This window comes from Benincasa hispida, chromosome 12 (assembly GCF_027475165.1).
Source record: "Benincasa hispida cultivar pf3 chromosome 12, pf3_genome.v1.1, whole genome shotgun sequence".
NCBI classification, from domain to species: Eukaryota; Viridiplantae; Streptophyta; class Magnoliopsida; order Cucurbitales; family Cucurbitaceae; genus Benincasa; species Benincasa hispida.
The window spans coordinates 21,288,272-21,360,360 of NC_143489.1; the positions used below are offsets into that span (position 1 = coordinate 21,288,272).

Below are 72,089 nucleotides of genomic sequence, written 5' to 3' on the forward strand. Positions count from 1 at the left end.
TCTATAAAAATGGCTGAAATTTTTTTCCACATTTAATAAAATTTTATTTGATCTTTATGTGGCTTTCCATAACCAAATAAAACAACAATTTCTCTTTGAGTAAAACAAAACCACAATTTATACAATAATTAAATGCGATCATATATAAAGAAAAATCTTGATCACGGTAAGGTAATTATGAATTTCCAGACTTATTTTTTAAAATTTAATGTCCAGATTCTTTAATTTAAGGGGAAAAAAAAAACGGTTTGTGACTGGAACTTTTTCCTAATCAAACAATATTCACAATCACACCCATATTCCTTTTTTTTCTTCTTCTTTTTGAGCCAACATATTCCTTCTTTTGAAACCATTGAAATTTAATTGTTTTTAATCAGTATCCAGAAAAAGAAAAAATAAATCCTACCCTTTTCACTAGACTCATGACATAAACATATATCTAAACACACAATAATGATATAGATAATTCATGTGACGTAATCTGTGAACTTTAATGATTTGTGAAATTAATAGATCTTTAAGATAAAGTATGAAATATTATCAATTTTGAACATAATTCAATTAATTTAAGATGTAGGCTCTCTAGTTCAAGAGATTAGAGATTTAAACTTCTTGCTCTACGCGGTTTTCTTAGAGTTTAACAAGTGGAGATGATATGATGGAGTCAAATATTTGACTCCGTTTGTTAACCGTTTTGTTTTTTATCTTTGGATTTTGAAAATAAAGCATATAGATACTATTTTCATCTTTTAGTTTTTATGTTTTGTTATCAACATTATAGAAGTGTTTGCCACATTTGAAAACTAAATAAAAAATAGTTTTCAAAAACATGTGTTTTTGTTTTTGGAAACTAATTAAGAATTCAACTGTTTACTTAGGCAAAAATAGTATTCAAATAGTTTAAACTATGTGCATTCTACGTAAGTCATCTAACTTTTTTAATTATTTCATATATTTTTTAAGTATAATAATTAAAATTAAAATATTTTTGTTATGATATATTTTTTTAGGATTATTTTCAAATATAAGAAAATAAACTAACTTATTTATAAATATAGTAAAATATTACTATTTATCGGTGATTGACAGTGACATTTTACTATATTTAAAAATATTTTATATAGTTTTGTCATTTAAAATAATTACTCTTTGTCATTTAAAATAATTACTCTTACTTTTAGTATTTATTTTAATATTTAAAAAAAATTAATTAAAATAATAGAGTTTAATTGAGATACTTATGTATTGTTGACTCTGAGAACTTCTTCGTGGTATAAAAAAAATTTCATCCCAGAGCATTCAATATTTCACTTTAAAAAAATGAACATTTTTAATTATTATAAATATTTAAAATAAGTACTCGTACAGTCGTACTTTAAAATTATAATTATATAACTGTATTTTCTCGTTTATTTTTGTTAATTAATTACTTTAACTAATTAAATCGTTACAATCACTTTTTGAAAATCTATAGAACTTTTACACTTTTTAAGATGGTTTGAAAAATTGCAATTCATTTTTTATTTTAATTGAATTAATTTAATTTTTTTACCTTAAAAAAAAATCTACTTGACCTTTACGGTCTTCAAGATGATTAAGAAAAATGTTATTCAGTGATTTTTACTCTTAACTATAATCCATTAAAAAATGAAGGTTAAAAGAATCGGGGATAAAATAAGTATAAATTAAAAAGTAAAGGGTAAAATAGACGTATAAAAATCCTCTTCTAACAATTATTTTTTTTTTAGTTGAATGTAAAATAAGAAATTTGAACCTCTAACAATATAGGATTTACTTAGTTTTTATAATGATTCATATGTTTTTTTTTTAATTATAAGGAGTAGATTGATGTAGCGTAGGTTAACAAGAAAAATGGAATTAAAAATCTCTATTTATATATACATATAAAGGTGATCTAACTTGATTTTTTAAAAGTTCCATCATATAAGAATAGAGATCATAAATTTTGAGATTTTGATCAAAAATATTTATATCAATGAGTTGAGATATGTAACTTTCTAAAAAAGTTCGAGTTATATATAAATTAGTATCATTAAGATTAATGACTTACTTTGCATTTTGAATACCAATAATTTTTATTCAAAATTTGTCCTCAACTACGAGGAATATTTATTCTAAGAAAGTAACATGACTACCTCAAATAATTGTAGGATGTAAGTTAAAAAAATGGGAGGATTTAATCAATTATTCACTACAAATTTGAGATATTATCTTTTATTCTTAACAGGATTTTAATATTTTGGTCCTTATACTTTAGATTTTGTTTCATTTTAATTATCGTACTTTCAAATATTTTATTTTGTTCCCAACACATAGTCTCATTCCTTATTTACAAATTGTTATTATTATTATTTAACTAATTTTAATAATTTAAAGTTTATCTGAAAGTATGCCAATTAAAATAAAACAAAATCTTTTTATATAAAAAAATAATCCAAAGTAAAGGATGATATTTTAATTTTACGATAATTACAAGAGTAACACTTTTAGGGTAGATAATTAAGTGTGTAACAAAATCTATTATTGATATACTCCACAATCTAATCTATTTAGTCTATCATGGTTAGACATTAAGAGCTATATTTAATTTTTTACTATATTTACAATTTTATTTATATTGTGTGATATTTGCTGATACTCTTACCACTGTTTTAGTCGAGTTATTTTTAGTACAAATTGGGGGTTGAGGGATTTAAACCACAGATTTATGGATCCTCAACACATATAGGTGTGAGTCGAGCTAAACTCTCGTTGGCATTTTAGCTAAGTTATTTATATATAGGAAAAAAAATAATTTTTTGATCCCTAGGTTTTGGATCTAATTTTTATTTGGTCTTTAGGTTTCAAAATATTACACATTTAGTTATTAAATTTTGAGGTTTCAATTTAGTCTTTAAGTTTCAAAATATTACAGTTTTACCCATAAAGTCTCGTTTCAATTTGATCCATAGATTTCAAGATTTATATTTTGAACAATGATTTTGTTTTTTACTAAACACTCACTTTCCATCTTTATTGTTAATGTATCTTAAGAAATTTAATTACTTAAGTTTCATTATTTTTCATCAATTTTAAAATTAAATTTAAATTTTCATCTTATAATTATTTTAAATTAATTAATAAACTTGAAATTAAGTATTTAATAAAAAATTAAATCGATGTTAAAAATATAAATATTGAAATATAGGAATGAAATGAAGACAAAATTTAAATTTTAAAGATAAAATTGTAATATTTTAAAGTTTGAAGGAGTAAATTGAAATAAGTTAAGGAAGGGTATATTTGGTTAAATGGTGCAAAAGAGTAGAAAGTTTCAGCCGGCAACAGTATCGGTAAGCGTATCCAAAAAGAGAAAGTGCATGTGTGGCAGAACACGGATCTGTTCAAGTCCCAACTCCTCCAAGGCCCCACTTATTTCCCTTTCCATTTCTCGGATTCACCATTTCTCTTCTCTCAACGGTTCTTCTTCTTCTTCTTCTTCTTCTTCTTCCAAATCTCTCTCTCATTCTCAGCCATTATCCTCTTCAATGGCTTCTCCCTCTCTTCGTCTCCACAATCTCCTCCTCTCTTCCCCGCTCAGACCGCGATCATCGTTCCCACTTTCTTCCGGTGGAGCTTCGTTTCCACCAATTCCTTCTTCTACGCCTTTCATTTCCCCTCCGCTTCTCCTCTCCTCCCCTACAATTCCCTCTCACTCTCTCGCCGTCAAGGCCGCTTCGTCTTCTTCCTCCTCTTCCTCTCCTTCACTTGTTGCAGAGTCTCAAGGTCTCAAGGTAACTATGCCGCTGCCCTCTTATTCCTTCTCTTTCTGATTCTGCGCTTATTCTTTGTTTTTGTTTTCATTACCGAATTCTGTGATTTGGATTGTTATCATTCTCATTTTTAGGTTGCTGGATGAGCAGAATTTCTTTTTTTTCATCGATTGTGTACTGTGTTTGTGTTTCGCATTGTTGTTTATGTTGATTACATTATGTGTATATTGGATTTTCAGATTGATTTGATACATTATGTGTATATTGGATTTTTAGATTGATTTGATACATTATGTGTATATTGGAATTTCAGATTGATTTGATTCCGACCAAGCTGATTGAAGGCCAGAAAACTGGAACCAGTGGTCTCCGGAAGAAGGTGCTTTTCATTTTATATTGTTCTGATATTTTTTGGGATATTCATATTTGAATTTCGAGTAATTAGTGATTAGGGGATAATGGCATTCTATATAATGTATTTATGTATGAGCATAGGAAGTTTCTAATATGAAGCTAGTTCGCTAATGGATTGATAATGTGGATGAACTTCTGGCATCTGGTGTGGTTGTTCAACATTGGGAAAACTGCTTTAAACGAGCCATTGCTGTTCTTGTTTTAAAATTAAGTCTTGAAGTGCTTATTAAATTTATCCCCGTTCTTTATCATTTTTCTTGGGATTTTGGTGGCACCGATGCCTTTGCAACTCACTTTTTGTTAATCGACATGGCTTTCTAGGTGAAAGTATTTCAGCAGGAGAATTACCTTGCCAATTGGATCCAGGTTTGGTTGTTTGCATTCTATGGGCAATGTTAATAATCTATGTGATCTCAGCATGAGTTTGAAGCTTGTGTTACATGAGCATTTTGTATCTGCAGGCATTGTTCAATTCCTTGCCACCAGAGGATTACAAAAATGGGCTGTTGGTTTTAGGAGGCGATGGTCGCTATTTTAATAAAGAAGCCGCACAGGTCTCTTCTAGAGCTTTTATTTTTGCTTAATTCAGTAGTCTAGTTTCCTTAGAACTCTTCAACGAATTTTTGCAGATGTTTTGCAGATTATCATCAAAATTGCTGCTGGAAATGGTGTTGGGAAAATATTGGTCGGACAGTAAGTTGGTTTACCCTGGACTAATTTTCAAATACTCTGGCCTTTCCCTCATACTTTAAAGTTATTTATTGAAAAGTTAATCTACGTCTTCTCTTTTGGTCATGCATGTATGATGTACCAACTACCGAGTATCATTTGATGATATAGTTCACAGTTAACTTGAATGTGTATGCTTTTTGATTCTTGAATCTTGGCTAGAATCATGGATGCTTATTTCGTATTTTACTTTTTAAATAAGAAAAGATTTCATTAATCATGAAAAGATAATCAAGAACTAAAGGAAGATATCCTCCTTAACCAAACCCCACGGAGCTATCTAGTAATTTATTTCGTAATGTATATTTGCAGAAATGTTTTAAAAGACTGTGAGTGAATAGCTTGTGAAGGTTATGGATTACAAAAATTCCTCCAATCAGTAGTAAGCAAAGTCATCACCTTGAATCCATACCAAAATGCTTATCTAGGTTAGGACTAAATACCACAATGTCGCCGAAGAAAACTAAGATAAATTGTCTGAGAAAATATTTGAAGATCTAGTTCATCAATGACTGGAAGGTGGTGGGGGTGTGGTTAAACCAAATGGCATCACCTTGAATTTGTAGTGAACCTAGTGTGTCTTGAACATCGAATATATAATATATCTTTTTCATTCATTCGTATCTGATGGTAATTAGACCTCAAGTTGAGCTTTGTTGACAATATTGACCATGTAACTCATCAACGTAGTTTATTCTTTACTCCGTTCACAGCTTTGGTTTGGTGATGATGTCTCCCAATTGTTCTCCAGGCTTCACATATCCTATGGACACAAACCCCCCTTATTTTCTCACAAATAAAATGACAATCCACTTCAATATATTTAGTCTGATCATGAAACACTGGGTTGGATGCAATGTGAAGTACAACTTGATTATCACACTATAATTTAGCTGATACGGTAAAACTGAAGGCTAACTTAGATAAAAGTTGATGTTTCCACACTGTTTCACATGGATTTTTCCCTAACTCTATATTTTGATTCAACAGTCACATGTACGAGTGTTGAGTTATGGCTCTATATTCCAACACAACTAAGGTCGTTGTTCATTTTTTGTACTCAGTTTTGGGAAAATACTCTACATTATTTAGATTAGAATTACACATATCTATAGGTGTACAAGGTAACTCTAGCTTGGAATGTCCAATTACAAAAAAGGACAAATGTACATAATAACATATGTATAGATATTTACTATAACAGTACTGAATGGAATAAACTGCCAAGTGTTTGGCCCCTACAACTTCATTTGCCTCAGAAGCCTCCACCACCTCTTCTCGAATCGTCTCTCTGGAAGACTTCTCAACTCCTACTCACTGGTGTCTCTCTCTCAATAAGTTTTTCTATTTTTAGGAAATACTAAAAAGGAAGCTCTATTTTTTTTTTTTTTTAATTTTTTTAATGGAAAACTAACAGTTAATTGGAAAAAAGAAAAGTGAAAGAATACACAAGCATTTAAAAAGAACAACCCATAAAAGGGAACACCACTAAAGGAAAGGGCTTCAGTCAAGCAAAACAATACCTAACGAATAATTGCTATAAGACTTAATGATCGAAGCCTTGAGAGAATTGTGGTATCTAGGGAGGGACCAAACTTTGCTCGGATCCCTCTCCACACCTATAAGAACTCTATTATTTTTCTCACCCCAAAAACCCTTTAATAAAGTAGACACCCTAGTTTGACACAAAACTCCCCATTCTCTCTAAATGGAAAATGGAGAAGGAACTCCTTAAACATCTCACTTAGGTCTTTGCAATGGGCTAAATGAAAGCCAAACATTTCAAATAAGTAGCCTCAAATAGACCGTCAACTCTAGAGAATATGATCTAGGTCTTTCTCTACTATCTGACAAAGAAAGGAACAAAACAAAACAACCCAATCTCAGAGGGTAACCTTCTTGAAAGTTGATCAAGAGTATTCACTCTTCCATGTATAACCGACAAGACAAAATACTTCACCTTCTTTGTAATTTTGACCTTCCGTATAGTAGAAGAAACAAATTCTCTAAAACGAGAAAGATTTAACAAAAATGAAAACATAACTTCCAAAAAACTCTCCAAAGGGTGAGGGCTCCAATGATGCATCCTTTTCCCAAGGATCGAACCCAAACTCCCCAATCAAGGAAAGGAGAACCATGACATCCGTCATTTTCCTATTGGACAAAAGATGACAAAGACCAAAAAAAAAAAAAGGAGAGCTCTCGAAAGAAACTAAAACATCAGACACATCAATTTTTCATAGAGGAGAAATGGAATAAACAAGGAGAATAATGCAAAGAAAAACTCCCTAAGTTGGCAATGGCTCTAATGACGAACATCCTTTTGCAAGGATTAATCTCAAACTCCCCAATAAAGGAAAGGAGAGCAATGACATCCGTCGTTTCCCTATTGGACAAAGGATGATAAAAACCAAAAAAAAAAAAAAGAAAAAAGGAGAGCTCTTGAAAGGAACCAAAACATCAGACACACAACGATTTCATAGAGGAAAAGTAGAATACACAATTAAAATAATGTGAAGGGGTCTATCCCCACCCACATATCTTCCCAAAAATACGTTTTGGAAGCTCTATGTAAGTGGTCCTATCAAAGAAGAGTCACAAGAATGCTTCTCCAATTTGTTTTGAAATCATTGAGACTATAATTTGTTCAGGGAAATAAAATATATGGCAAGAAATAGCCAATGTAAGAATAAGAGCCAGTGTTTGATTTCTTTTATAGCCTGTGATTCTCTAGGATTATTATTGATAAATCTGAAATTCAGAAAACTATTATTTTTGACTAATAGTGGTAGCCTGATGGATGCATTGTGATGGTAATGAGTAATGTCAATCTTATTTGGGGATTACAAATGTTAATCTTTGCTGAAAAACAATTTTAAGGAGAATTGTGTAAAATATAACAAAATTTATATGATACAGGGAAGGTATTTTGTCCACACCAGCTGTCTCTGCTGTTATACGAAAGAGGAAGGCAAGTTTGCTCTATGGGTTTATTATATGATCAAACATTTTGGAGTGACATTTGATTACTTCCTTTGCTGTCTGCATAATTTTTCTTGTTCTACGCAGGCCAATGGAGGATTTATAATGAGTGCAAGTCACAATCCAGGTGGGCCTGAATATGACTGGGGTATTAAGGTGATTTTTTTTTTTTTTAAATTTATTTTGCACTTTCCTTTATATTCAATTAAATAAAATTGTTGGTAAAAATGCAACCTTTCGATGAAGCAAAATTTGTTGCAAAATGTAAGTTGAAAATTATGACCTTACCTTATTATCCATGACAACTACAACAATAATATCTATGTTTATCTGACTTGAATGCATTGACTTTTCAGTTTAATTATAGCAGTGGGCAGCCTGCACCTGAATCAATTACAGACAAAATATATGGAAACACTCTTTCCGTAAGTATCTTTGTGATTGGTTCATTTAATTATTTTTTCGTTCAGTTTCTTGTTTACTTTCTAATTGGTCACTTTTCCTGTTATATTGCATTCAATGTTTTATACATTTTAGATTCTTTTCTTGTTTATATTAAAGTTCCCCTTGAGCCATCTGGGTCCTCTTGTAAGTCCCTACTTATTTGTTTTGCTACTCTTTGGCCTTCTGCCCATCTCGTACATTCTTCACTTCCTGGTGGAAACTAAAATTTCCATAGAAAATTTACTTATTTTCTCGGTTGTTTCTTTGGGAAAGAGTAATGCCTTCCACATCTTGCAAAAAGCCTTCTATGATGACTTAGGACCAAAGTGGTGTGTTTTGTGGAGCATAGCCGAGGTCATGGTTGTCCTTTTCCGCTAGAGTCTGGAGGTGTTGTGGTTGGGATTTGTAAGCCTTTTCTTATTACTAAGGTTGGGTTTTTGTCAGATGTTGGTGGAGGCATTTCTGTATGCAAACTGATTAATTGCTTGAAGACCAAATGTGGCTTTAAAGTAGACAAAATTTTACATTTGCTTGGAGACCTAATATCTCTTTTCATTTAAAAAATACATATTAAAAATTATTACTCTACCTTGACAAGAATTTTCACAGTAGTGATTGTATCAATACAAATTTTAAACTCCAAGGGACTAAGGCCTCATTTAGGATTGCAGTGAGAGTAGGAAAAAGTAAATTTGAAAAAAATCTCAAAGGTGTTTGGTAATGTAATTTTTTTTTAAAATTTATACTAGATCAATTTCTTTGATTTTCAAATCTCCTGAACTGTAGCTTTTGATTTTAGCTTCCCGAATAATAAAAAACAACTTCTTTCCGTTATTTTCCTTTTTCATGCAAACCCTCCTGCAGTCAGGTATCTTCTGTACAATTATGGAATTGCTAAACTACATGTTCAAGCACAAACATCAAGCTTCCTCCTGTGATTTTATTTTATTTTTCTGTTGTTTAATTTTATTTTTTTAAAATTTTTTCCTGTGTTGGACCTCATAATCCTCAATTTATCTATTTTTTCTTTGTTTAGACCTCGTTATCTTCTTTACCACTGTTCTTTACCATAGAAATTCAAAGTAAATCTATGAAATAAAGAAAACATCACTTTTGAGGAGTTAATAGAGAGAAAAATAAGGATACAAGTTTTCAAATAGTATATGAATCGAAAATAAAATTGAAAAGAAATCTTCATTAAGAAAGATCTTAATGTGAAAATGGGGTTAAACTCTTTTATTTTTTTTCTACTTCGATTATTTCACTCTCTGAGCCTTTTCTCCCATATAAATTAAAGTAATTAGAAAACATTATATGTAGTTCAAACTAGAAAAATTCTAAACGATTAAGTAATGAAAATTTATGTACTAAATATGAATGTATAAATTTTAATAATATGTCTATTTTGGTCATTATAGCTAAACCACAACAATTACGTAACAACTTACACAACACTATGACCTGCTTTTTTTTAGGTTTAGAATTGGAATTTACCAAACACTACTCTACTTCATATGACAACTGATTTTTCTGAAAGCATTGTCAACAACAATTATTTTAAAAGCTACCACAATTCTAAACTTAGCCTAGCTTATACATGAAAGTTAAGTGTTTGAATCGTTACTTCAACATGAAAGTTAAGGGATTGCCCCCTTGGTGTTCTCTCTTTCTTTGCTTCCTTTTTTCCTAATTTCCTCCTATATTTTGAGCATCAGTCTCTTTTCATTCAAGTTTCATACCCTTTCCCCAAAAAAGAAAGAAAAGATCATTGCATGCTAGCCTATGGCCCTCTTTGATTTCATGTATCTCTGCTTTAGCATCAGTAATGTCTTCAATTCATGACCCCCTTCGCTATGTTACAAGACTAATTGTGCAAGTATTTTGCAGATCTCTGAAATAAAATCTGCCGATATTCCTGATGTTGACCTCTCTCGCATTGGAGAAATCAAGTATGGGAACTTCAGTGTTGAAGTTGTAGATCCTGTTTCTGACTATTTGGAGCTGATGGAGGTGATAAAAACTGCGCACACATCACAAAAATGAAAAGGAAGAAGAAAATATAAAAATTTTGAAAACTGAATATGATTATTCTCGAGGACTGACAGAACATTTACGGATCTGCTGCAGAATGTATTTGATTTTCCACTCATAAGAAGTCTGCTTTCACGTTCAGATTTCAGGTAAGAGGTTTTTTTTCATGCCTTATGTGTTTTGGGTGCTTTGGTTATCTTTTTGAAATCAAACCATTCTCCATCTCCCTTGGTTTCTTCCTATTTGCTTCATTGGGTGTAATAAGATAGAAAATGATGGATTTTTTGATGTAATAGGACAGGGATATTTTGGTAAAATCTAGTTAATCTTGGTTAATCCTTGATTAATTACATTTTAATTACCAATTTAGTTTTAATCTCTTTAAGTTATCCTTTTGTGACTCTTGTATTTTCTATAAATAGAGAGAGCCTCCTTGTATTAGGTCATATTCTCATTAATAAAAAGATTCTTGATTTGATTCTTGGGAGATTTCTCTCCTTTTAACATTTAGGCTACATCAAATTGGTATGAGAGTGTTCGATCTGGGCCAAGCTGACTGCCGTTGGTGGAATTCTGGGAAACTCTTGGTGATGTCAATCGCAAGAGGGAGCTTCGTGAGTTGTGCTCATTGCCAAACAACACACACCTAACTAGGGGGAACCCTTTAAATTCAAGAAAATTAAGAAGAAGCTTGAAGAATCATCCAAGAATGGAATTTTATAGAAGGTTTAATGCATTTTGGGGTAGAAATTACTATTCGTGCTGTGAAGAATGACCAAGAAGGTTCAAAACATGTTTGAGAAAATTCAAGAATCGGTCCTACAACAATTTTGATGAAGGAACTTATTCAAGAACACCTAATTTATACATCAGTCCCGAAGTATGGGAGGAAATGAAGAAGGGAGCCAAGATAATCCAACGTTTGTTGGGAGTGATGACTCAAAATGTGGAGCAACTTTCTGAATCTTTGCAAGAACTTAAAAAATGATCAATGCAAGAAAATCAAGTATCCATCCAATGGGACTGTGAAACCGAGTAAGAAAAAAATGGAAAAGAAATCTATTGCAAAGATGAAGACCAACTGCAGAAAAAGAAAATTGAAGAAATTGTTGACAACAAGGTTAAAAAAATCAATGAGATTAACTCTGAGATTGCACAACATGAACCGGACGAGGAGGAACAATCGATTAATGAGAATGATGGGGATATTGAAAACAAAGACACGACAGAAGCAGAAGAAAACAATACCCATGGGCGTCCTACTTTGAAAAGGTTTGAGACCCCTAAGTGCAGTCGACCACGAAACAACGTGGAAGATGATATGTTTGAAATTGAAAAAAATTGGGTTTTCGAGTGGAATAGACGACAACATACAAGAGGTCGAATTGAAAGTTGACGAAGGTGACTCATGTGAGGAAGAAGATGAGAGTGACCTATCCGTTGCACGACAAAATTAAAAAAATTTGACCCATTATCTAGTTGACCTGACCCGCATGTGTCGCCAAAGCATACCAAAAGAATTACATAAAAAATTTGCATCTTCCATTTTCCGCCCACGCCTAAAGATAAACAATTTTCAAATTTTTGATAAGGGTTTCACATTGTCAGAGGATTTATTTTCACCAATTGATGATCATATCATCGAAAGATTATTGTTGGAGATCTTACAAAGGATTTACAGGGAAAATATAAATATTAATTGGATTTGCAGGGAAAACATAAATATATCATCTATTAATTGGATTTGCAGGGAAAATATAAATATTAATATTCCACCTATTAATTGAGCTCAAGAAATTTGGATGTTATTGATATTGGTTATTCTCTTTTTTTTTTTTTGAAAAGGAAACAACCTTTATTAATCATTAAGGTATAGTACAAGAGATGTGTACTTGAAAATAAAGGTGTATACAAATAACCAAGATTGAAACCAAAGGATCAGCAGGCGCATCCGGGCATCTCTAGGTTGACACCCCCATAGTGCCCTCATCATATCCAACAAAACTGATGAAACCTTATAAACTAGCGATAAGGTTAACAACAATGAAAAGAATATTGATATCGGTTATTCAAAGGTGCTTCCTTTTGAGTGGCTTACTTTTTTATTTTTTATCTTCATGTCCGTTTTGAAACTCGAGGATGAGTTTCTTTTGGGAGGGATAGAATATGATGTAATAGGATAAAGATATTTTGGTAAAATCAAGTTAATCTTGGTTAATCCTTGATTACTTACATTTTAATTACCAATTTAGTTTTTAATCTCTTTTAGTTATCCTTTTGGGACTCTTGTAATTTTCTATAAATAGAGAGAGCCTCCTTGTATGGTCACATTCTCATTAATAAAAAGACTCTTGATTTGATTCTTGGAGATTTCTCTCCTTTTAGCATTTAGGTTTCATCATTTTCTCTCTTTCTCTAGTAAATATTAGTTTTCTTTTTGAAAATTAGGGAATTGCATATTGGTTCGGAAGTTTAAAAGCAAGTCATCGAGAATCCAACCACATGCTTAGAAAATCAATCCCCTTGTCACCTTCTGAATTCGATCGGGAAATGAGAAATAACTAATTGTATAATCTTGGAGATATTCCACCAAGGATTGCATGCATGTTCTCCTTTTTCTTTTTCCTCACAATTTTACCACTCCTTTAGCCCATATGTATCGGTTATCAATTTATGATCAGATTCTTTCAACTTTCAAGTACCACTAAACCCACTTTGCGATAAGAGATTCATTTTGTTTTTTCAAATTACCAATTTCCAAGCTGCCACCTTCACGGTCAATGAAAATCTATCCACCAATTTAGAAGGGGAAGGAGATTTCCATTCGAGGAGCCACCCCACTGATCCAGGATATTCAAAATTGGGATAGGAAACATAAAACTGTAAACTCTTATAAAGGTCTGTAGCTCTCCTAAAAGGCAATACATATTTTTCCCAAACTCTCTAGGAAACAGACACACTACCCCTCCATAGAAGATATTACCTTTGGTGCCAAACAAATAACTAATTCTCAGAATGTGCACTCCTGCCTTTGTGCTTCCCCCTTTCTAGTGCATATTTACTTATCAGGGCCTATCAATTCTATCACTTCTATCGATACCCCTGCCACGAACATTCACTTGGTCCACAAGGTGAAGAAAGGAATCCCATGGTTGATGATATCTAAAGGTTCTTTTGTAGCTTCTTCTATTGTTTGTCTTTCCCATTGGCTGAATGCATCTAAATCCTCATATAATGTATCTCTCACACCCAAAATGGCTAAGGGATCAATTTTTACCGTCAAAGTTTCCCAATGCTTTGGTAATAGAGGACATGGTATGTTATTTGATTCCTTGTCAACTTCCATTGAGGAAAATGAAAACAAGATGGATTGTGCTGGACGGGGGGAGGTCAAGTTGATATGCAACCTTACCAATCTTCATCGTTACTAGACAAGGATCACTGTAAAAGTGAGCTTATTTTCCATTCTTCTTATCACGATGATGTGAGTCAGCTTGGCTCGTCATTCATAGCTTGGTATACCCAAAAAAATGGAACTTCAAATCATCCAAAGCCTTCTTATGTTCTTGCAATGGTGTCCATGATTGCAATGGTAGAAGGTGTTGGGCTTTACCTTATTAAGGGGGGTAGAGGCCAGCCATAAAATGACTGAAAAGGAGTTTTCTTACTCTGATGTCATGTTTATTTGATAAGAGTTTTAATGTCATTTGAAAAATCAATGAACTCAAGTATAAACTCATAAGTTGCATATAGTTAGTAGCACCAAAGTTTATGACTCATTTGGTAGAGGGAAAAAGAAGTCAATGAGACATATTATATGACACCTCACTCAACCAAGTGTGTAATAGGGGTAGAAGATGATGATGATGCTTGCAATGAATTCTAGAACCGTTGAAACTTAGCAAAATCTTTGGCAGAAATGGTATCAACTTCTCAGATGTGCCATGTTTGAAGCAATTTGTGCATATAGAGGTCTTTGGCCCTTATTCAAGAGTTTCTTGCAATTACATTTCATATGGCTTTGCTTATGACAGTAGTAATAGACAATCTCTTGTGAATCTTGTCTTCGTTTGTTAGAACAAATTTTCGAAGCATCGGTGTGCGCATCCCTCTATTACATGTGATCATTATTCTTATTGATAAGAGCATTGTTGGTTAGAGAGAGTGAAGAACCTGATCGAGAATTTTCTGTATGAAGAACCAGACTAAAAGCTTCTTGTTCTTGTAAAAGGATCTATGAGCTCAAAAGAATTTGTGCTTTAGCCATCTCAAATTCTTATAGAAGTCCAGTAAAAAAACTCATGCCTTTCATCTATACTTGCTCCGCTTACTGAACCATCATGTCTATACTAAATGACAATAACATATGAAGTTCTGCATGTCGCTTGAGATGTGGATTTGTGGAGGGGGACTTGGGGGGGGGGGGGGGGGGAAGAGATGAAAACCGAAGTAGAAATAGTTTAGAATTGTGTGCTGTGTGTCACAATCGCTCTTTCGGAAGCTTCTCTTAGCGATTGTGCGGCACTTGTTCCCGCTCACGAACAAGCCAGCCAACTCGAATACGGACTGCCGATGGCACACCGAGTGCCTCTTGCAACCTCCAATCCCGTTTTAGGGAAAATGGTTTTAGAAAACGGGTTTAGAGAAAAGGTTTTCGTAAGAAGATTTGAGAGTGTGTATAAAGAAAGAAAGATTGTAGTAGACTAGAAAGCAATAAGCAACAACAACGGCTTTATAGAGTACTACTTCGGGTATGAGGAAATGATGGTTAGTCTTATCCCCATATAGTGCATTCTGAACAAAAAAGCCAACTGGCACCCTTGCATATGCAAAAGGGCAAGTGGTCACTTACAATGAAAATGTACAGAAAGCAAGCTAACTAAACTAATACAATACAAGATATGAAAGTAAGCTAGAAGGGGGTTGGATTGGGCATGCGGCCATGGGCAACAGGCCCTGGACAAGCATGACCGGCCCTGGACAAGCATGACCGTTACATTCTCCCCCACTTAATTGGTTGACGTCCCCGTCAACCGACCTTGTTCAAAATCTGCGATGGCTGGAGCTGCACTCTTCAAGTCTTCGGCCCGCTCCCAACTGATCTCTTCGTCGGGGAGATCCTTCCATTTCACTAAGAACTCTGTCAGTTCTCGTCTGGGTCTTCCAATACGGCGCGTACGTTTATCCAGGATTTGTGCAACTTCTTTCTCAGCAGAACTCTTCATCGTGACCGGTGGGCGCCTTAGCACGTTTCGCTGTTCATCCTCGGGATCGGGATGATAGGGCTTCAGGATACTCACATGGATGACAGGATGAATCTTCATCCATGAGGGTAACTGAACCCTATATGAGGTTCTCCCGACCTTCTCAATTACCTCCACTGGACCTTCATATTTCCTTACTAACCGTTGGTCTCTCTGGCCTCGGAAACGAAACTGTTCCGGTCGTAGCTTGATCAGGACCTTGTCCCCAGCTTGAAACTCAAGGACCCTCCGCTTCTTATCAGCCCACTTCTTCATCCTCTTCGATGCTCTTTCTAGGTAGGCGCGAGCAATCTCAGAGGTTTTGCTCCACTCTTTAGTGAAGTTATGTGTTTGAGGACTTTTGCCTGCATAAGGGTGGTCCACCAAGTGTGGCATGAGTGGCTGTCTGCCGCACACCACTTCGAAGGGCGTTTTTCCGGTTGCAGAACTCTGTTGGCTATTGAAGCTGAACTGAGCCACATCTAACAACTGGACCCAGTTCTTCTGTCTAGCGTCGATAAAGTGACGCAGATATTCCTCGAGCATACTGTTGAAGCGTTCCGTCTGACCATCAGTTTGGGGATGATAGCTAGAAGAGATATTCAGTGATGATCCCAATATTCTGAACAATTCTGTCCAGAATGTCCCAGTGAATCTTCCGTCCCGGTCGCTAACAATGCTCATGGGGACACCCCATAATTTCACAATGTGTTTGAAGAACAGCTGAGCAGTCATCACGGCTGTGCACATTTTCGGCGTTGGAACGAACGTGGCATATTTCGAGAACCGGTTGATGATAACAAGGATCGATTCAAACTCTCCCACCTTGGGCAAATGGGTGATGAAGTCAAGAGACACACTCTCCCACGGTCTAGAGGGCACAGGTAGGGGTTCCAGCAGACCCGCTAATTTCGCCCTTTCAACCTTATCTTGTTGGCAGACAAGGCAAGTCTTGGTAAATTGCATGACACCGTCTCGAAGACTTGGCCAATAGTAGCCTTGCTTCAGAAGGGCATAAGTCCTCTGCCAACCATTATGTCCTGCCCACGATGTGTCGTGACACTCCTTCATCAGCGACCTTCGTAACTCCCCGGATCTGGGGATGTAGAGGCGATTGCCTTTGGTGTATAGTAGATCATCTTCCACCCAGAACTGGCGTGTCTTCCCTTCTCTGGCCAACTGTAAGATGGCCTATGCTGCTGTGTCACTTGTCAAGTGAGTTTTGACAGTTTCTCGTACTGTTGCACTCAACGTACTTGCTTGTAGGCGGGCGAACATGCACAGGGCCGCATGTTCGCTCTTTCGGCTAAGAGCATCAGCCGCTTGGTTGCTTTTCCTGCCACCGTGCCTGTTTCGACGACAACTTCGGTTGGTTGAAGAAGTGACAAATGGAGTTGTTGTCGGTCTTGACCACGAACTTGGCCCCCAAGAGATACTGTCTCCAGGCCCTCAAGCAGTGAACTACTGCTAACATCTCTTTCTCGGAGGCGGCATACCTCCGTTCGGCATCATTTAATTTTCTACTCTCATACGCGATGGGGTGTCCGTCTTGGAGGAGAACACCGCCCAACGCGAAGTCAGAAGCATCAGTCTCTACTTCAAATGGCTTGGTCACGTCGGCAATTCCGAGGACCGGCCCCTCAATCATCACTTTCTTCAAGCCCTCAAAGGCGGCCTGACATTCGGGAGTCCAGCTCCATTGGCTATCCTTCTTCAACAGTTCGGTTAATGGCCCTGTTCTTCTCGAGAATCCTTCTACGAACCGCCTATAGTAGTTGGCTAGTCCGAGGAAGGATCGTAATTCGGTCACGGATGATGGTACCCTCTAGTCTCTAATTGCAGCCACCTTGCCCTCTTCCATACCAATCCGACCACACTCAATCACGTGGCCGAGGAAATTTATGCGCTCTTGGGCAAAGGAGCACTTCTCTCTCTTTACATACAACTGATTTCTCCTCAACTTTTCAAAGACTAGTTGGAGGTGATGTCGATTGTTCTCCAGCGAGGCACTATAGACCACAATGTCATCAAGATACACTACGACGAATTTGTCGAGGTATTTGTGAAACACTTGGTTCATTAGGGTACAGAACGTTGCTGGAGCATTAGTGAGGCCAAAGGGCATCACGAGGAATTCGAAGGCTCCGTATCTCGTGACACAGGTCGTCTTAGGTTCGTCTCCTTCAGCAATTCGAACCTGATAATATCTAGACCGTAGGTCCAGCTTCGAGAAATACTTAGCACCGTGAAGCTGATCAAATAAGTCAGTGATGATAGGAAGGGGATATTTGTTGCGGACTGTGAGCTTATTCAAGGCCCGATAGTCGATGCACAACCGTAGGCTACCATCCTTCTTCTTCTGGAACAGTACTGGGGCTCCATAAGGAGCCTTCGCCGGTCTAATAAATCCTGCCTCTAACAACTCGTCTAACTGTTTCCGAAGCTCAGCCAATTCTGGCGGGGCCATCCGATATGCATTCTTGGCAGGCGGCTTTGCCCTTGGCAACAACTCAATCTCATGGTCAATCCCCCTTCGTGGGGGTAAGGACTTGGGCAAGCTTCTCGGCATGACGTCCCGATACTTTTCCAAGACAAATAGAACGTCTTGGGGGATCTCCTCTTCAGTGGACTCAACTGACTCTATCGGGATGGCCATGAACGTGGGTTCGTCGTGGGCCAGGCCCCTCTTCAATTGGAGGGCTGAGATCATTCTCACCCCATTTGGCTGCTTGATACTGGCTTGGACTACGGTTGGTGAAGATCCGGTAATGACCAAGCATTTGGCGAGGGGCATTGGTATGACTTTATGTTCAAGCAGAAATTCCATCCCCAGTACCACGTCGAAATCATCCATCTTGACAATTATGAAGTCAACGAAGCCCTTCCAGTCTCCTAACTTCACCGGAGTTCTCTTCGCTATCCCCGTAATTGGTAGGGCTACGGAATTCACAGCTTTCATCTTCCCTGCATCTCTTTCCCAATTCAAGTTCAGGCGGCGAGCTTCCGTTTCAGCCATGAAGTTATGGGTAGCTCCAGAGTCAACCATAGTGGTTTTGGCCGATCTTTGGTTGACCCAAGCGTCTACATACATGAGACCTTTCTCTAGTGGCTCCGTCGCCTTTCCCATATTCTTCTGGAGTGCAGATAGGAATTTCAATGCCCCTATCCTGGGATTCTCAATTTCAGCCGCTGGCTCGGTTACCGTCTCCTCCAGTTCAGCCTGGTCTTCGGAGGTAGAGGCTAATGTGGCTTGAAAAGCATTGAACGCAGTTCGATTTGGACATTCGCCCGCCCTGTGTGGCCCTCTACATATGAAACAAGACAGGGGCCGATTGTAATTGTTATGCTGTTGTGGCGGCCCTCGCCAGTTGTTTCCTGATCTCGATTGGGATGATTTACGGTCCCCCCCTATGTTCTTGTCTCCTCCCCCAGGTCTGGGAGGACTGGAACGGCTATTTCTGTTTCCCCCATTGGAGGAAGTTGATTGTTTCCTCACATCTTGTGAGTCAGTGCTAAGGTCGTATAGCCGTTCAGCTGCCGCGTAGGCAGAGGGGAGATCCTGTACTCTCTGTTCGTATAGTTTTGATTTCGCCCACGGTTTCAGCCCTTCCACAAAGCAAAAGACCTTGTCCTTTTCAGACATATCTCGTATGTCCAACAGGAGTCTTGCAAACTGTTTTACATAGTCCCTGATGTTACCTGTTTGCTTTAGCTCTCGGAGTTTTCGTCGAGCCAAGATTTCGACGTTTTCAGGGAAGAACTGCGAACGAAGTTCTTGTTTCAATCTATCCCAAGTATCAATAGTGCAACGTCCTTCCTGTATGTCTGTAAACCGTGATCTCCACCACAGTTTCGCATCTTCAACTAGATGCATCGTTGCTATTGTGACTTTCGACTCTTCAGTCACTGTGTTCGTCGCCTTGAAGTATTGCTCAAGGTCGAAGATAAAATTTTCCAGGGCTTTCGCTTCTCGCACCCCACAGAAGGGTTTCGGTTCTGGGATTTTTATTCGGCTCACTGCCATTGCTCCCCCAGGTGGGGCTTGGTTCCCTACCGCTCGGATGGTGAGATTCACCCTAGCACTCACATCCGCTATCTCGGCTCTGACGACATCCAGGGCCGATCGAAAGTCTTCAGATAAATCGGTTACCATCTGAAGTATTGCTTTTTGGGAGCTGTCCAGCTCTTCGACACGCTCCTCTATGTGGGCAACAGAGCCCGAGGAGCTATCGCCTCGTTCAAAGCTGCCGGACCGTACTGTTTTGGCCTCGAGGGTCTCTACCCTCATCATCAATTCTCTGACGGGTAATCCGTCTAGGCGGCCTACCACCGCATCAATTCCATCGGCTTTCTCGGCAACTTCTTGTAGCCGAGTCTCAAGGAAACGAACATTATCTGGGACCTCTCTCAGGTAGAGCATTTGTTCTTCCATCTCTACCAATCTGTCTACATGGGACTTGTTCAGGTTCTTCGTCACCGACATGATCACTGATCTTCCCTCTATAGGCCAATTTGGCTCTGATACCAACTATCACAATCGCTCTTTCGGAAGCTTCTCTTAGCGATTGTGCGGCACTTGTTCCCGCTCACGAACAAGCCAGCCAACTCGAATACGGACTGCCGATGGCACACCGAGTGCCTCTTGCAACCTCCAATCCCGTTTTAGGGAAAATGGTTTTAGAAAACGGGTTTAGAGAAAAGGTTTTCGTAAGAAGATTTGAGAGTGTGTATAAAGAAAGAAAGATTGTAGTAGACTAGAAAGCAATAAGCAACAACAACGGCTTTATAGAGTACTACTCCGGGTATGAGGAAATGATGGTTAGTCTTATCCCCATATAGTGCATTCTGAACAAAAAGCCAACTGGCACCCTTGCATATGCAAAAGGGCGAGTGGTCACTTACAATGAAAATGTACAGAAAGCAAGCTAACTAAACTAATACAATACAGGATATGAAAGTAAGCTAGAAGGGGGTTGGATTGGGCATGCGGCCATGGGCAACAGGTCCTGGACAAGCATGATCGGCCCTGGACAAGCATGACCGTTACACTGTGCAGCAACAAATGAGGTGACGATGAGAGTGTGGTCAGAGACAGCAGGAATGATAGGACACAGTAGTGGTGAGAAAGGATGACAAAAGAGTGTTTAAGAATCTAGCGAAAGGGGATGGGCTTGGAAAACAATGAGAGAGGGATGGAGAGAAGTTAAAAAACTTGAGGTTGGAGCCGGCGGGGAGCCAATGGACGGATGAATACGAAGAATGACTCTCGAAGACGGTGGTTAGCATTAGGTCTAAAAGCTAGGGTTAGGGAAGGGCATGGATTGGGGTGAGGGAGACCATCTGAACATCGGCAATTCATTCTAATATGAATATTGGACGACTATGCAGTTGCTTGTTCTATTTGAAGAAATGAAGATGAAAAGAGCCATACGCCTGCCATTTACCTGACCTAAATTGCCTTTATCAAGTTTAGTCAACACTTTATAATCAAAAAGAGGAAACCTGTCCAATTTGTCACGGAAACACCACCATGAACGGGGATAACACTCTGTTCTGCTTTCAGAACATCCCACATAACTCTTGGACATTCCACTTAATAACGAAGAAATAAACGGGGAAGACAGTTTCTTAAGAGATACAGACTCATAATTCTTGTAAAAATTACCAATCATGCCCAAAAAAGGAGACCTCTCTTCATTTCTCCCATGGGCACATGAAAAAAATGTTATCCAACCGAAGAAGGCCAAACTATACATCTCATTATCCAACCAGAAAAGACCAAAATTTCGACAAACAACTTGAATCTGAACCATCACGATCTTGTTTTCTGAGAAACTTGACAGACTGGACAATCCCAAGAGTTCAACAATGGATTTTTCAAACCAGAGTAATTTTTTTTTTCAAAACAAGTTTGCATGGCAGGTCTTTTATAAAGAAAAGTCCATGTTCAAACCAAATACAAAAGAAAGAGCTGTTGACTAGCTTCCACCCTCCGTAAGTAAAATGAAAAGCTTGGGGACTATATAATAACCAGAATTAATGGAGGTGGCTGGAAAGATGATCAAAATTAATGGAGGTCCGGAGTAAGTAAAATGAAAAGCTCGAAGACTATAAAATGACTGGAATTAATGGAGGAAGCTGAAAGATGATCAAGATCAATTGTTTTAAAATGTTAAAGGCGGCCTTGAGGCTTTTCCTCCTGAAAAGGCGAGGCTAAGGCTCGAGGTAGTATGAGGTGTAAGCCTCAAATAGTGAATAAAAAAACATTTTAAAAATCCTAAATTAGTATGACCAAGTATTGCTAAACATGATTGTCATATAAAAGTGTGAAAAGAAAATTCACCCCCACAGTTTTCACTTAATAAAAGATTCTAAAATGATATATGTATCATCACTAATGCTACTATTATCATTAATATGATTGATTTATACTATAAATTTTTGCCTTCAATGTTTTTAAAGTCACAACAGTAAAAGTAGTCCTAATTTAAATAGTCACAACTCAAACCTTAATATTTTTGAAGAAGCTAGGCAATTTACTATTATTTTTCTAATCAGTAGGCGAGGCGCATGGATTTTAAGCCTTGGTGCCCCTTCACAAAGGCGTAAGCTTCTTCTATGAGAGGCGTAAGCCTCTTATGGTTCAACGAAGGGGTAAGTCTCGAGGCTAAAACTTAGAGTCTTACCTCAAGGCTTGAAACATTGATCGGAATTAATGGAGGTTGGGAGTTAATGAGGAAACGAGAGTGAGAAGGATAAAGGAGAGAGAAGAGAGCAACTTAACTTTTATTTCTCCAGGAAAGGGCATCCTCTTTTCCATTTCCTTTTCCTTTTAGTAAGTCCTATAGTTGTTGATAGATAGCCATAACCTTGCATTTGCTACGGATGCCAATTTTAGATGCTTATTTTTTATTTGATTGTCAAGGAGCAACTTATTTTCTATTTTCTATGTGTATGCTACGATTTCCCATTTCTATGCATTATTTTTCTCTATGAATGTCTTGTTGACATATTTTTGGTATTTTAACTTCGTTAGGTTTGTATTTGATGCCATGCATGCAGTAACTGGTGCGTATGCAAAACCAATTTTTGTGGACAAGTTAGGAGCGAGTCTGGTATGATGTGCTATATACAAGCATCTTTATTTTAGACAGATGGAAATTCAAATATATTTTATTCTAGTAATAAGTTACCGTTGATAGCAATTCCAATTTCACTCTATCTTTTTGGTTCCTAAAATGTTTGATAATCCAATTAACTTTTATGTATTGAAAATGGTTTAGAGTTATACGCGCCAAAAAGTTAGTTCTTGAAATCAAGTTTCTGTTTTGTACACCGTCACTAATTTGATACTTCAAGTATTCCTCACAGATAGGCACATCGCTCTTGACAGATTTTTCTAGCTTGTTCTCTCTCTGACATACCTTTTTAACTTATTTTTCTCTTTCAAATTTGGACACAATTATGAAAAATACTACTTCACCATAATGTTTGTAATTGAAAGCTATTATTCATCATATTCAACACATTCTTCAAGTTTTTGTTTTGAGAAAAATCCACAATAAACTGATTGCAGGACTATATTTAGATTTATGGAAAGTACATGGACTAAAATTGAACATTTAAAAGTATAGTGCAATAAACTGATTGTAGAACTAGATTTAGATTTATGGAAAGTACATGGACTAAAATTGAACATTTAAAAGTATAGTGATCAAAATGGAATAAACCCAAATTAGAACCTACTTTAACCATAAAAATAGTATATTATGTTTATTATTTGACAATTATTGTTAAATCATAAAATTATAATTTGATAAATATTGTATAGTTGATTATAGAATTAATTAATAAATGAATTAGGGTTTTCTTATTTTAGAAACAGAAAACATATAACGTTGTTCAACATGTTTTGTTTTTTGTAGTTTTTTTTTTCTAAAATTTTTTTTGAAACAAAAATTAACGTTGTTATTGAAAACAGAAACATTCTTAACCTTTTGGCTAAGATCATGTGTAGTATCTGTTATTATCAGTTTAATGTATATACATATTCACATGCATACATGACCAAGCTTTCATGGAAAAAGAACTAGATAATGCTAAAGGGCATTAAAAAATACAATACAACTCAACGATAGGAGACAAACAGAAGACAATTAATCAATAAGCACACAAACAAGAGCTCCAAACAAGGACTAAAATTTTGCAATCCTTACATAGGACTCAATTTCTAATGGAGTGCCTCTAGAAGATTTTGGGCATGGACATCCTGATCCTAATCTTACGTAAGTTGTTTAAGATTTCATAAGCAGGTACAGCTGCGTGATTTGCCATTATCTTGGAGTAATTACCAATTATTTGTACTATTCAACAGGTATGCCAAGGATTTGGTCAACATTTTGTTCAGTGAAGATGGACCAGATTTTGGTGCTGCTAGTGATGGTATTTCATCTAATACACGATCCATATTTTGAGTTCAAGTTTGTTTGTTTTTTTTGTTTTTTTTAATAAATGTTTTCCCCCCTTGCCTTTTCTTCTTCTTTACTTATATAATGGCATCTGTAATGATAAAAGAAGTAAATTTGAAACTTGAAAAAGGATAAATCGTGGTAAAAAAATAAAAAAGTAGAAAAGAGAAAATAAATGCTAGTCGGATCTGTTAGACATACTATTGACAAAAATAATGTGCACATAGGCATAGCCACTCACATGCATAAGGTGTATATAATATATATGCTTTCACTTTTACAAATGATAGTAACGCTATATTAGGTGTGAGTTTGATGATTTTTAGGAGGTGAGAAGTTAATTTAATATGTGAAATTATTTTGAAAAGCTTCATCTTGTTTAGTCAGGTAATGAAATAATTTAGAAAAATCTGAAAAACAGTAAGGTGGTTTTCTAAGTAGTACTGAATCAATGATTCCTTTAAAGACCTGTTTTTTTCCTAGGTTTTCCTATGAGATTTTAGAGAGACATTTAATATCCTTGTTTGCTTTATAGAAATTCAATTTTTAAAACCTAGGATATTATTATCCAGGGAATTTCAAAACCCATCCGACATGGGGTTTTTTTTAATACTCTTTAAAAGTGTGGGATTTTTTATGCCTGTGAGATGACTAGTAAAAATATAGCTTAATTAATTAATAAACTAATATCTATTATTTGTTATTATTAATTTTAATTAACTATCAATTATAAATATATTAATTAGACTTGATAAATTTCAACTAGTATCTCTATAATTAATATTTTATACTATCTTAACTATTTAGTATATATTATTATTACGATGATGATTAATATCCATATTCTAATTAATTTATAAAATTTAATTATTTTTAATATTAATTTAAATTAATTAATTATGTTTAATATGAAAGTATTCATTTATTTTTATTTTTATTTTTGTTGCTTAAATAATGTTAAATTTATTTGATGACTACAATAATTGGTCTCTTGTATTTATTTAAGTATTTATTTAATTTTGGTTTCTATATACAAAATTGGTAAACTGAACACATATATTTAACTTCCAGACATCACACTAATTAATTATCCCAGCCATTTAAAGCCCAGACATTGAAATCCCAGATATATAATATCTATGTCTATGAAACAATGTCTGCGATCCAAACGGGCCCAAAGAGATATGAACAATGGAGGAAAAAAGTATTAATAGTTTTCCCCCCTCTTTTAATAGTTTAATTTTCCTCTTTCCCCACGAAATTGTCAACTGCATAATCTCTCAATGGTTCCAAATCTTGAATCACGTATTCAGGTATTTACAATTTACAATTCAAGTGGTCTTCAATAGATTGATTGGTAAAGGAATTAGAAGTGGCTTCCTAAAGAGGCTTTCTGTCAGAGGTGATTTGGCTCGTATTTCCCATTTATGGTTTGCCGACGACACGATGCTTTTCTCTAACTACTATGTGCTTAACAACTTGAAAAATGTGGTTGTGTTTGAGATGATGTAGGGTTTGAAGATTAATTTTTCAAAATCTTTTTTGGTTGGTATTAATATTAATGAGAATGAGGTTCCAATAGTGGCGCTAGAGTGGGGTTGCACTACTGGAGTCAGATCTCTTGAGTATCTGGAGACGACCCTCGGTGGTAATTCAAGAAAATCTTCTTTTTGGCAGCTGGTTGGATAAATTGATAGAAAATTTGTTTGGAGAAAATGTCTTACTCTTTTGGGAGGGGACAAAGTTAAATTGGCAAAATTGGTTTTGTTGAGTATACCTTTATACTACTTCTCTTTCGACAACATTCACTTCTAAAAATCTTAATAGGAACACTAAATTGAGTTTGAATTTTAGCATGAAAATTACAGAGATGAGAAAGGAACTTGGAACGAGTTTTCGTAAAATATAACCAAGCCATGCTGGAGTGATCATCAACATAGGTAACAAAATATCAAAATCCAGATTTGGACACAATAGGACAAGGACCCCAAATTTAAGAATGAACTAACTTGAATGGAGAATTTGTTTGTTTTATCAACTCTAGGATTGGAGCTAAGACGATAAAATTTGGCAAATTGACATGAGTCACAATTCAATGTGGACACATTATGAAACTGGGGATAGAGCTTTCTTAATGTTGAGAGAGATGGATGACAGAGACGACAATGTACATCAAAAGGAGAAACAACTGCAGAACAAACAACACCTATCACTATTAGCTCTTGATGATCTTGTATAAAGCCCTTTGGATTCACATCCTCTCCCAATAATCTTCTTCATCATGAGATCGTGAAACGAGCAATAGGATAGGATGGGACATAACAATTAAGGTCATGATTGAGTTTACTAACTGAGATCAAGTTAGAAGAGAATTGAGGTAAATGAAGAACACATGGCAAAGAAATAGATGGAGTGAGGTTAATGGTGATAGCTGCAAGAATGGAAGATTTGGATCCATCTGCGTAAGTAACATTTGGGAGGGATGATGACAAAATGGTTGAAAACAAATTGTGATTATTACCTATCATATGATCAATAGCATCGGAGTCTACGACCCATTTGGTAGATGAGGACAAAAGACAACATGTTACTTGAATCAACAATGGTTGTAATAGGAGTGAGTGTGGATGATGAAAAGAATTCTTTAGATGATTTCTGGTCTGGTTGAAGTTATGACCTCAATTGCAAGAGTTAACAAATAGCTTCTTTTTGATAAAATCAACTTCTTTCATTGAGAAAAAAATTGAAAGAATACAAGGACATACAAAAAAAACCAAGCCCACAAAAATGCCCCAACTAAAGGAAGAGGTTCTAGCTAAGTTAAATGTTGCCAAGAGAATAATTACAAAAAAGCTTAGAAACCGAAGCCCAATGGGACACATGAAACCTCACTAAAAACCAAACCTCAGAAGGGTCCTTATCCTATAACACCGCTCACACCCCAGGAAACCACAAAAAATGGTCTTTCTCTCTGAAAGGCAGACGGAGGAGGAACTCCCTATTTCGTCGCATGAACATCCCTATGGCTAGCAATCCGAACATCAAACTCTTGCAGAAAGCAACTCCACACAGCTTGTGCATACTGACAGTCCTAAAGGAGACGATCAAGGTCTTCCTCCATCTTCCAGCAAAGAATACAACAGAAAGGTCCCATTAATGAGGTCATCTTCCTAGCATGCCTACCTAAAGTGTTCACTTGGCCAAACAAAACTTGCTAAATAAGGAACCTGATTTTCTTAAGTATCTTAATCCTCCGAATCACATAAAAAACTGACTCCCTAATGGGAGAGAGATCCATCAACAATATGAAATAGGTTTTACAGGAGAATCCTTCACTAGGAATTGGACTCCAAACACGAATGTCCCTCCTCCCAAATCTAAAGTTACACTCTAATAACGAAAGAAGAGAGGCAACCTCCATCGTCTCTCTATTGGTCAAATGACGACAAAACCCAAAAGAAAGACACAGAGATCCTAGACCAAACCAAGAAGTCCGAGACCGGACGATTTTTGAAGGAAGACAAGTAATAGAAATGTGTTAAAATAGAGGAGAAAGGGCTATCCCCCACCCACTGATCTTCCCAGAAATAAGTATCCTTACCATCCCCCACAATGCATCGAGCTAGATGAGAAAAAGTAGGAAGCTCAATCGAAATGTCTTACCGTCCCTTACAATACATCGAACCAAATGTCTTTCCATGGAAAAATAAAATTAACAAATAGCTTCTTAGATGAACTATGGATGAATGGAGTCCTCGTTTGAACCATGTTAGACATCATAGCATCCTCTTTTACAAATTTTTTTTTTGAATCGAGCGGATTATGACCGCGATACCCACACAAATAGTTGAAAGAAGCAAGAACCAAGAAATTACACAAATAGCATCTTAGATGAACCATGGATGAATGGAACCCTCGTTTGAACCATGTTAGACATCATTGCGTCATCTTTTACAAACGAATTTTCGAACCCGAGTGGATTATGACTGTAATACCCACACAAATAGTTGAAAGAAGCAAGAACCAAAAAATTACTAAAGGGAAAAGGCTTCAAAACAAAAACTGAATCGCAAAAAATAGATCTTAACCGAGGAAGAAAAATCAATTACTTATCTAAATATCCTTACATCCGAGTGTGCTTTTTCGAATCTAAACACACAGACATGTTGAAAAACAAAAACCAAGACACCAAAGCAATGGGTCAAATATTTGACGATCCATGCACCGACGTGGGAGATGGAGAGGTGACAGTTTCCGACGGCACATGTGGCTCACTTGCTGAATATTTTCCAGCCAAAATTTGGGTTCCTGCAAATCGGCAAGTGGGCTTTCTCTTGAGTTAGGTGGTGACAAAAAAACACGCAAGTAACAGACCTTGACGGTGATGTCGATGGCGATAGATCCTGACAATAAATGTGATACACCAAACCCAAAGTGTAAGACCAAACCCCCCAACAAGGTGTTCCAAACCTCAAACCCTAAAGGGTTCACAAATCCGGAATCACTCATAAAACCCTAATTTCTCTAGGAAATACCTAAAGCTCTGATACCACGATAATGTGAGACCAAAATATGAGAGAACTCATTCATCATTATATACATTAGAGTTCAATATATATAGACATACATGGAAGCCCTAAACTAAGAAGTAAACTACAATAAAGGACAAAAGACTAATAAGCTCCATATATTTACTTATATACTATAACAGACTACTCTCTTAATCAAACTTCAAAATGTTAGACCTTATATGAGGAAGACTTGGAAGTATGGTTGCTGGAAAATGATGACTCTTTTTGAATCAAATCTTTCTCTCCTATACTTATTATGAAGCAGAAGACTTTGGTTAACGGGAGATCGAATATTATTTGGCAAGATGTGTGGCCCAAAAAGGTCAAGTTTTTCTTTTGGATTTTCTCTGTGGAGAGGCTGTATACATATTTTTTATTATTATTTTATTTATTTATTTTTTTGATATCCGTGAGTGCCCGGACCAGCTTACGCGCACGAGACAACCCGCCTAGCCCTACAACATTTGGGTGTCAAGAAAACTCGTAAGAAATTAATTCCTAGGTAGGTGGCCATCATGGATTGAACCCTTGACCTCTTAGCCATTTATTGAGACTGTCTCTTTTTTACCACTAGGCCAACCCATGATGGTTGAGGCTGTATACATGTTGCCGAGTCCAAAGAATCCTTTGAAACTCTAAACTGTCAGATAGCAAAAACTTGAATTGAACCAAATCTGAAGTTATAAGCTGCGAGTTTAGAAGAAGTAAAAGTCAAGACATAACCAAAGACTCGTAGTTAGATCGATCTATTTATCTCACAAGTGTCCAGATATAGCATTTGTATTGAGTATGATCAGTCAGTTTATACACTCACTTGGGCCCATCCAATTCGAAACTGCATACAAAATCATATCTCAGGGAACTCTAAGTAAAGGTATATTATTTTAGAAACATGATCATTTTCAAGTTGAAGTATAAACTAATTCAGATTGGGTTGAAGTACTATTGATAGAAGATCTACTTTTGGCTATTGTTTTTTTGTTGGAGGAAATTTAGTTACATAGTGTAGTAAAAACAGAATGTAGTTGTGAAGGTATATGGATCAAAATGATACTTGAAGTACTAAAATTGTCTCAAAAGGCATTTATACGGGTATAATGTGGATAACAAAGCTGCCATTGCTAAACTCGTAATTCATACATGATAGGACAAAGCATATTGAAGTCAACAAGTATTTCATAAAGGTGAAAATTGATGCATGTGTGGTGTGTATATCTTATCTCTCAACCATAGAACAAACAACTAATATGCTAACTAAAGGCCTTTCGAAAAAACAATTTGGTAACCTTCTCAATAAGCTGGCTATGGAAGACATTTACAAATCAGCTTGAGGGAGAGTGTTGGAATTCTGGATATCCTTTAGGGTGCATTTGGCTCTCTAAGTGAAGTTAATAAGTCTTGGAGTTAATATGTTGGAGTTGGGAAGTTTATGTTTGGACTGTAGAGTTGTAAGATGGAGTTCATCGATAAATGTGCAAAATAGAGAAAGAGGGGAATATGGAGTTCCTCGATAGGTGTGCAAACCTTAATAGTGTTTATTATTGAAGTTGAGTTGTTTAACGCCAACTAAAGAAGTTGGTGGGCTAAACGGTCCCTTATGTTTTTGTGATATTAGATGTGTATAATGTGTATCTTTATAACTTATTTCTGTTAGACTCTTTCTGTATTGGTAGATGACCTTGTGTTTGCTCACAGATATAGAGAAGGAATATAATAATATTTCCATCCCAAATTAAGTGCTTTCCATTCAGTAAGAAATATTTTCCCTGGGGATAGGATACAGGGGATAGAATGGTTTCTCATACCGTTTTATGTTGGACTAGTTTTTCCCCCCCTTTATGTGCTGTACTAGTTTTAAGCCACTTGTTTAATTCTCCATCAAGTGAAATTAGCCAAAGGTGTACATTTTATGGTCCCATGCTGATACTTCAATCAATTCTTTGTCAATATTCTCGCGCTTGAAAATCAAGAACATAAATCCAGCTGCCTAAACAAAACATCTGTGTGTGAAAATGTTTTCTAAAACTATATCTTGTGTGTCCATTTATTGTGTACCCCCCATTCGTAATACTCGAATAATATGTTATAATGGCCTTGCAGATTCTTTCTGTTAGCACTTGCTAGTTAATGCTATGGTGGATGCTTGGCTTGCAAATGCAAGAAGAGATGATCGTAACATTTTTTTGATCCTTTTGCAGGAGATGGTGATAGAAACATGATATTGGGTAAGGGTTTCTTTGTTACTCCTTCAGATTCTGTTGCAGTTATTGCAGCTAATGCGCAGGAAGCGATTCCATATTTCAAGAATGGTCCTAAGGTATGGAATTCTCGTTCTTCATTTTTCAAGAACTTCAGCTGTGTACAACTTTTTAAAAGGTTTTTGCAATATGAATGGTATTCTCGGACGATTTTTGAGTTTATTTAAGAAAAAGGTGAAATAACCTTCCTCATTTATAGGGGCTAGCTCGTTCGATGCCAACAAGTGGAGCGCTTGATCGTGTAGCTGACAAGCTCAATCTGCCATTTTTCGAGGTTCCTACTGGCTGGAAATTCTTTGGTAACCTTATGGATGCTGGGAAATTGTCAATATGCGGGGAGGAGAGTTTTGGAACAGGTTCCGATCATATCCGTGAGAAGGATGGCATATGGTAACAGTCTATATTCACTTTTAGGCACAGTTAAGTGTGTGCCAGATGCTCCTTTTGGTGGAGGGGTTAAAAGAATTGAAATAAGGAGGAAAGATACATTGATATACCAAGAATGTATATCAATAATATCGGACAGCAGAACCAATTAATTCTATGTTTTTCTGGACAGGATATATTATTTACTAAATGAAATTATCACTTGCTTTAGTAGTAGATTTGTTCAATTACTAATATTACATCCTCGACTAGTGTATTTTTGGGTGGGTTTGGTTTAACTTTTCAAGTGTATCATTTTGAAAATAAGTCATTTTGGAAAAAATTGAAGTGTTTGACAATCATTCAAAATAGCTTTGAAACACTTCCAAAGTAAACCCCCTAATTATCAAAATTGTTTAAATAAAAATGACTTTTTTGTAAAACATTTTTTTCTCTAGTAAATCCAAATAGACCCTTAGTAAATTGGAAAAAACCACCATTTAGTTATTTTTCTTTTTGTGCTGTTGTTTTGCTTGTGTTCATACCATTTGTTGGTGGGATTTCAAAATGGTAAATTTTCTAGCAAGATGTTTCATTTTATACCCATGCTAATTACAATATGAAATGATTCGATCCTTCTCATGATAGGGCTGTGCTGGCTTGGCTTTCTATTATTGCATTCCGAAACAAAGACAAGAAAGTTGGGGAGAAGTTGATCTCAGTTTCAGATGTTGTGAGGGAACATTGGGCTATTTATGGAAGGAACTTCTTTTCAAGATATGACTATGAAGTAAGATTGACATGAGTTGGCGTCGTGATTGTGTTACTTTAATAAGCCAGTTTTTCACTGTTTCATTTCATGTCTTTAAATATGTTTGCTCAGGAATGTGAGTCTGAAGGTGCTAATAAGATGATAAATCACCTTAGAGATCTCAGCAGTAAGAGCAAGCCTGGTGACAAGTTCGGTAAGTTTATTGGTAAAATTATAAGTTAGGTCCTGAACTTTTAGGGTAAATTAATTTGTTGTTTTGCGAGAAAAATTCAAATGGTATTCCCTCAACACCTAATTGCTATAGAATCTAAAATTACTTCACAAAAAAAGTATAGATTTATTCTCTCCCTCAAGCTAGATTATACATAAAATACAAGTCAAGCTTATTCTTAAAAAATTATCCTTGGCAATGCTTTGGTGAGATTGCCAGTAAATTATTGTTGAGATGGAAGTTGGAATAGAAGTTGGAATAGAGGGTAGTTCTACTATGCTATTGATATAATGAAAAGAGTCTAATGTTATTGTTGACCTTCTCAAATATGAAATGTCAATAAATTTTTGTGTTTTTTTTGCGAAGATAACAACTGAGTGACTGTCACAAAACATTTTTATTGCATTCAGAATATCAATTTTCAGTTTTGTCAAAAGTTTATGAATCCACATTCCTTCACCGATTAGAGGAAGAGCTCTGTATTTAGCTTCTGCACTACTTTCTACAAGGACTTGTTTTTTTTTCTTCTCTTAGTGACCAAGTTAACCAAACATAGGAGCAATAGCTAGTGGTTGAAAGATCAAGATCCAAGTCATCCTGGTATGATCATCTATATATTATTTTACTTCTGAAGGCCCCCAAATATCATTGTGAATGAGAGAAAGGGTTTTGAGGATTTATAAGGCACAGTAGGATAAATACTTGTGTGTTAAGAGAATTGGCAATTTTCACATGGAAAGAAGCACAGTTTTTTGTTTATAAATAAATTGGAAAACAACTTTTCAAGGTACAAGAAATCGTGATTACCAAAGTGAAAATGCTATAACATAACATGACTTTCAATTAACAGACTCTGGCTTGGAAGTAAAATGATGGATTTAGAACATGATTCAGGACTAGAATGAAGACTGCATTTGAACAATATCTTTCTTGAAGAAGATAGAGGCCACTATGCTGCTTAGCACTGCAACTCACCTTTCTTGAATTTACCTCCTGGAATTCACAAGTTTGATTAAAAATTAGAGATGCAGTTTAAGGCACCAGTAAGTTTGTGGTGTAGCCTAAGAATGAGTAAGGAGAAATCTCAATGAATCAAGAAAGTTGTGTCAAATACATGAAGAGAGCCCTCTATTTAGGAAATTAGTGAGAAAAATAAAATCTAAAATTACAAAGGATATTATAGGAAGGTTAGCCAACTCTAAAATCTGCTGGTTTGCTACAAGTACCTCGAAGTTGTCTCACCTTCTTATAGTTGGCCACACCTAGGACGATTTCTTTTCTTGAATTTTGTTATTTTGAGATGAATTGTGTTACCATGGCTGAAAGGTTTGGTCAGTGAATGACCTAGTCGCCAGCATCATTTGGCATTTTCTACTACTCTTAACCCACAAAAACAGAGCAATCCGAATTGTTGAAAAAATACAGAAACCAATGAAGAAACCCAGAGACAGAGACATGAGCAAAATCACAGACCTAAGAACCAAATGGAAAAGGCTTGGGACTAGGGCAACGACGGGCAAACGAGTGGTGGAGGGCGAGCAAACGACATAGACAAGTGGCAGACAAGTGGTGGCAATTGGCTGCTACAAACAAACTCACAAATCGGAATGACGTGAATGGAAGGAATGAGTGACAGGCGAGTGAACAACATGGACAAATGTTGTCGGAATTGTCACTGGAGGAAGAAAGCATTGTCAAAAATGAAGGTTTAGGGTTTTGTGTGGGGGTTAGGTTTCTGATTGTTAGGTTTTTCAAGTTTTAGGATTGCGTTTTGACAATAGGTTGGTTTGTGGGAAAAGCTAAAATGTTATTCCCTCGACACCAAATTACAAGAACATATACTACAAAAAAAGATGCAGAAAGGAAAGCTAAATAAAGATGAGATAAAATAGTTAATAAATTCTAAACTAAATAAAAATAAAATTATGACAAAGAATGGAATAAATCGACACTATTTAGTCTGTATACTTGAAGTTCTTACTAAATCCCTAGTTTTTATTTAGTCACAATACTTTAAAATGTTTTGAACAGGTTTTTGAACTTCAATTTTATGTCTAATGGGGTCTTGCAATTAACTTCATCAGTTTAACAATTATGTGGCACATTAACTATATTATTTAAAGATTGACGTGGTGGGTTGATTTTGGACAAGTTTAGGCATTTGACGATAAGTATTCAAGTAATGGAGTTAACGACAGGAACCCATTCGACATGATTGAAAGTTCAGGAATCCTGAATTTTGTGGTTAACTGACGGAATTGATGACATAGATCTGTTAGACAGAAAAGTTTAAGTTCAAGTGTTTATTAGAATATTCAGAAAGTATACGAACTAAACAGAAACAACTCTAAAAGGAACTTTTTAAAGTATTGGACCTAAGATTTATGAAAATGATTTGTATTAAATTCAAGTGAAAAAAGGCTAAAAATTCAAACGAATCTAAACAAGTTCTCCACTTTAGGAATCAAAGATTATTAGTGTAAATAAATCTTCAAATTTTCTGTTACAAGAATGTCCTAATTTGACACTCATTTTCTCCCAGGATAAAATAGACAATCATTTGTCATGTTCTCATTGCACTGATTGGTGTTGCTAACCCTTGCAGGAAGTTATGTCCTCCAATTTGCAGATGATTTTTCATATACCGACCCTGTAAGTCTCTGTAATATGAACATTTACCGTATTTTCCAGTCTCCCCTCTTGTTTCTACAGCTTCAAATTTATCCTTTGCTGAATTTATTCAATTCAATGTCGAGTATGTTCAGGTTGATGGAAGTGTGGCGTCAAAACAAGGTGTTCGTTTTGTTTTTTCAGATGGATCAAGAATAATATACCGTTTATCTGTATGTTCTTGTTTTCCTCTTTTCCTCTCTTTCTTATCATAGGACGTTGTGATCCATTGTTAAGAATTCTTAAATATTTTTTTTAATCTTAAGCGTAACCTTTTTAAGCTTCGTGTTTTACAGGGAACTGGTTCAGCAGGAGCTACCGTAAGAATATACATTGAGCAGTTTGAACCGGACATTTCTAAACATGATGTGGATGCCCAAACATCTCTAAAACCATTGATAGGTTTGTTTATTGCCCCGTCAACAATAACCTTATTCAATTATTTATTTATTTTCTTACTTTTCATCATGTTGTAGATTTGGCATTATCTCTGTCCAAGCTGGAGGAGTTCACTGGGAGGGAGAAACCTACAGTCATCACCTAAGGGGGACAAGCTCATAGTCTATAGACTGGTCTAGATCCACTAGACGGAGGTCGGCTCTTCCATCTCTTGCCCTGCCTATGGCCATGCTTGCTTATATTTAAATTTTGGTTGATTTTAATTAATTCATTATGCAGAATAATTAGCTTACTTTTGTAAAATTTGATAGATAATATCAACATTAGAAATAAATAATATTTTCCATTTTCATTATTTCAATTCCAATTTTCACGATCTCTTTGATTGAGTTATAGATGTCTTGTATGGACTTTTTCCACATTTCCTATGAGAACAAAAGAACTGTTTTTGACATGGTAGTTTCTTTAGTGAACTGTCACCTACCGAACCTTATAACTGAACCACATGATGTGCTTGTAGTCTTCACATGGACTGCCTTCATTATTACGGACAATTTAGAGGGATTAGAATAGGCCTGTGGTTGGTTGGCCTAAACCAACAAATAACAAGGTTATTAACACGTAGATCAATTTGCATCACTTCCATGTCATACAAGTAGGTGAAATAATCTAAGGCGTCTCCTGATACATTCACTTTTAACGTTAAAACAAAAACATTGCTTGAGAACACAACGAAGAACAAGTTCTTGTCATTTTAAAACATGACTTGTACTCTGCCTATATTAACAGTGACGGGATGCTGTGTCATAAGACATCAAAAACTGAAAATTAATCCGTGATGTATTTGGGCCAGCACTTTTACTTGGCTCTTCTAGCTGTTTGATATTGCAAACTTTTCTATTTGGCAGCAATGATAAACCTACCTAGAAGCATGGTTTTAGCCTTCTCTTTCAGGTTACTAGAGTTTCAACTTATGAACTACTAGACATCAGTTTAACTGTCTTCAATTAGGGCTGAGCTTAAGACTGTTTTTAACGCATTATGAGAATCATCAAATAGAAGGAAGCCATGATTTCGGACCCACACGTATAGGTAGGGAACTCTCATCTATCTTTATGAATCAAAGTAAATTCTAGAGCTGGAATGTGAAAGCTATGACCAAAGGATGATTTGTAGTGTAATTAAGTCCTAGATCTCTCACAATGCTGGACTCCAAACTTGTAGATTCTTGGTTTTATTTGCTGAGGGGGAAATATGAATGTCGTAGTACCTATTGGTCTTAACTCAAGTGGATCATCAGTGGCCTTGAGTAAGTAATTTGAGATGATTACATAGTTGTCCTATCACATTTTGGAAAAGGATACCATGATGAGAATATAATTTCTCACTAAAACTATTAGGTTAAAAACTATTTTAGTCTTGTACTTTTGGTTTTGGTTCATTTTGATCCTTCTACTTACAACTTTGGTTTATTTTGGTCCCTATACTTTCATGATGTTTATTTTGATTATTGTACTTTTAACTTTAGTTCATTTGGATCCTTATATTGTTAGAAAATGACCATTTTAATCCCTCATTTTTATGGGATCAAAATGGTCATATTTTGAACATTCAAGGACCAAAATGAACAAAAGCGGAAAGTATAGGATCTAAGCATAAGAACTCAACAGGATCCCCCTCGAATCAGAAAAAAAGAGGGTGTAGGTCCCGTTGAGCTAAATGAATTCAAACCAAAAGTAAAGGCCCAAAGTAGTATTTAAACTAAACTAATATTATCTTTTTTATTTTGTTGAAAGAAGATTGATTATTAGGTTGACTATGTGTGTTCATAGGGAAAGCCTTCCCTAGAAATGAGAGCCTGAGCAGTGGCACCAAAAATGATAGGGTTTGGGGACCCATCTGTTTCTGTTGAACTTATTGTGGTTGGGTACTACTGAAGAATAATAGTCCCAACATTTTGAGCATACTCATGTAAGATATACACCATTTTCAGCAAACATAATGCATTGTTTAAGTTGAAACTAAGCTAAGGGAACATACTTTTGATTTGATACCAATACTTTGGCCCTATGTGCAAAAAACAGTATCAAAATTGGATTGTCTCTGCTCCCCATTTGTTACATAATCAATATGCATATTTGTATATTTCCTTTAGGGCAGACCCCACCCAGCATTTGATGAGAAAGGAAAGCATAAGAAGTTAAAGAGCAATCTTGTAGTGGATAATAAAAGGAATTCAACTGTTTTTGTCCTAATTTGTCACTAATTTGAAAAGCTAAGCTAACATCCAACTTTGTTGGGTCAATCAGTTTCATGGGATTTTTTTCTCTTTAGAGGGGAGCTCATTTGTACTGATTTTGATCTGCATGACATTGTGTTTGACAACTCCTCCATCATGTTAGTTGCCTTCACAGATGGACCTTGATGTGTCTTCCATCTCTTACTTTTCCACCTAATGTTCCCTGTCTTCTAGTGACCAAGAATTTCTGATTAGAAGTTTGCAACCTTTTTCTTTTTGGGATAAATTGCAACTATCAACATATTTTAGGGGTAAAAACCACTCCTAAAGTGTGGTCGCAGTATCAATAACACCCACAAACTTTTAATTATAAAAGTTCGGCCCTCAAACTTCTACAAGTGTTAAAATTGAATTCTTAAACTTAGAATAGTTATAGAAAACCCTGAAACTTATGCAATTATTACAATTTCAATTTCTACTATGATGTAAATTTGAGGGTCTAATTTTAACACTTGTGTAAGTTTGAGGGATTCAAATACAATAGAAAGTTTGAGGATATAATTGCAACTAACCGCCGTACTTTGGGAGTGGTTTTTGCAATTTGCCCCTTGTTTTTGTTTTTTCCTTTCTTTTTGAAGACAGGTGTTGGATGGATATATTTTGTCTGCAAAAGTATGTACGATATATCATTTTGAATATCTTTTCAACTTCAAGACTTACCCTGAAATTTTTTTGTTGCCTTTCTTTGAGAATTATTCTACATTGTTGGGGTACATGTTATTCCACTATTTTCTGCCTAACCTGTTATGAAATGATATAATCTATGAAGGATATGATTTATGGGTGCTTTTGGCATGGCCCAATGCATTCTTGCATGGTCTACAGTGTATTTTGTACTTGAAATCTTCTACTTAATTTACAAGTGCTTTTTGGGAATAATCAAAATTACTTTGCGACAAAGCACTTATGTTAAATTTATCTTTATTCATGAACTTAAGCTTTCGAGTCAATTAGTGATTTAAGATGGTATTAAGATAGGTTGACTCAGGATGTCTTGTGTTCAAGTCCCTGCCATATTATTTCCTCCCCATTTAATATCGATCACCACTTTGATATTTCTTCATATTTCAAACCCATAAGTGAGATGGAGTGTTAGATGATATATAATTAAATCTACTTCGCTTATCAGCTTAAGGTTTTAGGTCAATTGGTGATTTAAGATAATATCAGAGCATATGGTTTAGGGAGGTCCTATATTCAAGCCCCTTCAATGCTATTCTCCTCTAATTAATATTCATCCACTTGTTAGGCCTTTCACATATTCATGCCCACAAATGAAGGGGAGTGTTAGTATACTATTAAATCTACCTTCATTCATCAACTTAAGCTTTTAGGTCAATTGGTGATTTAAGATGGTGTAGGAGCAGGTTGCTTCAGGATGTCTTGGTTTCAAGCCTTTGCTTTGTTATTTTCCCCCCAATTAATATTAATTTTCACTTGTTGGGCATTCTTGCCCATAAGTGAGGAGGAATGTTAGATATTATATTAAATTTGCCTTCACCTATGAACTTAAGTTTTTGGGTCAATTGGTGATTTAAGATACTTGTGAAGTACCTTTGAACTAAGTGCTTGTTAAGTAAGATACTCCTAAGTTTTGGGAGTTGTATCAATTAAAACTCAAAACTGATAGTTGTGTTAATCTAAATCCTAAACTTTTGTAAGTGTATTAGTTTAACGTTACACCCTCCAGATTTTGTTTGACCAAAATCATATGAAACTTATGATTTTTCATATGATTTGAGTCAATTGAACTCCCAAATTTTCATAAGCTAATCAATTTAGCCTTTCATTGCGATTATCTTTTAAAATCATCAATGCTTTAATTCTTCAATGTGTCTAAACTTTTCAAATGTCGGTTTGCAAAATGAATTTTAGAGTAAATGCATGGTTGACTTTCTATGTTTACGAATTTAAATTGATTCTTAATAAAATTTAGGGTTTTAATTGTTACGATTACTAGTTTCACACGAACTTTTTCCAAACGGAATGTAGTGAGGGTGGAAATTGATTTACTTAAAAAAAATTTAGGTTTAGTTGATATAATTCTGAAAGTTTAGGGATATAAATTGATATTCCCTCTTTATTTTTATTTTCTATATTATGCAGACTTTGTGCATATAAAATCAATTATAAGTAACGACTATAGATCTTTTTTTACTTAGGCCATGTTTACTGATATGTAATGAAAATTGATGTAATAAAAGGGATGATTGGACAAATGTCTAATTTTTAAAATGTATTTTTTAAAAATATCTAAATTCAATTTATATCCTAGAAATGTCTAAATGTAAAATATTTGCTAAAAGACGTGGGCAAATATGCCACAATATTTAAATACATAAATACAAAATCTTTAAAATAAATTATAGATTCAATTAAAAAAATCCAAACTACTAATTCTCCTCCTATATTTATGGTAAATGTAACAAATCAAAAAACACAAAATGTAAATAACTAAATCTAAAAAAAATCATACCGAATTTAGAATACCTTAGGGAATCTACTAAATCATGCCAAGAATGTTTATATTTTCAAAATAGAAAATGCAAAATAGACAATAACTTAATTATTGAAACTAAAAAAATATCTGGAGTCTTGAGCAAATACCTTATTAGTATTTAAAAATTTCTTAAAAGATATTGCCCCTTTATCTCCTTTCCCTTTCTCCTATGGCTTCTTAATATTATAACTCGAATATTGGGAGATACCCACTATCTCAGACACACTATTCTTAGAATGAGAGCTCATTTTACTTGTATTAAAAAGTAACTTAAAATCTTCGTAAGATTTTACTCGCACAAATACCGTCACGCTTAATTATCCTTGATGCAATGCAAATACGGTACTTAATAACTAAAATTTTTGTTAGATTAAGTCATTCTACTACCTTATATTAAAAAAAATACCTTGTACTAAAAAATATTAATACTAGTCCAGTATACCAAAAGTTGAGTCACCACCATAAAAATATTATATACCTTCAATTAAGACCCAAAACCAATTTCTGCGGTCTTCATGATATTAATCATTATAGCTTCCTTCTAGATCTTCAAAATTCACCGAATGCGGTTATAAAGACAATGATGACAAAGTGATCTCATTTAGAATGTTCCAAAAATCTTCCTCCATCAGAAACAAAACCCATTTTCCATGGTTGTCCCAGCATTCGACGATCCCAATTTCACTATCCCATCATCAATCTACAATGGAAGACTTAAAACCCTAAATCACATTCAATCATAATCGACCAAATCCTGCTTGACCAATGTTGCAACACTAATTCTACAAAATCCATGGAATTTCCAAAATGCAGAGATTAAATGATTCGAGAGCATGAAAAATTCAACCATGGCACCCAATAAGAAACAAAAATTCTAAACCTACCAAATCTAAAAAAAAGCATAAATAAAATAATTTTTTTTAATTAATTACAAATATATTATTTTTGGTTTTCAAAAAAAGGTAAAATGCTCATCCCAAAAAACTAGAGACGCCCAAGGGGCGGGCGGAGACGGGGAAGCCCTCCTCATCCCCATCCCCGCTCTCCTATTTCATTCACTGTCCCAACGAATTTCCCTACGAGGAATGGGACGGGGATTCCTACGGTGAAAATTTTCTCGCCATCATTTTCTTTGAACAATTTTTTAATTAAATCTATATTTTTAAAAATTCCTTAAACATATTCAATACAACTTTCATTTAAATAATATTATCAATTTTGGTAATAAAAATAGTAATACACATTCAATTTAAAAAAATATAATTAAAATGCTAAATTCTCATCATTTTTATAAATTAAAATTCAACAATCAAAACATCCTATCTTCAATATTACATCTAAGGAATTAAAATAATAAAGTCTTAAACTTAAATAATTAAAACCTTCATTATTATCCTAACAAAGTCTACAATATATATATATACACGTACAAAAGTCGAGGTAAGGTGGGGACAAGGGGCGGGGTCGGGGTTGGGGAATATTCCCCATCCCCGAATATCAGAGAAAAAAATTCCCCACTTCCTACTCCATTTCCCGCCCTAGTCGGGGCGGGTCTCCACGGGTCTTGATCCATGAGTTTTTTGAATATCTCCACGAAAAGAACTCAAAGATATCTTAAAATTTTTTTAAAAAAAAAACTCCCAACAAAATCGGAGTAATTAGAGGGAAAAATCGAAATAAATTAAAAATGACTACACTCATATTTAAACATTTAGACATTTTAAAAAAAAAATTAGAATTAGATATTTTTCAAGACCACATCCCTAATTTAGACATATCCTACAATTTCCAATTGTAAAAAGCCATAATTGCAAAGATTACTTCCGATCACGTATACTTAGAATTATGAATTTGTCACATTTATTGTTACTGTTACCATTTAAGGTCAAGCAGTAAATGTAACAATAACAATAACGGTAATAGAAAATGTAACAGTAAGTGTAACAGTAAATGTAACAAAATCATATCTTTCATATTGTAACAGTAACAATAATAACAAGCGTAACGATAACGATATCAGTGTAATTTTCAAATGCAATTAGATCGAGTAATCTCCTCTTGTCAATTAGTTTATATGTTTTGATTATAGATTTAGAAGTGGATCTCAGATGTTAGTACGAGTATAAAACACAAGTAAACAACGGCAAACATAATCAAACGAGGTCTACTTTTTCAAATTATCAATGACTAATTATGTTTACCTAGGATAAACTAATCTTTTTTATTTTTAGTAGAAATCCAACCAATCAAGTAATATACAGATTTCGTTTTTTTTTTTGTTTGACTTTACTAATGGGTGAAATTTCTTTAGCTCACAATAATGTTGATATGTTTAATTCCACCACAATAAACAGGATTCAACTCAGTGTCTTCTGATCGACACCAATATTTGTTTGTATTCAACAAAATCCTATTACCAATAGAAGTATACACTGCTAAAATATTTCCCCAACAAAAAGTGCATTCTTGCTGATGAAAACACGTAAGAAAATCGTCATGGAAAACATATAATATATCAAAGATTACAACTTCTGATGTGATGTGAATGGTAAATGTAGTGTGCCCACCGAGCAGTAAGTGCGCCATTAAACATTTTCATTGACATTTGAAAGGACATTTAACTGTTGGAACAAAATACAAACTCTTTCTTTTACTTTTCATAATCTTCTCTAAGTGCTTCAACACACATTTTCCCATTCTCTCTCTCTCTACAAAAGATTATGATGTCACTGTGTGTATATGTATATATTTTTTTAAAAAAATTAAAAGTGGCTCTATTTGCTTCAAAACTACATCTTGAAAAAGGTTTTATCATGACAAATTTTCTTAATTTTTTTTAAGATGTTTTTTTTTTTGGCTAATATAGTCGGGTTTTGACGAAATGTTAGAAGGGTAGTTTGTCTCATATCGATTAAATTGAAGAATGAGGATGAACTTCAAGCCTATAAAAAGAGTCTATGCTTCTAATTTCAAATTGTCCCAGTTAGAAACACTTTAAACTTAGTGTGCTAACTCTAATTAAATTTCTTTTGTATTCTCTAGTTGGAGGGTGGAAAAAAGGTGTGAGTAGTTGAAAGTTTTGAGAGAATACTCTTGTAATTAGAATCATGGATAGAATTGTTCTGTATGATTACAATAATTTTTCATATAGTGTATTACTTTTTGGTGGGTTGTGGTTTTTCTCCAAGTTAAGAGTTTTCCACGTAAATTCTTGTACTTCAAGTTTTATTGTTTTATTTTAGTTTCTCTGTTATTTTTCTATTTATTTTTACGATAGAAGTGGGAGATTTTTCTTAATAAATATTACTGATGTTCTACGATCTTCCCAGAAAAAAAGAGAGGCAAATTTGGTTAAAATCAAACTAAATGTCATTTAAGTTATTGCTTTCGTTATTATATTAACGTTGAAATTATAAGTTTAATCCTTGAACTTTCAATTTTGTGTTTGTTTGGTTATTGAATTTTCAATTTTGTGTTTGTTTGGTTATTGAATTTTCAATTTTGTATCTAATAGGTTAATATTATGCGTCTATTCAACGAGGCGTCAACCAATCTTTTGAAAACTAAGAATGTGGTTGATGCTATGGTGAAACTTCTTCGTTGTGTAGATGTCATTTCTATTGTTAAGCATAATCACTTGTATAATTTTGTTGCTCACCATTTTGTTCGAGTTGTGGAGGATTGTTATGATGTCCAATCTTCTTCTCCTATTCAAGAAGCTCATTGGAACTCTTGTTTTTTTGATTGGATGTCCTCTACTCTTTCCGAAGACTTTGCTTGTTGGTTTTATGAAATTCTTTAACAAAACCTCTATACTGAATTGGAAAATTGTTGCATAATGAAATTCATCTAAGTCAGTAAACAACACTCATAGAATGATTTGAAAAATAGATATTTAAGTGAATCTTCTATATCATTTGACTCTTCAAATCATGTTATTACTAGACAAATCACTAAACAAATGGGTGCCCATTTAGGCTGCTGAAGATTAAAAAATAATAATAATAAAAATAAATAAATTAAATTGTAATAGGAAAAAGAGAAAAAATATATGTGGAAATTTTACATAGTGATCCATGGGGGGACAAAATATGAGAAGAGGGAGAATTTGTAATAAGGATTATTACTTTTTGTGGAATTAAATAATTGAATTAAAGTATACATTTCAAATGAAATGAGGGGGTTTGGTGGATAAAGTGGTGGTCAGTCAGTTTGCCCATTTCTTTACAAAATCTTTCATATCAAAGAAAAGGACCCCTCTAAGAAAATGATGGTGGTATGTATATATATATATATATATATGGAGCAATAAAAAAGGTACTTATCTTTTATTGGATAACGATAGATAATTCAACCGTTATCTATTTTCAATAGAGAAAAATTTGGATGCTTCTTTAGATATATCTATCTTGGTGTATCCTAATAAAATGCTTCTACGTAGTATTTTTATTTTTTTAAAAATATTTTTTTTTATAATTTCTTTTTTTGTATGATAAAAAGTTAGAGTTGTACCTAATCAATGCTCTTTTTGATATTATTATGTCACTTTTCTCTTCCTTTACAAGTACTTGTCAATTTAGTTTACTTGTAAAAGAATGTCCATTTGTGTAGACCAAGGCTGTAATTTGAGACATCTTTTGATAGTGTAACTTTGGAGTGAAGCAATTTTTTTTTGTTTTTAATATATATATATTTTTTCTCTTTATGGATATAAAATCTAGTAAAAATAATACAAATTAAGAGTGGTACTTTTATAAAAAATCACTACTACTGTTATCGTAAGTTTGACGTGACTTTTTGAGACTTTTAAGATAATGAAAAATACTATAATTGAAGTGAGATTTTTAAAATTAGAAAATTGTTGAAAAATATTTATACAAATAGCGAAATTTAATTATTTTCTTCTTTTCCATCTTCTCCTTCTCTTTCTTGTCTTTTTTCAACAAATTTTTTTCTTCCTTTTTTCTATTTATAGTTTTGTTGCTAGTTTAAAAATGTTAATTAGAATGATAACGATAAACAATGGAAGACCAAATATAAACAAGTGACAATAGATTTTGATAGTTTTATTGCTAGTTCCAAAATAATAATTAGAATGATAATCATAGATAGTGGAAGACTAAGTGATAGACCAAGTGATAGAACACTATCATTATCTATCATGGATAAACATTGATAGTTGTCTATTTCTGTCTATCTGTGATAGACAATGATATTTTTTATCACTGTTTATCAACAATAAATTACTATCAATTGCCTATCAATAGATAATCATTTTGTTGTTGTTAGTTGTTGGTATTTTTTGTTTTGTTTTTGGATAGTTTATGATACATATACTAGACATTGTTATTGAAAATTTTGTTGCTTATAGATAGTTGTGATAAACATTGTTATCAATGTCTATCATAGATAAACGCTGATAGAAGTTTATTAGTGATATAAATTGATACAAGTTTATCATTGATAGACAGTGATAGAAGTCTATCAATGTCTATCAGTGATAGAAACTGATAGAAGTCTATCATTGATACTATCAGTGATAGAAATTGATACAATCATTGATAGAGGTTGATAAAAGTCTATTAATGTTTATCAGTGCTTTTTTTTACTATTTCTATAAATAGTTTGATATTTTTTCTATTTGTGAAAATTTCTCTTAATTGAAAGTAATATTCTATTTTATATATATATATTTTTTAAGAAATATCAATTTACAGTAATTTTAGAAGTTGTATCAATTTAAAGAAAATTATAAACTAATAATTTTATGAATTTTAATTTTGAACTTTCGCAAGTGTATCAAATCCTAAAGTGTCAACCACGAGCATTAAAGTAAGTGAAAAAAACAAACACGAGATAGTGTAACTTTCATTATAATTAATTTTTTTTTGCTGTATTTTCATCATTACCAAATTCATGAAACAGGAAGTGAACAAAAACAAACACATTTATAATACAAAACTAATTAATTATTGGGAGCTTTCTGGAGATCAATTGGTTCATTTTTATCATATGGGTCTATGAAGTACTAAAAGTTAGCCTCCTCAAAGTCATCCTTCTGAATTTCCTCTTCGCCTTCTTCACCAATTCCAATCTCAATTGGTTCAAGTTTATCATTCAATCTTTGTGTGATCTTGGGACATTAGCAGAGATGAAGTTTAAATAGACTTGTTGATCTTTTGATTTTGGGTATTTAGACGTTGTTTACATATATTGCTTCTTATGTATTGATTCGGGATATTCGTGGGTTGAATTGGGTTGAAACACTTTTTATACCTAACCCAATTATTCGGATGGTAGATTTCTTCAACCTAGATAACCCTTATTAAACAATGAACACATTGAGTTGGATTGGTTCGAATTAATCGGGTTGCTTATTTAAATTTTTATTCTAATAATAAGTAATATATAAATTTTTATTTAATTATTTTCATATATTGGATTAATATTAACAACTCAATTTGCATTTATATCATGAAAAATTTCTTTCCAAAATGCTAAAAACTTATGTTTAGGAGTGGATGGAGAATAAATATTCTAAAAGAAACATGAAATTGAATAAAATTAACTAAGTTTGGGTTGGTTTTGGTTATTTTAGGTGAACCCATTAACCAATCCAACCCATAAAATTTTCATTTATTTGAATCCAACCCAACCCAAAGAAGTTGTTAACCCAACCTAAATCATATGGGTTGGGTTGGGTTGATCGGATTTTTTCGAATCATCGGATTTTTTGAACATCCCTAACTTTGACCTTGATTTAGTATTTTCTTGTTGATTTTCAACTATTTTAGGAAATACATATCATGTTTAGTTTTCATTTATTTAACTTTTTTTTTTTTTTTTTTTGTAATCGCTGATTCGAACAGATGATACTTGTGTTACTGATAGTCTTCAATCACTACATGTGTTGTTATACTTGTGTTACTAAACACATGTTTCTTTCTTTTTATTTTTATTTGTTGATACAAGCACATGATAGCTGTTTTTTAGTCTATTGCTGAGAGACTTTCACAAAAAAACATGTAGTTTATGGAAAAATATTGTTAAGTTAAACTGATCACTTAATTTAGCAATCTAGTGGAGTCTTAATGATGAGAAGATTAAGATATAAACTAATTTCACAAAGGAGTATGAGACCAAGAGCCTAGAAATAGGATTGTCGCGTCACCTTAGAAATAAGGAACACCATAGAATAAAGAAATTGCATGTGAATTAATCTAAGATCCAACTAACCATAGAACTATAAGCATTAACTTCTTAGAGCTTCAAAAGGAACTTAATACAAGAACGAATAGGAGAAGTTTTCTGTCCATGTTAAGTCACTCTGTCCCAATATGATGCAGTCGCATTGCCCAAGGCGCATTGCCCTTTTGGTTGAAACACAATTGTGTCATTATTGGTCAATAGTTAAGCTCAAAATCACTTATCTATTGGTTACCCCTTGGTTTGCATAAAAAACTCTTTCTTAGAAAAATTGAATTGCATAAATAGTTTCGTGGAATTCGAATACTCCAAGATTTATTATTTTATTGACAATGTATGCTTGCACTTAGACCATATTTATTCTCATTTTTGTCACTCATACATATTTGGTCGATCAAGTTTTGGTGCTGTTGCTGGGGACTATTTCAAATTCAATTTTTTTAAGAAAAGTGTGATTAGATTGCGACCACAATATCTCTTTCTCATAAACTCTGATTTTTGTTTGCTTTTCTTTTTTAGGTTGAACTTAATGCATAAGAAAAAGAGCTTATCATTTTTGAATTAGACCTATTGTTCAAAATGACCCATAGAATTGTTCCACATGTAGTTGCAACATTGACTGCACAATTTGCACAAATAGCTAACACACTGGAAAAGTTATATGGGAGAAACAATACCTCTGTTGCTCCTAGCTACAAATTTTCTGATACATTTTGTTTTGATTTCTACGAAGATCATGTTTTTGAAAGATGCCCATATTTGTCTATATCTTGTGTTTATTGTAGAGGAAAACATGTATTTGATGATTGTTTTTATAATCCTTACTCTTGGTGTTGTATAGGGCAAGAAGGTAGTCAAAAGTTGTTGAATCCTTTTCTAAATGAGCATAAGCAAGGATGAAGGGAGTGCCTTAAGACTTCATAGGAACCCCAACTAGATGTTAGTAGCTTTGAATCAGTGCTTAAATTGCAACATAAACATGTCCAATAAGAAGCACAAGTGTTGACAAGCATTCAAGAGCTTGTTAAGGAATATAAGGCAAACATGGATGTCAAGATTAAAAGTGAAACAACATCTCAATAAAATTTAGAAACCCAGAAGGAAGATTGTGCAAACAAATTGAAGATCAACCCACAAGGTGTTGGGTTTATGCCCTAAAACTTGTAAATAATAAATGTTATTAATTGATCATCATCGATAAAATGTTATAGATGTTAAATCAATAAATATTATTCTTTGTATTGTTGTCTATTTTGTCTCAATAACCCTATTTACGTGTTTATCTATTCCGTCTAGTACAGTGATTTTGTTTATTGTAACAATCGAATCACGGGATGCAATACGATCTCACACGAGAGATGCTTCTGTTGGGATCGATGTCCTAATTCTCCTGGAGTCTCGTTGTTTTGTAAAGATACACATTGTTTAATGAATAAAATAATTGTTATTTAATTCTAGCATTTACTCATATCGAATAAACAAAGCTCTTTAGTTATCTTATGTGAACTTAAGCATATATATGTGATATATAAGTGGATCATGCCTTAAGTGATAACCTAAATAGGTTTGTAGTATAAGGATTGAGGTGGGATACCTGAACCTGATGACACTACGGATACAACCCGCTTTGTAGAGGTTTGCAAGTGTTGTAAACTACTATAGATGGTAGATCCTGACCATTCATGTGGAGACGTGCGAGCGGGGGTGTCTTATACAAAGAGTTTGTATAAGACTTGGACCACGAGATGACTAGACTCTGTATATAATGCCGTTGATACTAGAGACTTGCATCTCACCTAAACGACCATAGGTGACACGACCTCAATCCTGAGTGTTTTGGAAATTCCTGCTTTTGAGGGTGGTCCTTTGATTAGTATGGGTGAGAGTAGCTAGATTGCCAACTCAACATGCCTACCTTTTTGGGGACTTGTCTGATCTGGGAGCTGGGAACTCAATCCACAAGATGGAATTCACTCTTTTTTCGAAGTAGGGATAAGTAAAGAGATTGCTCCTTTAAGGGCTGATTCCGGGGCTTGAACATAGTGGCCACAGCTTCTCTTTAGAAGAGAAGGCTCAATCATAGTAGGACTATGACTTATGTTCATTAGAGGAATCAGTGCTACTTAAGGAGACAGATGTAACTACAGGAGCATAGCGGTTATTGGCCTAGCTGTACTTACAAGCGATTTGTGAAGGGTTATCACACTGTTGATTGATTAAGATGGACACATAATATATCTGTGGTAAGGAGAGTTCAGCTGTCGGTCTTTAGTTGAGTGTCTGGCAGTTAATGGATGGTGGATCCCGTGACTAAAGATTTTAGTCAGTTATTCATGTACCGTTGGAGCTTCGAGCTACAGGTCCATGAGGTCCCCTTGATAGCTCAAAGGATTCAGTTGAGGACCAGTTCTTGGTGTTGATTTGAAATGTTCAAATTGACAAGAGGTATTTTGATTATATATGATATAATCGGTATGATGTATGAGATACATCTAGTAGAGGATTGATGTAAATGAGATTTACATTAAGTACTATGGAATAGAAAAAGAACCATGGTTTGTATGTTTCATGAGATGAAATATTAAAACTATAGGTTATAAATATAGTATGATAAGTTGGTTATCATTTATATTTATAATAATATTAATTATTGGATAATTAATTATTTTTCTTTAATAACCAATTGAGTGGGTGGTTATTGGATTCATGGTAACCGTGAGTTTAAAAGAAAAATGGTTTTCCTAATTTTAGTATGATTTACAAACGATTGAAAAGTTTTTCATAACAAGTGTTTTGAGATTTCTCTTGGCGAAAAAAAGATCTCATGGAGTTGTAAAGTAAATATAGATTTACTAAATGGCGGCTTGGGCGAGCTAAACGATCGTGCAGTATTTACCAGACGATCGCATAGTTTTGCTAGACGATCGTTCGCCCTAAGTAAATGATCGTGTAGTGTCTGTAGGCGATAGACCGAGCTAATGATGAGCTAAACGATTGCATAGATTTTGCTAGACGATCCCTTATCTTTAGCTAAATGATTAGGCATCGACCTATGTGATAGATCTTCGCCATCTCCCACTTGCCCAGTCGTGTACACGATCGGTGTTTCCTCCTTCGTCTGCCTCATTCCAAGTCCGAACAGAGTCCACCTTCTGGATTCTCACACCGAGAATACCAAGGTAGCCTTTTTGGTGGTGTCATACTCAACTAGACACCGTCGAGGTTCTATGGAGGCCATTCATGCTGTTGCTGAAGAGTTCGTGGCCGAGGCGATCTTGGAGGACGAGCGCGGTGTTCGTGTTGTGGTGTTGCGGTCGTGTAGATCGAGCATTCGATGTTGTTGTTGTTCGAGCGGTCATGCGCAAAGGAGCGTGGAGGCGCATCTTCAAATGTGCGTAGAGTTTGCTCTTTGTGCATTTGTATTTTTCATGCTGTAATTTCTTTTAGAATTGTATAACCGCTTGTTTAGAAGTCGATTGTAAATGTATTGTTCATTCATGATTGTGATGTGGAATAATCTTGTTTCCGCTGCTCATGAAAATCTCGAATCCGATTTCCTTCAGCTTCCACTACGGGGTTCGATCTCTTCAATTGGTATCAGAGTCCATTCATTGCATCTTTGTTCTTCGTATTTTTTGAAAAAAAAATTGTTTAGAGGTGAGTGTATTCTGCATTATGAAATTTAGAATATTGTTTGCAAAATTAGATGTTTTCGATTTTGGCCCTATATTACTTTTTGATTTGATTAAATTGTAAGAGCTCGTTGTATTTTAGACATTATAATTCTTGCTTTAAGTCTGTAAGTTCGTGTCAACCAATAGAGCAATGGTTGCTGAAGAGATCAAGATCAAACGGAAGTATTTGGAACAAGTTCGGAGCCAAAAATGAGGAGGACAACAACAATTTTCCGCACATCATCGCGATGCTGTTATCATAATATCATAATGCTGCAAGGTAGAGGCATTGATCTGTAATCGTAGCGTTGCAACGTTTTGAGAATGGGCAGGCGTAATGCGGCGCGCACGAGGTTTTTGTGATGGTTGTAGCTTGAAGTTTAACCTAATTTAGTTTTTGTTTATTTTTATATTAATTAACTAAATTAATATAATAGTTATATTAATTTAATCAATTAAGTTTTGTGATGGCTGTAGCTTGAAGTTTAACCTAATTTAGTTTTTGTTTATTTTTATATTAATTAATTAAATTAATATAATAGTTATATTAATTTAATAAATTAAGTTTTGTATTAGGGTGCCAAAACCGGTCCAATTTTTGCCGTTTAATTTAATTATGCATTGGAAGGATGTTTTAAATTATTTTATAAATTCATGTTACATATTGTATGTCATATAGATTAAAAAAATTATCCACCTTAGGATAAACATGTACATGCATCATGATTAAAAATAAAGGGTTATATTTTATAGATGCACGATTGAATTAACATGCTCATGTATCATAATATAAGTGTTATGTTAGTGATGTATGATTAACCTATGCATGTCCATGCATCGTACTATATATAAAAATTGTTCTAATAAATAGTGGAATGATGTATGTGAATGTTTGATGTGTTTATAGTTTTAATAATTCATTAATTTTTAAAGAGTTATAGTATTAGTGAAATTGATTAAAATCTATAATCTTGATTGCATGCAAACATAGGTCCAATGTTTTTTTTTTAAATGGTTTAAATCTGACTTATGTTATTTCTAATGGGATTAGGAATATGTTAACTTTTTTTTTTTTTAAATTTTTTTTTAATAGGATTAAAATGAATTTCAATAAAAGAATAAATTTATAAAATAATTGCCTACAAGAGACCTTTATCTAAGGAAGGTTCTGTCTAGGAGGGGGCATTTAAGCTGATGAAAACGGAACACTTCCACCTGGGAATCGACCTGGAAGGTGAATTGGGCAAATATTTTATAAGCATGCAATAAATGATTGATTTTATGAAAAGAGTTTAATAAATGAAATCAAATATTGTTAAACCATTCAATATAAATGTTATATTGAGCAAATGTAAAGGACTTAGAAAAATTCATTAGTCGGGGTTTTAACTAAGTATAATAAAATCATAATAAAATATTGGAATACCTTAGTGGGAGGAAGTTGGTATATATGATATATCAAATTTTAGCTCTCACGTTCCCAAGATTTCATACCATAAGATTCATGCTCGGCTTCATGTCGCCTTGGAAGTGGCCTCCCTTCGGAGAGTGTTTGAATGGGTTAATAAGAAGGTGAATAGGAAAAGTATTCATAGTAAGTGGGAGAGGGACGCGTGTCAACGCATCCAATGGTCTCCACCATTAGGTTGCACCGTGAGATTCCTATGGTCCACCTCTGTATCGTCCTACAGCGACCATCCCTTGGGAGGGTCTCATCATAGGGGTCGGAACAATGCAAACTCCAGCAATAGATAGGGTTTCTTAGGTTAATCATCAATAATTGTCTTTCTCTTTGGTAGCTAGTTGAAGCGTATCTCTAGGATTCAAAAATGGGAGGGTCACACCTAGGGAGGAATTAATTCAGTTAATGAATTCTTGACCAAAATAAAAGTAGCTAAAAACTATAGGGATAAGAGTTATTTTGGTATTAGTGATTGTCTGAGATTGTCTTAATTAAAGGGAGGAGTAGTTGATCACCCTTCGGTGGCTATTTCTTTAAACCTCTAAAATATCATTGCAAAAACTGAAATCAATAGTTTAATTAGGGTATGAATACATGTGCCTTTGTTTAATTGTTTGGATAATTAAGTAATGGGTTATGACAAAGATAACTAATAAGGTCAATTAATTGTTATATGTTTCAACATGTCTTCCATAATCATATCATTGCTTAAAAATGAAAAATTTACCAGTGAAAACTATGCAACATGGAAATCTGACCTGAATACTATTGTGGTTGTTGATAATCTACGGTTTTTCTTGACGAAGGAATGTCCTTCAATCCCCACTCGAAATGCATCTCAAGGGTTGAAGGAGTCTTATGGCCATTGGACAGGCCAATGACAAAGCACAAATCTACATCTTGACAAGTTTGTCTGACATTCTTACAAAGAAGCATAAGGCCATGATGATTGCACGTCAGATTTTGGAGTCTCTCCAGAAGATGTTTGGACAATGGTCCGCTCATATTTGGCACGAGGCCCTCAAGTACATTTATAATGTGCGCATGAAAGAAAGCCAATCAGTGAGAGAACATGTTCTCGACCTGATGGTCCATTATTTTGGAATGAACATGTGTTGTCATAGACGAGCAGAGTCATGTGTCCTTTATTTTGGAATCTCTTCCGGAGAATTTTCTTTAGTTTTGCAGCAATGCGGTAATGAACAAAATACAATACAATCTGATTAACCTTTTGAACGAGTTATAGACTTTTCAGTCTCTTCTAAAAGATGAAGGACCAGTAGAAGGAGAGACAAATGTTGCCCATTCCAAAAAGTTCTATAAGAGTCCAGCCTCTGGAACTAAGTCTATTCCTTTGACTTCTTGTAATAAGAAGATCTAGAAAAAGAAAAGAAGGAAGAGGAAGGCTCCCGCTGCTGGCAAAGCCAAGGGAAAAGCTAAGGCTGACAAGGGCAAATGCTTCCACTATTATGTGGATAGTCATTGGAAACACAATTGCCCCAAGTACCTTGCTGAGAAGAAGAAAGAGAATGAAGGTAAATATGATTTACTAATCTGGGAAACTAGTTTAGTGGAAAATGACCATGATGCCTGGATACTTGATTCAGGAGCCACTAATCATGTTTTTTCTTCTTTACAGGGAATTAGTTCCTTTTAATAGCTAGAAGAGGGTAAAATGACGCTTAAGGTTGGAACGGGAGATGCCATTTCAGCTCGTGTAATGGGAGCTGCTAAGTTGTCTTTTGGAAATAGATTTTTGTTTTTGGAAAACTTATATATTGGTACCAAAATGAAGAGGAACCTTGTTTCTATTTCTTGTTTAAATGAACAATCATACTCAGTTTCTTTTAATTCAAATGAAGCGTTCATTATGAAAATTGGTGTAATTATCTGTTCAGCTAAACTAGAAGAGAACTTATATGTGTTAAAACCAACTGAATACAGGAAACTTTTAAATTATGAGATGTTCAAAACTGCAAATACTCAAACTAAAAGGTGAAAAATTTCTCAAGTAACAATTATACATACCTTTGACATTTGAGATTAGGCTACATAAATCTTGATAGGATCGGGAGATTTATAAAAAATGGACTTTTAAGCAAGGTAGAAGATGATTTATTACCTCCATGTGAATCCTGTCTCAAAGGAAAAATAACTAAAAGACCTTTTTATGGAAAAAGGTTATAGAGTCATAGAGCCCTTAGAGCTCATACATTCGAATCTTTGCAGTCCAATGAATGTAAAGGCTAGAGGAGGGTACGAATACTTCATCTCTTTTATAGATGATTATTTGAGGTATGGTTACTTATACCCAATGGAACATAAGTCTAAAGCCTTTGAAAAGTTCAAAGAGTATAAGGCTGAAGTTGAAAACCTATTATGTAAAATAATTAAAACACTTCGATCTGATCGGGATGGTGAGTACATGAATTAAGAATTCTAGGACTATTTGATAGAACATGAAATTTAATCCCAACTTTCAGCACCTGGTACACCTCAGCAAAATGGTGTATCAGAAAGGAGAAATAGAACCTTATTAGATATGGTTCATTCTATGATGAACTATGCTCAATTGCCTTACTCATTTTAGGGGCATGCAGTAAAGACTGCAGTTCACATCTTGAACAATATTCCTTTGAAAAGTGTTTCTAAACACCTTTCGAGTTATGGAAGGGGCGTAAACCGAGTTTATGTTACTTCAGAATCTGGGGTTGTTCTGCACATGTATTAGTGACATATCCTAAGATGTTGGAACCTCGTTCAAGATTGTGCAAATTTGTTGGTTACCTTAAGGAAACGAGAGTTGGTCTGTTTTATGACCCTCAAGAAAATAAATCGTTTGTGTTGACAAAAAAAGACCATATGAGAGATCATAAACCACGTAGGATAGTAGTATTAAATGAAGCTACTGAAGAATTAACAATGGTTATTGATGAAGCTGGTCCTTCATCAAGAGTTAATGAAGGAGCCAACACTTCAGGTCAATCTCATAATTCTCAATCGTTGAGAGAGCCTCGACACAGTAGAAGGGTTATGACATAACCTAACCATTACTTGGGTTTAACTAAAACTCCAGTTGTCATACCAGATGGTGATGTTGAGGATCCATTGTCCTATAAACAAGCGATGAATGACGTAGACAAGTACCAATAGGTTAAAGCCATAGACCTTGAAATGGAGTCCATGTACTCCAATTCAGTATGGGAGATTGTAGATTTACCTAAAACGGCCAAACCCATAGGATGTAAATGGACCTACAAAAGAAAGAGAGATGTAGTTGGAAAGGTACAAACCTTTAAAGCTAGACTTATAGAAAAGGGTTATACCCAAAGGAAAGGGGTTGACTATGAGGAAACATTTTTCCCTATTGCTATGCTTAAGTCTATAAGAATTCTTTTGTCCATAGCCACATATTATGACTATGAGATATGGCAAATGGATGTCAAGATTGCTTTTCTGAATGACAATCCTGAGGAGAATATCTGCATGTCTCAGCCCGACGGGTTCATAGCCCAAGTCAGGAGCAAAAAGTTTGCAAGCTAAATCGATCCATTTATGGGTTGAAACAGACATTCAGATCTTCGAACATTAGATTTGATATAGCGATTAAATATTTTTGTTTTGATCAAAATGTCGATGAACCTTGTATCTACAAGAAAAGTATCAACGATAAAGTAGCTTTTCTAATACTTTATATAGACGATATCCTACTCATTGGGAATGATGTAGGGTACCTGTTGGGTTGTATGTCCTAAAACTCGTAGTTTATAAAATTAAACATATTCTATTTGCAGTAAAGAAGTTATTGAGGTTATTCAATAAAACTGTTATTGAATATATACATTGAATTTGTAAAAACTAAATCCAATAAACTAAGATCCATGGCTCTTACATGAGTACTTGGACTTTATATGGAGACATAAGAGTGGATCAAGTTCAAGTAGATAGCCAAAACAGTCTATATTACATGGATAAGGCTAGGTACCTTATTTTGGAAATACTATCGGATGTGGCCTACTTTGTATTTAGTACAAATGATGTGATATTGAAATCGTTCATGTGGAGACATGCGAATGGGGCGTCCCGTGCAAAGAATTTGTATAAGAACGGACTAAGAAATAAGTCACTCTTACTTTATAATGCTATTTACTGTATAAGACTGACTATTTCAAAGTGATGACCTAGGTAGCTTGATCTTAATCTTGAGTTAACTATGAATTTCTTGATTTATTCAGGATTATCCTTAGATTTGCATGGGTGAGGATTGACCCAACATACACTAGCTCAATAAGCCCCCTTATTTCAGGTATCTACAAGAAAAGTATCAACGATAAAGTAGCTTTTCTAATACTTTATATAGACGATATCCTACTCATTGAGAATGATGTAGGGTACCTGTTGGGTTGTATGTCCTAAAACTCGTAGTTTATAAAATTAATCATATTCTATTTGCAGTAAAGAAGTTATTGAGGTTATTCAATAAAACTGTTATTGAATATATACATTGAATTTGTAAAAACTAAATCCAATAAATTAAGATCCATGGCTCTTACATGAGTACTTGGACTTTATATGGAGACATAAGAGTGAATCAAGTTCAAGTAGATAGCCAAAACAGTCTATATTACACGGATAAGGCTAGGTACCTTATTTTGGAAATACTATCGGAGGTGGCCTACTTTGTATTTAGTACAAATGATGTGATATTGAAATCGTTCATGTGGAGACATGCGAGTGGGGCGTCCCGTACAAAGAATTTGTATAAGAACGGACTAAGAAATAAGTCACTCTTACTTTATAATGCTATTTACTGTATAAGACTGACTATTTCAAAGTGATGACCTAGGTAGCTTGATTTTAATCTTGAGTTAACTATGAATTCCCATTTATTCAGGATTATCCTTAGATTTGCATGGGTGAGGATTGACCCAACAACACTAGCTCAATAAGCCCCCTTATTTCAGGGGTAAGACTGGGTAAATAGCAGGGGACATAGGATGCAAGATGAAATTCACTCCTACCCGCTTTTAGGGATAGTGGAGAGGTTGTTCCCTTAAGTGTTGATTTCGGGTCTTAAAAAAGGGGCCCCACCCTCTCATTGGCCAAAATTTGCTGATTGGATCATAAACCGATTGTTCATCAGAGAATTAGTGGGACTTAAGAAGCAAGATGTAATCTCAGGGGTAAAACAACTTTTGACCCAGCCGTTATTACGAACAACTTATGAAGGGTTCACTTACTGATTATGGCTGAATTAAGTGGACAGAAATATATATATAGTGATGGGAGTGCAATTATTGGGCTTTAAAGGAGTGACCCGGTAGTTAATGAATGTTGATTAATTCAGTTTAAAGAGTTTAACCAATTAATTTTGGATTGTTGGAGCCCATGATCTGTAGGTCCATTAGGTCCCCCTACTAGCTCACAAACGGATCAATATTAGAATAGCGTGATGAGTGAATTTGAAACGTTCAAATTCGAATTAAAGGAATTAGTAATTATATACAATATAATAACACGTTTAATTATCAAATTAAACAAAATTAGAAAATTGGATAATATTGAAATAAGACTTAAGTATTAATTACATGAATAGGGATTCATGTTTAGAATATGTGTTATATTAATTTAATATTTGATATTAAATTAGTTAATTAGTCAATTAAATTGTTTAATTAATTATTTAAATTTTATTTAAAATTAATTGTTTGAATTAAATTTTGCTTAAAATGAATTTTAAAGGATTTTATTTCAATTAATTAAGAGAATTAATTTGAAAAAAAAATTCATTTTTAAAAATGATTTCTATTGAAAATCATTTTAATTGGAAAAATATTTTAAGTGGATTTTTCCAACATGAAACACCTACAATCCCACTTAATCTCAAGGTGCTTGACGTCATTCATACATGCAATCTGATTTGCATGTTATTTTTGATAAAAACAGAGAGAATTTGCTAGGAATTGCATTCATGTAATATGTTTTTGAGAAAAAAGAAAGGGGGTTTTCTTTTGTTCTTCACAAAATACCAAAACATCTTCTCCAATCTTCCTCAATTCGTTCTCATTTTGGGTTCCACCACCCAATCTAAGGGCCTAAAGAATAATAGGGAAGATCAAGTGATTGTCTACAAGCTTTTGGTGTGAAGATTCAAGTTGGAACTGAAGGATTGAAGAGTTCTTCAAAGGTTTACCTTTGAAACCCTATTCTCTTTATATGAATCTACATGTTTCTTTGCTAAAATTGATGAAATCAGAGAGCTTAAGATCTTAATTGCTTCCGCATGTTGAATGTTAACACCATCAATGGTATCAAAGCATGATTTAAACACTCAACTCACATTAATTTTAGCTAGTTTTAGCTTAGTGGGTGATTTTCATAGGTTCTATAAAAATGGGTGTTGATATGGATAATTTTAGTTTTGACATTAGATTTCTCTTCAACTCAGTGTTAATAGTTGTAAATGGCTCTTTGTTTATGGGCTTTAATGTGTGATTAAGTGTTTGAAATTTGTTAGAATCAATAGAGTTGTATTTAGGTTGTAATTTAAGAAAGTTCGAAGTAAGCTAAGCATTAGAAACTCAAAAGTGAAGTGATGACGAAAAATTAGGTGAACGCAATTATGCGATGCATGTCTTAAGTTGTGCGTTTATACTCTTGCGTCGGTGGTCATGCGTTGGAATGAAATATATGCGTTGATCTCATATGCAATGACCATGCGTTTCTGCCACAAGTTTTCTTGTGCTCTCGCCAAGTATAACGCGAACGCAAGTTTCTCGGGTGATCCGAGGTTGAACTTAGGGACTTGTAGCTAAAAGGTATGCGGTGATGTATTTGCGACGGATAAATAAAAGAATGATGGGGGTTATAAGCTACACACTACTTCTACTCTTAACTAACAGATTAAGTGGTAGAAGTATGACTGAGAGGTAGAGACACGACAACTGTTAACGCGTAGTAAATGCATGGAAAAATAGATGAAAAGATGAGAATGTCTTCACTGCAACACTAAGCTTGACCGCAAGGGCAACCCCAGCCAATGCAAGCTATGCGATCATGCTATACACACTTGACGTAGACGCATGTGATGTATATGCGATAGTTTCGAGAAGCCTATTTCTAAGCCTCCATAACCCGCTCACGTGCTCTCACATATAAGCGAGATGATCGCATACCACCATATCCTACTTCTGGACGCATGCAATATCCTATCCGTAGGTGCATATGCTGTGTAATAGCAAATAGAGCTTATCTCTAAGTTCCCCATTCTTGCTTATGCGATCCAATCCGCATGGAAAAATAGATGAAAAGATGAGAATGTCTTCACTGCAACACTAAGCTTGACCGCAAGGGCAACCCCAGCCAATGCAAGCTATGCAATCATGCTATACACACTTGACGTAGATGCATGCGATGTATATGCGATAGTTTCGAGAAGCCTATTTCTAAGCCTCCATAACCCGCTCACGTGCTCTCACATATAAGCGAGATGATCGCATACCACCATATCCTACTTCTGGACGCATGCAATATCCTATCCGTAGGTGCATATGCTGTGTAATAGCAAATAGAGCTTATCTCTAAGTTCCCCATTCTTGCTTATGCGATCCAATCCGCTCTCTCGAGACTTAGATTTGGTTTTTAGACTACTCTCCCAAGTATGCCTAAATGATAAATGATGCACTCATAAGACAAGGTAATCGCATAAACCTGGCTGACGTAAGATTATTCCTATTCTAAGTGAACAATTGCTTACATTGCTTAATGCGACCAACCATTTACCCTCTCGAGCAGTTAGTTGCTGCTGACTCTACTCATAGATAAGCATTGCGTTCGTTTATAGACAAGCGTTGCTACAACTTTACACTAAGAAAATAAGGTTTTCTCACAACACTCACATAATGCACACCTCCCGATGACTTGCTACATGCTTCATATTCCTATACCACATGATTAAGTATGCGATATGATAAATTGTAGAAATACAAGTTATTTATGCTGCCTTATTTAGATATTGCGGCCAAAAAAGAGAAAATATACGTCGATTGTATGAAAATTAGCTAAGAAATGCAATAATTATAAATCATCGCAATTACACCCACTAAGACCATTAAGATGGTAGAAAAGGATATTTCATGTCTGTTTTGCAAGAAACCAAGTCACCGCTTGCGATCAAGGCTCAGAGAGAAACTGAAAAAAGCATCTTCGTCGCAAATCAACACTGAAGAGATGATCAACGCAACGACGGCGCAATGCGACAGTCGATCCAGAGCTAAACTTCAACCGCATGCAGTAATAAAAATAACACCGCATGCGGACACACGATCGAAAGATGCAAATGAGTAATGCAAACGCGGAGGATTGTGACACGTGTACAACTAACCGTTGTGCATATTCAACAGACTGATTGCATAATAGAAGGAATAATTATTCCACCATTTTCGGACTTTCCATAACAACAAAGTGGAGACCACAACTCAGAGAATCAAAGCCTTCAGCCTATAAATACCCTCAAAGAATTCACTGAAAAATATACTTGGTACGGGGGATAATTGATACGAGGCTATTGAGAGAGAGTTGATCTGAGTGCTGATCGGAGGAAATCCGGGAAGAGAAGAGACAAGGCTGAGAGGTGAGTCTCAGTACGATTCTGCCAAATCCCCGCGGTGAAGCTCTGTATTTAGATCCCTTCTACCGGTTGAGCAAGCCTGAGAGGGATTCTCGTCCTACCATTCACTCCATCGACACTGGCAAGCAATTCTCCATCCAGATCTGTGCCAAGACATTGGCGCTTATTTGTATTTGTTTCTAACTCTCATTCATAAATTGTATTGCATTTCTTAATCTCTTCATTCACAACCATGTATCAGACGTTAAATAGTATTATTGAATGTCTTGATCATTTCCATTTCCACTTTTCTGTCTATTTTCGTTCCTCCATAAATCATTTTCTCCATGATGTTTTCTTAATCCTTTGGTGATTAATATGAATTAAACAAGTAACTTAATCCGTGCTAAAGAAATAAAGAGGTTTAGCTAAAGCATGCTAGACGATATCTTCACCTGTGAGAGCAGAAGTGAAGATGCCATTCTGATCTGTCGAGAGAAGGTTAGAAGAATGCATTAACTAAAGCAAGAAGTACTTCTAGAAATGGAAGCAACCTTGCGTTCATTATGTTTGTCCCTGTTTCACCACAGAGATGTGGGAACGCGGCCGATCACCGAGAGGCGTAAGCCAAGGGAAAAGCGAAACCGTACTTATGTATTTATCGCAATTAAGGAACTTGCGTTACCTTTTCTCTTTCTGTTTCGCACATAAGCCTTACCACGGCATACACGATCTTTGTATAATCTTTACAGACAGCTTCACCCTCGGTATCTTGTATCATGAAACCTGTATCTTGTATCATCATAGCTTAGCTTTATTTTATCGCACTTTACTTTCATCAAAATTTACTTTATCGCATTTTTAAATACTTGTACAAACAACATTTTTATAAATTGAAAAACTCCTGGTCGTATGTATCACAAATATAACGCAATAACCTCAAACAGTCCCTGTGTTTGACCTCGGATAACACCGAGAAATTTGCAGTGTAATTATACTTGGTTTCAACGTAAGAAAACTTGTGACAACGCATAGTATACTACAAGATTCTCATAATTAAATGCATATCTAGAAGTAGTATCGCATATAGATAATAAAGTCATCATTCATTCATGCATTGTATGGCGTAAGATTAGAATACATTGTATGTGTTTACAAGTTTATGGCAATGCATCCCATATTCTATACTTTCATCATCATTACCTATATAATACGTCAACAAGTTTATAACGCATGTTTAACGGTTTATTGTTTGAGCACGTTTGTGGTATTTTGCAGGACAGATCTCTTTGTACTGGCTGTTCAACGTGAAGAGCAGTCTGACGACTTAGGAGTGCTGGAGTGATCCAGAGATTCTAAGTGGACCCAGAGATCAAGTGTATTATTGGCATAAAAGTACATCAGGGCCGAATCAAGTAGTGAAGAAGCTAATAATAACGAGGCTCCACAGGGAATCAAAGGGAAAATTGGCCAGCGTAAGATTCCATATTTCTTGTTGCTGATCGTAACCCAATGAGAGACTATGCGACGCCAAATTTTTATAACTCACCAAGAATCTCAAGACCAATGGTTGAGGAGAATGTAAGCTTTGAAATCAGACCAATTATGCTGCAGATGATTCAGAATATGGGTCAATTCGGAGGATTACAAGGAGAAGACCCACATGCGCATTTGACGAATTTTGTAGACATGTACAGCGCATTCTCCATGCCTGATGTGACTCAAGAAAGACTTAGGTTATATCTTTTCTTGTATACATTGCGGGATGAAGCAAAGAGGTGGGCTCAGTCGAGAGCTGGATGAGATTAAAGCATGGGAACAGTTGGTTGACAGATTCATGAATAGATTCAGCCGTCATGCAAGGAAACGGAGGGATGTCAACAGGGTGAAACTTTGATAGGTTTTCAGAAGAATTGTCCGCATATCGGGATTCCCGATAGCATTCTGATGGAGACGTTTTACAATGGCTTAGATCAATCAACACAAGCAGTTGCCGATGCCTCGCTCTTTTCGATATAATGAAGTCTCTAGAGATGAGGTACTACAAGAGGTGTTATATAAGATCGGTTGATCATGGGTGGTATGCTCGGAGAGTTACCTGGGCTACATTCATGATTAATGAAGATCAGAGAGTTGCCTCGACCCTCTTACTATCTGTTCTGATGGAAACTATGGCTCCCTTGGTTGTGATTCCCGTCCCAACTTAAAGTTGGGTGATCCCACCAACCAGGGTTGTAAATGCTGCCAAATGACTCACAGTATACAACCTGTTGGTTCCACAAGCATTGATGGATGTGAATGTTCAACCACGTACGTCAATGCAGCGCTGATCCTCTCTATTGATTAGCCATCGTCTGAAGGAGAGAGGTCATCAGTCATCTGATTGACAGTGTGCTCATTAAACACATCGACTTTCTACTCTTTCTTGGACCACTTAAACCCGGTATCAATCCACTCATCAGAATGGTACAAAATGTGATCCAATATACTCTTGATATATGATCTATCCATCAATCCTCCTGCTATTTAGAAGAGTAGATTGGAAAGCTTGCAATCGCCTGGTACGCTATCAGCAGTTCAAGAGCATCGGGGTCAAAGGTAAAGAGCAATGTCACGCAGTGACATTGAGGAGTGGTAAAACAACAACCCCCTGTGACCAGTACCAGATCATTTTAACTGTTGATGGTGACCAATCAATCAGTAGTGGAAAGATTACTAGTTCGGAAGCAAATTCACCTATAAAAGATAAAGCAAGACTTGAATTCTAAATTAACGCAACCTCCAGATAATGAAACACAGCAAAGACAGAACCTTAACAAACAACCAACTCAACAAGAAGTAAGGCGGGATCCTCTACCTTTCCCATCCAGGCTGAAGAAGAAAGACAATAGTAAGCAATTTCAGAGGTTCTTGGACGTTCTCTGACAGCTACACATCAATATTCCCTTAATAGAAGCTCTGGAATAGATGCCAAGCTATGTAAAATTTCTCAAGGATATTCTTGCTAATAAAAGAAAGATCGGAGAAAATGAAACAGTTGCGCTAACATATGAATGCAGCGCGCTGTTTTAAAACAATATCCCCACCAAAATGAAGGATCCTGGGAGTCTTACATTGCCCTGCACAATAGAAGGGAAGAAGGTCTGGAATGCGGTGTGCGATTTAGGGGCGAGCATAACTCTAATGCCCTTGTCGATCTATAAGAAGCTGGATATCGGCAATGCAAGACCAACAACGATCACACTATAGTTGGCCAATAGATCGATAACGCATCTTGAGGGCAAGATAGAGGATGTACTCGTACAAGTGGACAAGTTTATCTTCTCGGCGGACTTTGTTATATTGGATTACGAAGCTGACAGAGAAGTACCTATCATCTTGGGTCGCCCATTCCTAACAACAGGGCGAGCACTGATCAATGTGCAAAAAGAAGAACTGACCATCAAGGTCGACGATCAGGAAGTAAAGTTAAACATTTTTAATGCGTTGAAGTACCCAAATGATATGGAGAATTTCCAGTATATTGAGGAATTGCGTGAAGAACCTTGGCACAAGCCTTTAGAGGAGCTGGAGGAAGAGGATTTTGGAATCGGCGCAATGTTGGAAGAGGATTGCACCGTAATTTATGTTGAATCTAACTTTGAACCACTCAAGTTATCTGAATGAACATCACAACGCATCAAGCCATCTTTGGAAGAACAACCTATGTTAGAGTTAAAGCCGTTGCCTGTGCACCTCAAGTATGCTTACTTAGAAGGTAACAACACATTACCGATTATCATTTCTGCCTCGCTGAGTAAGGAGAAAGAAGATCAAATTATATAGATTCTGAGAAACAACGCAAAAGCCTTAGGATGGACCTTGGTAGACATTCGAGGAATCAGTCCCTCGTATTGCATGCACAAGATTCACTTGGAAGAAGGAAAGACAGGATCGATAGAAAGGCAACGACACTTGAACCCTGCTATGAGGGAGGTAGTGAAGAAGGAAATAGTGAAGTGACTGGACGCAAGTGTCATCTACCTGATATCTGATAGCAGCTGGGTAAGCCCAGTGCAATATGTTTCGAAGAAAGGGGGGATGACAGTTGTTACTAATGACAAGAATGAATTAATTCCCACAAGAACTACAACGGGGTGGAGAATTTGTATGGATTATCGGAAGTTAAATTTAGCCACTAAAAAGGACCATTTCCCACTCCCGTTCATTGATCAGATGTTAGACAGACTTGATGGGAATGAATTCTTCTACTTTCTTGAGGCTATTTAGAGTATAACCAAATAGCAATTGCACCGGAGGATCAAGACAAGACAACCTTCACGTGCCCATTTGGTACGTTTGCATTCTGACGCATGCCATTTGGACTCTGTAATGTGCTAGGCACTTTCCAACGATGCATGATGGCAATATTCAGATTACTTGGAGGAGTCAGTTGAAGTATTCATGGACGATTTTTTAGTTTTCGACAACAATTATGACTCCTGTTTATCTAACTTGGAAAAGGTCTTGAAGAGATGCGTGGCAACAAATCTTGTTCTGAACTGGGAAAAATGCCACTTTATGGTGGAAGAAGGAATTGTTTTGGGTCATAAAATCTCGAAAGCAGGATTGGAAATTGATTAGGCGAAAATCGACACAATTTCCAAGCTACCCTCACCAGTGAACGTGGAAACACTTAGGAGCTTTCTGGGATACGCTGGGTTTTATAGAATATTTATTCACAATTTCTCCCAGATTGCAAGGCCGCTAAGTGCGCTTCTTGAAGCTGACCGAGAATATAATTTTGATGATGCGTGCACCAAAGCATTCAATACATTGAAAGATGCGCTCATCACCGCACCCATTCTGGTTGCGCCGGACTGGACATAACCGTTTGCGTTGATGTGTGAGGCGAGCGGATATGCTGTGGGCGTAGTATTAAGTCAGCGCAAGGACAAGGTATTGCATCCTATTTATTATGCAAGTGAAACATTGAATGATGCGCAGAAGAACTATACAACCACAAAGAAAGAAGTTCTCGCAGTGGTATTTGCATTGGAGAAATTCCGACAGTACCTAATCGGAACAAACGTTGTGGTGTATACTGATCACTCTACGATCAAATATCTGATGACAAAGAAAGATGCAAAACTAAGGCTTATACGGTGGGTGTTGCTCCTGCAAGAGTTTGAGCTCGAGATCAAAGACCAGAAGGGTACCAAGAACTAAGTCGCTAATCATTTGTCAAGATTAGAGAATTTCGATGTTCAAGGGAAAGAAAAAGATATTGAAGAAAGATTCCCCGATGAGCTGCTGATATCAGTAAACATTAATGTTCCCTGGTATGTGGACATTGTGAATTTCATTATTTACGGTTAAATACCAGATGATTATACTCACCAGCAAAAGAAGAAACTAAGACATGATGTCAAATTTTATTTCTGGGACGATCTATTCCTATATCGACTTGGTCCTGATCACATATTACGTCGATGCGTTCCTGAGCATGAGTCAAGCACATTCTAGAGATGTGTCATGAGTCCCCTTACGGATGACACTTTGGGGGGCAGTGGACTGCCACAAAGGTCTTGCAGTGTGGCTATTTCTGGCCAACACTGTTTAAGGATGCCCATGCCCACGTTGTGCAATGCTACAGATGCCAGAGAACGGGGAATATATAAAAAAGGAATGAAATTCGATTGACATCAATCTTAAAGGTTGAATCATTTGATGTATGGGGAGTTGACTTCATGGTCCCATTTCCACCATCAGAAGGTCATCATTATATCCTGGTAGCGGTTGATTATGTATCAAAATGGGTTGAGGCCATCGCATGTGCCAAGAATGATGCGGCCACAATGGCGAAGTTTCTTAAGAAGAATATTTTTACTCAATATGGGACGCCACGGGCCTTAATCAGCGATGAGGGCTCTCACTTCATCAACCACATAATCACCAACCTGTTGACTAAATTTAACGTCAGCCATAGAGTTGCGACTGCTTATCACCCACAGACTAATGGGCAGGCAGAGATTTTGAACCGAGAGATCAAAACTATCTTGGAGAAGGTAGTTAATACTTCCAGTAAATATTGGTCACCCAAGCTTGATGAAGCACTATGGGCATACAGGAATGCCTATAAAATACCAATTGGCATGTCCCCGTATGCCTTGATCTTTGGAAAAGCTTGTCATTTTCCGCTCGAGTTGGAGCATAAGGTGATGTGGGCATGCAAGAAGTTGAAGTTGGATTTAGCAAGTGCGGAGAAAGTCTGGAAGCTGCAACTGAATCAACTGGTCGAATGGCGAAGGGACGCCTATGAAAATGCCAAGATCTATAAGGAGAAAACCAAGAAGTGGCATGAAGACCGCATAAACGACCGGACATTCGCTGAAGGAAAACAAGTATTATTATTTAATGCTTGTTTGCAATTGTTCCTAGGAAAGTTGAAGTCTCGCTGGTCTGGGCCATTCCGAATCAAGACTATCTTTCTTCACGGCGCAGTGGAACTAACAACTTTAGATGGAAACAATGCATTTAAAGTCAATGGTCAACGGTTTAAGCCTTACTACGGAGGTGACTTCGAGCGACACATGGACACTATTGACTTGGGCAAGCAGGATTAAACCACTTGCGGGGGAAGTGATTGCGGTAATTCTGAGAACTTCTTTCAATCAGCATCCCTATCTATGTTTACTTGCTTTCTTTACAGTTTTTTTTCTTTTACTGCTTTCTAAATTACTTATTTATTGCTTTTTAGAATTAAACTTTAATGATTTTTGTAATTCTCTTCAATTTAATTTTTCATGTCATGTTTAATTCCTTTAAATTGTACGCATTAGCTCTGTTCTTTAATTTTTGTGAATGATTGGTTGAAACATTAAACACCGCAAAGTCTTTTCGACTTGCGTTCTTGATGAATTAAAAAGAAAATTAAAAACTGGTATGGAACACGATGATGGGTGCATAGTGTGTTAACAAGAGACATCTTGCGTCCATTACATTCAACTGCATTGCGTTGAGGGGTGTGTTGCGCGCATGTGTGTCCTTTGCCCGTCCTTAGCAAAATGCACTATGTCGAGGTAGTGTTGTGCTGGTAGCAATACCGTGTGCCCGATCCTCCAAAAATGTGTTTAGTTAAGGTGTGTGTTACGGGAATGTATGCGTTATTGCCCGTCCTCAGCAAAAATGTATTTGCGTTAATGGAAGCACGATGCTAACTTTTAATTGTGCACCCGTCTGAATCAGATTCAAAAAATAATTTCAATTCATTATTTTCTAAGTTAACGAAATTCTTTGATTCTTTGTAGGCAACAATTTTTATATTGTGTTAATTTTTAATTAGTTGTATACTTTGTTAATATTCAATACAATTGAGTAAATATTCTCTCCATTTGCCTGTGCCTTTTTCTTTATCATCCGTTGTCAATATTTGCGATGTTCTTAATATTTTATTTTTGTGTTATTCATTGCGCTGCCATGATGTATAATATGTCTATACTTAGAAACATTTCTCATACTTTGTAAATTCTAACTAACACTTAGTTAATTCATAGCTTAGCAGTACTTTACCTTTTATCTCTCAAAGTTCTGCTCAAACCTTTTTTTTTGAATTTTTTTCTAAGTGTTTGTCTATTCTGTTCAAACAACGCAATGAGGACCTTGCGCATCTCTAAATTTGGGGGTGGGGAAGGTCTGAGCAGATGAGATTAAGAATATGCGATCATTAAGAAAATGCGTTTATTTTCTAAAAAAAAAAATTTTTTTAAAAATAATTTTCATACAAAACTCCAATGTCAGTGCAAGGGAAAACCTAAAAAATAATTCCAACCTGATATGAGAACATTCTATTTTTAAAACTAGAAAAGCATTTTTGAGCAGAAATTTGTAGTATAGAAGAATAAAGTAGGGCTTTGTTAGGAATTAGCAAGGATAGGAAGAAATTGCGTTGTCAAGTAATATGCCTAAGTGGAGCATTTGGAGCAACCAATCGACGCAAAAATATAGGATAGGAATTGAGCTTTATTGCCTTAGTAGAAGATATGCTTGAGGACAAGCATGTATCTAAATTTGGGGGTGTGATAACTTGTAGAAATACAAGTTATTTATGCTACCTTATTTAGATATTGCGGCAAAAAGAGAGAAAATATGTGTCGATTGTATGAAAATTAGTTAAGAAATACAATAATTATAAATCATCGTAATTACACCCAGTAAGACCATTAAGATGTTAGAAAAGGATATTTCAAGTCTATTTTGCAGGAAACCAAGTCACTGCTTGCGATCAAGGCTCAGAGAGAAACTGAACATCGCATTGCGTCCGTCAAATCAACACTAAAGAGACGATCAACGCAATGATGGCACAATGCAACAGTCGATCTAGAGCTGAACTTCAACCACATGCGGTAATAAAAACAACACTGCATGTGGACACACGATCGAAAGATGCAAATGAGTAACGCAAACGTGGAGGATCGTGTACAGCTAACCGTTGTGCATATTCAACGGACTGATTGCATAACATAAGGAATAATTATTCCACCATTTTCGTACTTTCCATAACAACAAAGTGGAGACCACAAGTCAGAGAGTCAAAGCCTTCAGCCTATAAATACCCTCAAAGAATTCACTGAAAAATATACTTGGTACGGGGGATAATTGATACGAGGCTATTGAGAGAGAGCTGATCTGAGTGCTGATCGGAGGAAATCCGGGAAGAGAAGAGACAAGATCGAGAGGTGAGTCTCAGTACGATTCTGCCAAATCCCCGGCGAGAAGCTCTGTATTTAGTTCCCTTCTACCAGTTGAGCAAGCCTGAGAGGGAAGCTCGTCCTACCATTCACTCCATCGACACTGGCAAGCAATTCTCCATTCTAGATCTGTGCCAAGACATTGACGCTTATTTGTATTTGTTTCTAACTCTCATTCATAAATTGTATTTCATTTTCTTAATCTCTTCATTCACAACCATGTATCAGACGTTAAATAGTATTATTGAATGTCTTGATCATTTCCATTTCCACTTTTTTGTCTATTTCCGTTCCTCCATAAATCGTTTTCTCCATGATGTTTTCTTAATCCCTTGGTGATTAATATGAATTAAACAAGTAACTTAATCTGTGCTAAAGAAATAAAGATGTTTAGCTAAAGCATGCTAGACGACATCTTCACCTGTGAGAGCAGAAGCGAAGATGCCATTCTGATTTGTCGAGAGAAGGTTAGAAGAATGAGTTAACTAAAGCAAGAAGTACTTCAAGAGATGGAAGCAACCTTGCATTCATTACGTTTGTTCCTGTTTCACCACAGAGATGTGGGAACGCGGCCAATCACCGAGAGGCGTAAGCCAAGGGAAAAGCGGAACCGTACTTATTCCTTTATCGCAATTAAGGAACTTGCAATGTTTGTACTAATTATCTTTTCTCTTTCTGTTTTGCACATAAGCCTTGCCACTATATACACGATCTTTGTATAATGTTCCCAGACAACTTTACCCTCGGTATCTTGTATCATGAAACCTGTATCTTGTATCATCATAGCTGAGGTTTATTTTATCGCACTTTACTTTCATCGCAATTTACTTTATCGCATTTTTAAATACTTGTACAAACAACCTTTTTATAAATTGAAAAACTCCTGGTCGCATGTATCACAAATATAACGCAATAACCTCAAACAGTCCCTGTGTTCGACCTCGGATCACACCGAGAAACTTGTGGTGGAATTATACTTGGTTCCAACGCAAGGAAACTTGTGACAATGCATAGTATACTTCAAGATTCTCATAATTAAACGCATATCTAGAAGTAGTATCACATACATATAATAAAGTCATCATTCATTCATGCGTTGTATGGTGTAAGATTAGAATACATTGTATGTCTTTACAAGTTTATGGCAATGCATCCCGTATTCTATGCTTGCATCATCATTGCCTATATAATACGTCAACACGATACTCTAACAATCTTACTCAATGATGCAATGAAAGTTAAGGATGCTATGTAGATGAAGATGGAGATGGAGTCGAAGGAAAATATAGAAATGTATTGATCACAAAATGTATTAATTCCTTAAGCCAAAATGTAATACAATACAATATAAGAAAAGGAGAGAAATGGAGGGCCATCTGGAAGCAATGTCTTGCTTTCAGCAGATGTGTGTCAAGGCTGCCGATGGTACCATGGATGGGTGGTGGAGCAGACTCTCTCGAGCTCTAACTCCAACGAAGGTTCCGGTCGTCACTCGGAATGGATGAAGGAGATGAAGAACTCTCAAGCTTTCTTCTCACGCTTTTTTCTGGATCACAAGGATCCACCTGAAGGTAGAATCTTGGATGATTTGAAATTTTGCTCATCAGCTACTATTTATAGAGCTTGATCGCCGACAACATTAATGGACCTACTTTGAATCTGACTCTCGCGGCGCGATGGTCCTTTTATGAATCTCTGCTAACGGCATGGTAGGTGAAATGTCAACATCATCTTTTGATACTCTCGAGGTATGCGTTCATGTTGCATTCCACCAACCTTGCGGTCGCCCTTCTATTATGGTCATCGTTATGTAGCCGTAATCTCTCTGGAATGACTACATTCGCTTGACGGCTGCAACTTCTATGCGATGGATGCATGCGGTTGATGGCCACAACATCCATGCAATGGACACATGTGGTAGATGGGCGAAATATCCATACGTCGAGCGTATGCGATCACACATACGATCATCTTTGTGATAGCCTGGCTCCCGCGTATACGATCGATTTCTGCGGTTGCTACAAAAATAAACAATTGAACGTATAATAAAGCATAATAGTGGGTTAGCTGAATTCCTAACATAAGCGCCGCATATTCTACTTAACAGGCCTTATAATTCTAAATAAAAGCCTATAACGACGTGCATTTCTACCTGTCATCATGAAGCTTTTGCCTTACAACATTTCAACACTGCCCTTGGAGTGTCGCAATGTTGTTCTTCAGCCAACCCAAAAAATGAAGCAAATTCCCATGGCGTTGCAATGCAGGGATGAAGTTTTG

The 72,089-nt window shown here is 35.5% G+C and overlaps 1 protein-coding gene and 1 pseudogene across 1 annotated transcript; both read left to right on the plus strand.

The window, feature by feature from the left end:
• Positions 1-3,336: 3,336 nt before the first annotated feature.
• PGM (phosphoglucomutase) lies at positions 3,337-35,686 on the plus strand. The gene is made up of 21 exons (XM_039051278.2): positions 3,337-3,794; positions 4,087-4,152; positions 4,509-4,553; positions 4,649-4,741; positions 4,828-4,880; positions 7,836-7,887; positions 7,986-8,054; positions 8,255-8,323; positions 10,230-10,352; positions 10,470-10,522; positions 22,653-22,731; positions 23,837-23,901; positions 23,991-24,058; positions 30,854-30,972; positions 31,113-31,303; positions 31,928-32,069; positions 32,163-32,244; positions 34,868-34,914; positions 35,028-35,105; positions 35,229-35,334; positions 35,409-35,686. The coding sequence occupies exons 1-21, from the start codon at positions 3,381-3,383 to the stop codon at positions 35,474-35,476; spliced, it is 2,082 nt and encodes a 693-aa protein (XP_038907206.1). The 5' UTR covers positions 3,337-3,380; the 3' UTR covers positions 35,477-35,686.
• LOC120068694 (U2 spliceosomal RNA) lies at positions 23,598-23,693 on the plus strand (annotated as a pseudogene).
• Positions 35,687-72,089: the final 36,403 nt, after the last annotated feature.

Bases quoted from the DNA above. Each gene is read 5' to 3' on its own strand.
- PGM (XM_039051278.2), top strand. From the start codon at position 3,381: ATGTGTGGCAGAACACGGATCTGTTCAAGTCCCAACTCCTCCAAGGCC. The intron at 3,795-4,086 runs GTAACTATGCCG...TTGGAATTTCAG, and splicing joins CAGAGTCTCAAGGTCTCAAG to ATTGATTTGATTCCGACCAA. The intron at 4,881-7,835 runs GTAAGTTGGTTT...TATATGATACAG, and splicing joins GGGAAAATATTGGTCGGACA to GGAAGGTATTTTGTCCACAC.